General features: G+C 34.8%; 4 protein-coding genes and 1 pseudogene across 6 annotated transcripts; 1 reads left to right on the forward strand and 4 right to left on the reverse strand.

Annotated features, from left to right (window-relative positions):
- Positions 1 to 15,700: 15,700 nt before the first annotated feature.
- On the reverse strand, positions 15,701 to 16,968 carry LOC145566853 (umecyanin pseudogene; annotated as a pseudogene).
- A 6,999-nt stretch (positions 16,969 to 23,967) lies between these two features.
- Positions 23,968 to 32,946, reverse strand: LOC145569198 (CMP-sialic acid transporter 1-like). Its single transcript, XM_081628554.1, has 8 exons — positions 32,560 to 32,946; positions 29,992 to 30,075; positions 29,659 to 29,873; positions 29,424 to 29,502; positions 28,852 to 29,021; positions 27,594 to 27,780; positions 27,329 to 27,406; positions 23,968 to 24,535 (listed from the first exon to the last, which is right to left on the reverse strand). The coding sequence occupies exons 1-8, from the start codon at positions 32,608 to 32,610 to the stop codon at positions 24,395 to 24,397; spliced, it is 1,005 nt and encodes a 334-aa protein (XP_081484680.1). The 5' UTR covers positions 32,611 to 32,946; the 3' UTR covers positions 23,968 to 24,394.
- Positions 32,947 to 36,183: 3,237 nt separating this feature from the next.
- LOC145567760 (serine/threonine/tyrosine-protein kinase HT1-like) lies at positions 36,184 to 39,264 on the forward strand. Its single transcript, XM_081627133.1, has 3 exons — positions 36,184 to 37,225; positions 38,010 to 38,465; positions 38,851 to 39,264. The coding sequence occupies exons 1-3, from the start codon at positions 36,782 to 36,784 to the stop codon at positions 39,112 to 39,114; spliced, it is 1,164 nt and encodes a 387-aa protein (XP_081483259.1). The 5' UTR covers positions 36,184 to 36,781; the 3' UTR covers positions 39,115 to 39,264.
- LOC145567759 (protein SPA1-RELATED 2-like) lies at positions 38,564 to 49,107 on the reverse strand. Of its 3 annotated transcripts, none has more exons than XM_081627131.1 (11): positions 48,879 to 49,107; positions 46,583 to 48,067; positions 45,664 to 45,821; positions 43,804 to 44,629; positions 43,071 to 43,217; positions 42,113 to 42,430; positions 41,945 to 42,004; positions 40,796 to 41,378; positions 40,604 to 40,673; positions 40,325 to 40,463; positions 38,564 to 39,100 (listed from the first exon to the last, which is right to left on the reverse strand). In XM_081627131.1, exons 2-8 carry the CDS (start codon positions 48,035 to 48,037, stop codon positions 41,187 to 41,189), a joined length of 3,156 nt encoding a protein of 1,051 aa, XP_081483257.1. In that variant the 5' UTR covers positions 48,038 to 48,067; positions 48,879 to 49,107; the 3' UTR covers positions 38,564 to 39,100; positions 40,325 to 40,463; positions 40,604 to 40,673; positions 40,796 to 41,186. The 3 variants fall into 3 exon arrangements, with proteins under 3 accessions (XP_081483257.1, XP_081483256.1, XP_081483258.1); XM_081627130.1 differs by lacking the exon at positions 48,879 to 49,107 and adding an exon at positions 48,644 to 48,830; XM_081627132.1 differs by lacking the exons at positions 38,564 to 39,100; positions 48,879 to 49,107 and adding exons at positions 39,419 to 40,088; positions 48,644 to 48,830.
- A 5,897-nt stretch (positions 49,108 to 55,004) lies between these two features.
- On the reverse strand, positions 55,005 to 59,916 carry LOC145569199 (uncharacterized). Its single transcript, XM_081628555.1, has 4 exons — positions 59,106 to 59,916; positions 57,156 to 57,296; positions 56,578 to 57,070; positions 55,005 to 55,447 (listed from the first exon to the last, which is right to left on the reverse strand). The coding sequence occupies exons 1-4, from the start codon at positions 59,821 to 59,823 to the stop codon at positions 55,240 to 55,242; spliced, it is 1,560 nt and encodes a 519-aa protein (XP_081484681.1). The 5' UTR covers positions 59,824 to 59,916; the 3' UTR covers positions 55,005 to 55,239.
- Between the last annotated feature and the right edge of the window lie 2,219 nt (positions 59,917 to 62,135).

The raw sequence follows: 62,135 nt of genomic DNA on the forward strand, positions 1-62,135 counted from the left end.
TCTCTATTTATGCCTGGCATATCTTCGTATGACCAAGCGAACACATCTATAAATTCCTTTAGTAGATTTATTAAATTGGTTCTTTCTTCTTTATGAAGAGTTAGACCAATTTTAATTTCTCTTTTAATGGTTGGATCTTTTGAGATATCAACCGTTTCAGTATCTTCAATTACCGGTGTTTTATTCTCAAGTGTTTCCATTGCTTTAATTATTTCTTTGTCATTTTCATTGTTAGCTAAGCAATGCTCATCATCTTGAGTAAGGGAATAGCACGAGGAGTAAGCGGAAGAAGACATATTATTAAATTCGGAAATCATTACAACAAATAAAGATATGTCCGTTGGGACTTGACTACTAACTATCCTAGGGGTAGATTTTGAAGTAGAAGGGAGAGAAGGAGATACTACTACAGAAGGTTTAGAAGACTCGACTAAGGAAGACTTGAATTCAGACTCAAACTCTGACTCAGACTCAGATGACTCAAACTCGTCAAACATTGGTCCTTGTCCTGTTGTTATGGAGATCCTTCTTCCACTTGGTGTAGTTGTTGGGTTTCGGTGAGTCCGACCCACCGCGGAAGGAAACCCGAGCCAAGATCACACTCACAATAATTATAACCATAAAGCATAATTAACTTAAACAACAAAACTAAGAAAGAGATTAATACCTTTGGCGCGTGCTTCGCTCACTAATTGAGCTCTTACTTCGAAAGCTCTTAGCCCCGCTCACACGAGGACCTCCAACGAAGTCCACCCGCAACCCGAGCACCGAAAATGGTCTATTGCTTAGGATTTAGCTAAGCCCTACCTTAAAACCCGAGTAATTAATTGTGTTCAAAGGTTTTCACAACGGTGATGCCTTTTTTCAACACTTACTCAAGCAATTTTCCCAATACCCCAAGTTGGGTATTTATAGGGAAATGCAAAAGTGAGAAGCTCACCCATCAATGTGGGAGATTTGATTTTTCCATTTTATTTTAAATCAAAAATAAAATTAATAATCAAGCTACTAATAAATCAACAAGTGGCATGCTCACAAGAGAGGTTAGGTGAGGACCATTTGGAGAAGGGGGGGGACCAAACTTGCTCCCCACTCCTCTCCCATAGCCGGCCAACACACCACCCTCAATCCCACACTTGAGTTTGGTCCCCCCTCCTCTCCAAAACACAGCACACCAAGGCACCTAAGGTGGGCTGTCAAGCGCTGCTCCTTCGGCCCAGCAGGCCACGCACCAAGTGTGCGGGCTGCTATGGCCGAAGCCTGTTGCTAGCACGCCACGCACCTTGTGCGGGCTGCTAGCTGCAGCTGCTAGCTGGCCATGCCAGCCAAGGTGCGCTAGCATGCATTGCTAGCCACCTTGCTAGGCCATATGCCCCTAGCGCTCGGCATTCCGATGCTAGGGGTATTTTAGTAATTTTGTTGATTTATTAGTAATTTTCTCGTCTTGTCTTTTATTATTTTCGACTCGACTTCCGACACTTGGTTTCGACGCTCCAAGCTCAAATTTCCAACGTCTAAATATTAATTACTCGGTCGACTCATTAATTCCTTCTGAATTAATTCGTCGCTTCGGTTCGTTAGTTGGTTGGGTGTGACCCGAAGGGTTCAGTCAAGATTAAGCTATAATATTAATTATATATTAATATTACTGATCGGAAGCGGCCTCCACCCAGGCATTCCGATCACTTGACATTACTAAATAATTAGCTTTCTAATAATTATGAACCCTCTATCGGAATAATACACTTGTTCGAAGGATACCATTCCTTTCAGTAGTCACCTTCACGGTTTTTCTCCATCCTTAGACTAGTCCTTGGTCGTGTAAAGTGGACACTTGTGACAGGTGTGGCCCAATCCGCCCCCCAGATCGATGGTATGGACAATAGAATCTATTTGTCCTTTTTAGCGATTCAAAAGGTTTTGGCTCAAGAGGTTTAATCTTCCCATTCTCGAAGAGCTTTTGAAACATGTTTGCATAAGAGGTTCCAATTGGAGTATAAGGTTTATTACTCCTTTTGGGTTTTTCAACTACTTGGAGAGAAAATGGTTTTCTCTCACTAGTCTTAGCAATTGTCGTCTTTTTCATATCGCTCTTATTTTCAACTCTTTTTAGACGGTCGAGGAGTTCGCGACATATATCAATTGCCTCTCTCAGCGTGTTTATGAGGTGCCATACCTCTTCTTTACTAGCCGGCGATTCGCCTATAGTGTGTTTCTTGGCATCGAAAAAGATTTCCTCTTCTTCTTAGATAGCAAGAGTCTCTTCAATCGGTTTAATGAGGGTTGTTGGATCAACATGATCTTCCTCATCAGAAATAGCCAAGGAGTCTGAAAGTGGAGCATTATTGATACTTGAATTCTTGCTTACAGTAGGCAATGTAAGTTTATAGTTATCAATGAGGTCTTGAATAGCTTCCTTTAACTTCGAACAATTCTCAGTAGGATGGCCCCTGCCTTGATGGTATTTGTAGTGTGCATTGGGGTTCCAAGTAGCCGTCCTCTTTTCAATGGTGGATCCCCGAATGGTCCAATGGGAGTTATAAGACCTTTTGCATGTAGGCGATCAAATGCGGTGTCATAACTCATGCCAATAGGTGTGAAGTTTCTCCTAAATGGCTTCTTTTGTCCTTGGTTTTTCATAGCCAGGACGTCATTCAGATTAAAGGTGCTAGCATTATTCGAGTGGGTAGTTTTGGAAGAAGAAGGATTGTCGCTCTTCTTTCTTTTCCAGCCACTGATGGAGTTGTTAGCAGCTTTTTGCTTTGCAAGGTCGTCTTCAATGTTGATCCCTACGTCATAGATGGCCTTGAAAGTGTTCAAGTTGCTTTAGTATTTGAGAGGCTTAAAGTACTTTTCCTGGAGATTCTTAATGAACATCCTTACAGATTCTTTCTCAGTAGGCACCTCAACCATTTAAGCAGAAGATTCTTTCCACTTATTAAAGAAAGAAGTAAAGCCTTCATTCTCTTTTTGATTCAACATCTCAAGCTCTCTATGGTCAGTTTCGATTTGGATGTTACACTTGTACCTATCTATAAAAGCGTTTACTATGCCATCCCAAGAAGAGGTTTTCTCTTCTTCAAGGGAGAAGAACCATTGTTGGCAAACGGTCTCTAAAGATAATGAGAACAGAGTGTGGAAAACTTTCTTGTCAATCCCCTTGATGTTCATTATGGTTTCAAAGGCCCTTAAGTGAAAATAGGGGTTGTAAGTTGGTTTAAACTTAGAGATGTCATTGGCATTGAATTTCTGCGAAAGAAACTCTTTGTCCACTAAAACCCCTTGTGAGCTAATCCCTTGGAACTTATAATCATTGGAAAGCTTGCTCGAGCTTTCCTCCATTCGATCCATTTGTTGTTATTTTGCAAGGTCATTGACTTGAAAAGCTAGGGTCTTCATCATCTCGGTCAAGTTAACGAGGTTTTGCCTAAGCTCATCAACTTCTTGTTGGGTTGCCATCAGTATGAACCTTTTTCTATCTCTGATGGGCTTATCGAAAAGTAAAACTTGAACGAAGGTGTTGTCTTTGATTAATCGTCCCTCTCTTCTTGACCAAGTATTTGTAAATTAAACCATATTTGTTTTAATGACCTGACTCAAATTAACTTTGACTTTATTGGTTTTAAAGGCAAAAGGCAAAAATAGGGTGCAAAAAATAGGGTGCATATTTTTGGGGATCAAGTATAGGGTTCAAACAACATGGTTATGTTTGGAGGATTAATATCCGACTTACCCCCCAAAAAAAATGACGGAAAACACGCGCACAAGACTTTCTAGACATGGTCAAGGTATAACATGTATATAAAGTGTGTGCTTTAGAAGTGAGTGAAAGTGACATGATATGACTCTTGTATAAGACCATGGGACTATGTGCCTAGACTCAATTAAAGACTTAATACGGTTCATATTACTAATAAATTGATAAAAAAGGCTCGGCGTGAGGACTCAGGCAGAAAACTGCAGCATCGCAAGGACGATGGGGTTGTCGCGATGCGCCAGCTCTGTCGCGTTGCGCTAGACACTAGCGTGTCGCGCCACAGACCAAACTTCGGCGTCATTGCTGAAACGTCAGTCTTGGTCTGTTTCTAGTATTCTAGCTTAGAGGGAAATTCCTATAGACGTACTAAGTCAGGTTCGATCAATTTATTTTGACTTTAAAAACTCATATTAATTGGTTAATTAGTTAAGCAAAGTCCTTTAGTCATTAATTAATTTATTTAAACTCAAACACAAGTCCAACAAACGGTTAAAGTAAAAATATGCACATACAAGAGATGCACAAGTAGTCAAGTAAGCACAATATGATGCAATGAGTTTGCAACCTAACCATGGCTCTAGTTCTCCAAAGTTCAAGGATAAGGGTTAGTCAAAGAGGGTCCATGGTTATGAGTCCGAATGCACCACGAGGAAGCCTTACCTTTGGAAGGGTTGGTGTGTGTGGATGGGACCCCGCAAGTTAAACTTGCTTCCACGGTCTGGTGAATTCACAAACTCGGATGTACCTTTCGTTGCCGTGAGCGTTCGATTGGGTAGGCCATATGTAGAACACATATGGGTTCAGAAAAGTGAGAAAAACTCAATCAGGAAGTAGAATCGAGCAAACAGTACTAGAATTGGTCGAAACAAGAAGGTAGATTTCTGGCTTGGTATTGGAAGAACGTAGCACGAGACAACAGAGTCTGTCGCGAGACGATGACTCTGTCGCCACTCGACATTGCTGTCACACTGCGACATGCTCTTTTTTCTCAGCGCCAATTCCTACATGCCTCAACAACTTTCTGTTCATTGAATTTTCCAATTTTTCGCAGCATTATTTCGATCCTAGTTGTGAAAGATATTTCCCAAATTTCCTACGTGTAAAAATCTTATGTTTTTGACGCATTATGGATGGTCTATCCAATGCGGACCTTTTTATGCTTATGCCAATAATGTCAATCAAAATTACGCACATGAATATTTAGAACGTTTCGAGTCTCATCAACTCATTCTAAATCATTGCCAAAATAAATTTTAGGAATTAAAATAGAAATTATCCCCAGTGGAGTTGCCAAAAACTGTAGGGAATATTTCAAGCATCTGTAGACACCCATTTGTGTCTCCCCAAAACCAAACTCAGTGATGAATGCCTTGCACGTTGTGTTATTATCGAATTAGGTGAAAGTGATTTGAAAGCCAAGTGTTGCGGTTTAGTTTTAATTAAATTCTTCTCTCTCTGTTTTTGAAAATGACTTTATTTATTTGAAAACGTCCGTTTCAGTTTATTTTGGTCCATGATAAGGGTCCAATAATGGTGTAGATGGATGGGACTCAAAGAGACCTTTCCAGCGATATATTATAAGCCCGATTCCGATGAATATTGAGGAAGTTATGGCCAAAATACTAAACTGGGCCCAATATTAATTATTATTCCTAAAATTATTAGGATTAATTATAGTTTTCTAGAAGTTTCTAGAAAGTTCCTTTTAATTCTAATATTGTTAGATTTAATAATTAATTATTTTTAAAAGATTTTTATTTGGAATAAAATATGGTTTTATTATCTTAAAAATATATTTTATCTTCTGTACGGATTCCGTAGATCAAGTTGATTAAATATCGGATTCCGCGTGAAGAAAAACGCGCTAATACAGGTTGTCGCCAAACGACAAGTCTGTCGCCACGCGACAGACTCTGTCGCCGCGCGACAGACCCTGTCGCCGCGCGACAGACCCTGTCGCCGCGCGACCGCGTCGCGACAGAGTTAATTCCTGGCGACAGCGTGGAGTTTTATTCCTTATCAAATTCTATGATTTTCCGGACTATTTTCCTATAAATAGGGTCCGAACTTCTGTTTTCATTCATCAACAATCAATTCATCATCTTTCATCAACTATCATCAATTCTCATCAACTCTCATTCTCAATTCTCTCTATTCCCTCTCAAGAATTACTTAATTCTTTTCTTTCTCTCCCTAACCAAACTAGCTTTTTTACAAAACACAATATTCCGCATTCACAAGACTTAGAATCTCTTAGCCAAGTTCGAAGTTGCCTTCGCCCTAGACGTGCAAGGTTTAATATTTCTGAGGGTTTGGTCCAAAACTAGTCAAAACTTTATTTAATTTGATTTCATTTTAATTCTTTAATTCTTTAATTGTTCTTTATTATTTTCATTGAAGTTTACTAACTTGTGTATTTTGTTATTAGAAAGAGGTACGAGGCTTCAAAGTATGTAATCTTATTACTCTCTTTCAATGTAGAAAGCATGCTTATTATTGTTTTATGATTCCTAGTATCATGTTAGGATTCTTTTAATTCCTAGTATCATGTTAGGATGTTATTATTGCTTTCTAGTATCATGTTTAGGATGCCTTTAATCTTTTCTAATATCATGTTATCATGTTAGTACCATGTTAGGTTTGAAGCTTTGATCTTTATTGCTTAGTGACATGCTAGGATTTGTTATTAATCTTGTTAGTATCATGCCTAGGATCTTGCTATTATTATTAAGCTTTATTATGCCTTATCATGCTATCATTATTATATTGTTTATGCTTATGTTGCTTGATATATTTTATTGTTATTGCTTGATCACACCTTTTATGATTGTTAAAGGGAATTTGTATTTGAAATCACGCTTAATAAGATAATTAATAATTTGGTTTAGGCTAATGTGATTTTAATTTAAGTGATCACCAATAATAGTTTGTTTGTGCATTAATATCTCAACCAACATAGATTAACAGGGTAGGTTTAATATAATGTTTGTATGTTATTCGAAAAGTGCACATGAATACGAGCAGAACAAAGTAGAGGCCTATTTTATAGGGCGGGTCCTTTCTTTTGTAGATTGGATTCGTACCCTCATCCCCGGACCCTATTTGGTTCAAGACCTTATGGAGTAGTTGACGGTCCTTTGGATTGTCTTTTGGGTTTACAAGTTCCTAAAACTTGTTGGCGACTCTTTTTGCTCTTTGTATTTCCCTTTGGAACGCCACCATACTTTAGTGTATGATCACAGTGGGGTTCAAGTTTGGGGTTATCATAATGCTTGAAATATTCCCTACAGCATCCCACACTTGAGCCCCACTGTGATCATACACTTAAATATGGTGGCGTCCAAAGGGAAGGAAGCTAGAGCAAAAGAGTCGCCAACAAGTCTTAGGAACTTGTAAACCGTTCACAGGGTGAAGCTTACATCCCTTCACGATCCAAGAGATCGCTAACTCCATAGTGGTCTGGAACCATGACTGGATATTCAGGATGAAGGTACAAATCCAACCTAAATGAGATTGAACCTGCCCTAAAATAGGCCTCTATTTTATTCTTCTCATATTCATGTGCGTTTTTTGACTAACATACAATCAATATATTAATCCTAAACCTGATTATCTATGTTGGTTGAATATTAATGCACAACAAACCTTTTATTGGTGATCATTTAAATTATAATCATATTAGTCTAAACAAGATTATTAATTATATTATTAAGCGTGATTACAAATACAAATTCCCCTTTAATCCTGCAAGAGAGGGTGTGATCAAGCAATGAGAATAATATATCAAGCAACATAATAATATTGACAACAAATCATCATCATCATCATCATAATAATATATTCATAAAAGCATAATATTATTAGCAAGATCCTAGGCATGATTCTGACAAGATTAATAACAAATCCTAGCATGTCACTAAGCAATAAAGACCAAAGCTTTAGCCCTAACATGATACTAACATGATAGAAGAAAATAGAAAACAACCTAAAATGATACTATTAAGTAATAAATAACATCCTAACATGATACTAAGAATTAAAATATAAACATGCTTTTTAAAGATATAGAGCAATTAAAACAACTTACTTTGTTGCCTCGTATCTCTTTCTATCAAAACAATACACACGTTAGTAATTTCAAGGAAAATATTAAATCAAACAATTAATTTAAATAATTGAAATAGAGATTTAGGACCAAACCCTCAGAAATTATCAACCTTTCACGTTTAGGGCGAAGGCAACTTCGAGCTTGGCTAGGTGTGTCTAGAACTCGTGAATGCAGTATTTTATTTGAAAAGGGAAAGTTTAGAAAGAGGGAGAAAGAAATGCTATTAACTTGAGAGAGAAGAGAAAGATGATTGTTGATGATTGTGAATGATTGTTGATGATTAAAAACAGGGTAATACGACCGTATTTATAGAGAAAATAGCCCGGAAACGATCAGGAAAAGACCGAATTCCATTAGGAGTAAAACTGCCTCTATCGCAGAACGACAGAGCCCAGCGCGATGCGACAGACCTGTCGCTGTGCTATAGGCTTGTCGTTCAGCGCCAGCTTTGTTGTTCCGCGCTGATTTACGTGTTTTCTAAAAACTTGTACGGAATCCTTAATCTAATTAAATTCGACTAACAATGTCCGTACTTATCTTTAAAAATCAGATTTAATCTTTTGAAAAACACTTGTTTTAATCCGAATAGAAATCTTTATTTTTCATAAAAGATATAATTATTATTCCTCATCTCATTAGAACTCAAAACAATCTTCTAGATTATTCTAGAAGATTAAAATCAATCCTAATAATTTTAGGAATATTAATTAATGAGCCCTCCACTAGATCATTGGGCCATAAAACCATTTCAGGCCCAATTTAGTATTTTGGCCATAACTTCCTCATTATTTATCAGAATTGGGTTTATAATATATCGTTGGAAAGCTCTAATCCAACTACACTATTAATGGACCCTTATCATGGACCAAACCAAATTGGACTGGACATTTTCATAAATAAAGTACATTTTCGAAAATAGAAAGAAGAGTTATTTTTATTAAAACAACTGCATCACAAGACTTTTCACACTTTCACCTCGTTCGATAATCAAATGACGTGAAAGGTACTAATCACTGGGTTTGGTTTTGGAGAGACACAATTAGGTGTCTACAAAAAGTATTGGAAATTTATTGTCAAAAGAAAAAAAAAATGACAAATCATCAAAAAATAAAAAATAATATTGTGAAAAAATACAACCTTAGAAATAGACTTGGTTATCCCAAAATAAAATACAGGCTTTTCATAAAAGGATGGAGCACGGAGGGAGTGCTATACAATAGAATGTACTCGGTAGATACTCCATATTACTTTATGTTAAACACATGCATGAAATAATTATAATTTATACGTATCATTTGTAGTTATGTATCTTGATTATAGATTATGATTGATAAAGTTAAAGATAAAATTATGAGAAGTATGATAGTTTTAAAGTTTCTAACGCCTCAAATTACTTTGTAATGACACTTTTCAATTATGAAAAATAATATAACCAAAATTTGGAAAGACGTTTCAAAATATTACAATTCATCCAAACAACAATAAGGTAATTCAAATAACCCTGCCCAAAGTAATAGTTAAACGAGAACATATATTCATGTTCCCAATAACTCTAATTTTACATGGTAGGAGCACTGTTATCTTCTCTTTAAAACATTTAATTCAAGAAAGTCTATTAGTTAATAACCGTTCTTGACCTATAAAACAATAATAATTTCTTGCTGGTAGTTTTATATGAGAGTTCCAACATAGACCTGCTGTTATTATAATACTAGATAAGTCTCGTGCGATGCACGACATAAAAAATTTCTTTGAAATAAATATTTATTTTACGTATGTCCCTCGTATGAGATAGAATATAATATAAATCATAATATAATATAATAATTGTTTTAAAAAAAACTATTGTAATAATTTAAGGTAAAAAATAAAAATAAAAATATGATGTCAGCAATTAATTTAGGCAGAAAAAATTTTAACCGTAACTTGACATGTGTACAATTTGAAAAAGTGATGATATAAGCGGTTGTTATTTTAATTTATTTATAGATAGATTGACCAACAATTATTGTTGACACTTTTATTGTACCAACGTATAAGAATTTAAAATATCAACAAGAATTTGTTCTTGTCCACAATTATTGATTTAGAAGCCCTCGTTTAATTCACCTCTTGTATCAATGATTTCTCAATCGAAGGGATGCTTTAGGTCCATTTTAAGCTTTGTCCTTGCTTAGGAATAGAGCACGTGGCAAACGGGGATTGAAGAGTACTTGGTGAGTTGAAAAGGAAAGGTATAGTATAAAAATGCAAGCCTAATGGACAAAATGGTTCTTACTAGATTGGGTAAGTAAATACTTCGTTTAAGATGTAAATTGTACCAATTCAATTTCGGCATTTTTTGGTTCAATTCATATTCAATTTTATTTTGTGAGTAGTCTAAAAATTCAGACACTTAAAAATAATAGAGAAAGTACTATTCAATACATAAAACCTCTTAGGTTCTTATTATATTTCTTTGGCATGCTTTTGATTTGCAACTCTAATAAGGCCGGATAAACGTAACCTTAGACAATAAGAGTTAGGACAGGGCTCACAAATGTGTAATCAACAATATATAATTATGCGGATTTAATAAATTGGAAGTAACAAAGAAGAATGATATAGATTACACAAATAATTTTACTTGAAAAACCACCTTTTTGCCAAAGAGAAGTACAAATCACGAACTTTGCACTAGGACTTTGATCGATGTATGAGATGATGATACAGGGTTCTCGATCAAGATCACTCAATCTAATAATTAAGCCTAAACACAAATATTCCCTAACCTCTCTTATATGAGAATTACACTAAGCATTATATTCTTAACGACTTAGTTTAATAGGCTACATGTATTAGGGTACAATAGTCACCTAATCCCCACATAGCTACACGACCGTGTATATGTATAGTGTAGTCACATTGGTTCCTCTGCTAATTCCATCCTAAAATATTGGTGGGCATAAATCAATCTCAAAATAATAACCCTAATTTCCAGTTACAAACCCTAATTTATTAATTTATGGAAAGTTCAAAAGCCCAACAAAATTAACAAGCAAATTCATTGATAAAAACAAGGAAAAACAACTTGCTAGCCTCGAGATTAGGTTAATTGCAGTAATTCGAGCTAAACAATGGGGTTTCCTTCTTCAATGGAAAGTAATTGAGGCTTGGTTGGAAGAAGATAGGAGAGGAAAAATTGAATTGGAGAGAGGGGATTCAATTAGAGGGAAAAAAGGGGGAAGATTTAAGAAAGGGGATTTACTAGAATATGTGTGACTCACGTGAGGGTCAATACCTAAAAACCAAGTCAAACACCAGAAACCAGGTTATGGGTTCGGGGAGGGCAGTGGTGGGTTTGGGATGGCTAGGGTAGTTTTAGTTTTTTTTATTATTTTTTTCTTTTTTTGGCCAATAATAAAGCGACACGTGGCTTTATGGCCCACTAAACGAATTCCTAAATGGAATCAGTTAAGTAGTGGTATACCCATTTTTTGGAAAGTTGTCTGGTGTTAAAATAAATTTTTTTTATGGGGTGTTAAAAACCAATTTCGGGTTTTTATCTGGTGTTAAAATTTAAAATTTCCTTTTAGTAATATCCACTTTTTATGATTTTACAATGTTTATAATTAGAGATATTAATCGTTAAAAACATGCGTTGCCAAATGTGATAATAGAAAGGTGTCAACTAAAAAAATAGAGGAAATATGTGTTATTTTTAAATAAGTACATGTTCACCCTATGACTTGTTCACAAATTCCACGATTGTTCCTTTTTCCAAACACACCCTCAATTACTACTTGGTCTACCAGCATCTATCAAACATGCAACTAACTTACATGAACATATAACTATTTGAAATTAACCGATGATTTCATATTGGTTTCCACTAAATGATGGCTGTCTATTCAGAAAAGGCTAACAATGAACCAAACAGGATCGAAGGAAACGATGGAAATGGAGTCCGCTTAAATGAGATCACCAATTTATTCTTCATCTCACATGCAGTCTATCAGTAAACTAATTATCCATTTAACCCAAATCTTTAAAAACTAAATGAAGTGGAGTCCGCTTACATAAATCCACCCAGTATGTAACCCCTTCTCTCACAAAGAATCAGTGAGCTAGTTCTCCATTTTAACCCGATTCGTTTCGTATGCCTCTATAATTGAGCACACTCCTTAGAGAGTCTGTCCTGTTAGGGTTGGTGAGTACACAACGGAAGAGAAGATGTGTTTGTTTGAGAAGTTTAAATTGAATTGATAATTGGCAAGATAATTAGAACACAAGATTTTATGTAATGACGAGCACTTTTATTCCACTATTTGAAAATAGGAGAGTATAAGTATCCTTTTAAAAGATTTATATTACAATATGACTCTCTCTATATTACTCTCTAAGGAGTATTACAATGTAGGAATAGTGGATTCGTTAAAAAGAAAAATAGTACAAGGAGGTGTAGTATGTAGGAAGACTTATGTATGGTATGACTTCTTATGTTTTGTTGTATTCAATGATTGAATGCCCATGACTTATATTTATAGGTGTAGATGAAGGTTGGAAGAAATGGCCGGAATATTCTAGAAATTCCTCCATCATTCTTGTATCCATAACATTCTAGAAAATTCACGAACCATGTATTATATTCTAGCTAATAGCTTTCAATGTCAATAATTCTCTAAAACATTCAAATAGGATATTATTCTAGAGAAATTAAGAGCAAGTAATGACCTTGCTTGATTATTCCGAAAATTTCTAGAATATGTACAATACTCCACCAAAATAACGGGCTTATAAAATTTAGGCTATACCCAACATATCCTGTACACCCAAATATATATAATAAATTTTACACTCTTAGATATACAAAACAATCAAGAGACATAACTAACGTAACATAATAAGAGTGCAAGTGCATGGTATAAATGGGAGCAAGCAAGGTCCCACAAATAAAGGGGTCATTTTCTGTTTACCTACCGACAATGATAATACGGGGTAATATGGAGGGAGTTTTATGAGATTTTTCAATCTATTATCTATATATCCTTTTTATTATTATTATTTCTGCTTCAATTAAATAGTGTCCCCATTTTTATTCTTATGATTTGATATCATATAATCTCATGCATCTTGCCTGGCATATTTACATACTCACATACATTTTGTGATTGTTCTTCATATCATATCTTCCTTCCTGCCCTCTAAAAGTACTACCCCAATTCAATTGACTACCTTAGCTTCCTACCAAATAATATCTCTTTCATTATTCTTGTAGGCCAACGTATTTTGGTGACATGCAATCAATCATAATGTTACATTTATTTAATTGGGCATTTGGGCATGTTGTTTGTTACTTGTCACTTGTTACGTATTAATTAAGTAAAGTAACAAGTTTAAACACTATTTCAGGTTATATATTTCAGACATCATATAGAAAACAATTCAAATAAATCGGACAAAAATTAACAAAATAAATCAAAGCTAAATGATAACATAGCATTAAGAGTCAAAGAGATTAAGACAATGTGACAATTTGTTATTGACAAAGAGTGAATATATATATATATTCACTAATCACTGCGGCAAAGAAGCCATTCATGATCATGTTTCCCTCTATATGGGGTGAACTATGAACTCATCAATAAAGGTGCAATTTACCAATTTCGGGAGTAAATTTATGATTACTAAAAACAATTGCTCAAATGAGGCTAAATAATTAAGGCAAGGGAAAAGCACGTTGTATTTCTCAGATTATTTGCAGGTGGAAATGTGACAGAAACCATTAAACATTCACTCAATTTGGAATTTGATTTTGAGTTATGTTGGAAATTGATAATATCAGAAAACCAACATTTTTTGTTGGATTTTAAATTTTGCAGTTGTAATAATAATAATTATAATAAGTATGGAATAGTCCTAATAATTGATATGAAATGCAAGCATAAGAAGTTTAGAACCATGCCCGGACCATGCCTCTTTGGTCCACTACGTATTGTACACCTTTCTATCAAATTTTAACCATTTTCTACAAAGATATCTTATCTATATGTAATAAAAATTATTTGTTTTGGTAATTGATAGTCCTATATGTCATGAGTTTGGCTTGTCCACAATGTCTCAAGTGATACTCAAAGTGGGTTCAGACAAAGGTTCATTACGACTTGACATGCTTTACACTAGCTAGTATTTCCTTCCTCCTTAATATGTCTGACTGTTTTTAACAATCACCCCGTAATATGTCTGACTGTTTTTCACAATTTATATACTAAGGTCTAAATTGAGGACTTTTGTGGCTCTCCAAAGTCCATACCTTACATAAGGCCTGTTCTCATTGACTGAAATAAGCTGAACTGAACTTAACTTAACTTATTAGAGTTGAACTGAACTGAATGTTTTATAAGAGAAGGAAATTAAGAACTGAACTGAACTTATTAGAGCTGAACCTGAAGTGAACTGAACTGAACTGAAAATAATCGTATGAGAACAGGCCCATAAGGTATAGAAAATAAGTCCAATTGATAACATTGTTGTCTATTAATTTTCACTTAACTAGTGAAGTTATGTGAAAATAAGGTGAACAAAACATGATGCCTTTAATAAGTTACTGATACATTCATAAACTTGTCCCTAAATTGTTCCTCACAAAAAAAATCTTGTCCCTAAATTCAGTATTTTAGTCTTAAAATCATCTTATCATTAGAAGTTCAAGAATAAACTACTTTTACATAGAGAGATATTCCAATTTTCCCAATAGTTAAGCTCAAAAGAGAGGGAGATTTTTTTATTGTCTAAAAGAATACAAGATCACCAATTGCAGGCAAGTGACTCAAAAAAGTACAAAATCGAGAAGAGATACAAAATTAAGCTTTGTAATACAATTTGGGAGTGAATGGACCAGCCCAGCCCACGTTCACACAATAAGGCTAAGCTCTCAGGCTCAATTGTTGTTCTAGGCCTCGATCAAAATTCGATTTTAGGTTTACATAGCACCACGTACTATACCAATATTTACCTAAATTACATTCATGAATGTCACAATGCACCTACTACAAGTATAACATTGCAACTACAGTATATGATTGGCCCTATATGTGATGTACATTATGTGCACAACCAAGGCGGAATCATATGTAATAAAGATTGTTATTCACTCTCAATGTGAAGGATCTTAGTACGTGGATACAAATATATATCACTCTCTATGTTTGTATTTAACTGTCACTTTATAAGTTTAGAATACATTATCAATACGATAAATTTAATAACACGTAATTGTGATATGTGGAAGTTATCATAACAATAGTAATGCCACACTTGTATATGAGCTATTAACATAGTAAAAATGCATTTAATAAATCAATTGTAATACATAGTTATAAAATCGGAGTAATTGTTTGCAATTCCGTTGGTTAATCCTTCATGGTGATTGGATACACCTTACTATGTGCTTAGAGGCTGGTGTGATTGAATAAACATTATTACCACAAAAAATTAGTTGGCAAGCAAATTGGATAAAATTAAACTAAATTAATTTATTAGACCTAATGGACCATAGCATTTTATGTGTAACAAATAATAAGGGACTGAGAGAATACAATATAACAAATTCTCATACAACATCAATGCTACTCATCTTCCCACTTATCTATTGCAAAAAATTAATTTGTGTCAAAACCAAAATTACAATTCTCTGACAACTTGCAATAAAATTACACCAAATTAATCTACTACATACACATAAACTGAACTCATTCATGTACGTACCAACATAAACAAATGTGACTGAATTTACAAAAGAAAATTAATAATTAAAAAAAACCATGTATTTCATGTGTTATAAATTTTGTGAACAATCATATGAGAAGCACAACCAGCAAGAAAGAAGAGAGCAAGCCCAAGAATGAAATATAAGTGGTGCTAAGGGCAGAATTGGTAGCATGAGGAGAAGAGGGAGCAAGAGCATGGGAAAAAACTTCGAGGAAGTGGCGGCCACGACCGGAGTAACCCTTGCCAGGAACAACGTGAACGTGTAGCTTCTGGCCGAGTTCGCAGTGAGTCCCAACGCTGCTGTAGAAGTAGTAGTCGCCGGTGGCGTTTAGCTGGACTACGGTTGGACCTTTGTAAAACATGTTTATTACATTGTCATGCCCACAATTGTCATAGTCTGCCTTTGATACTTGTAGCACGTTGTGTGCTCCCATTCTATATGGAAACACTGCAATTTTCATTTCAATTAGGCTAATGATAACTGTAGACCTTAGGATTGCATATAGCTAAAAAGATGAAAAGAAAAGATTGAGCGAGAATAAATAAGCATTAATTTAAAACCAATCTATACGTGTTTTTGCTACAAATTTCTTAACTTGCATAGAGCATTATTTTAGAACATGTAATACATAATTATATGCAATTTCTTATGTATAAAAATCCCATAGAGACCAAAAAGTATCTCGCACATATTATAAAAAGTATCTACAATTATTTTTGGCTAAAACCAAAGTTAAACATCAAATTAACATAGAATCAATCGATGTGTTAATTAAGAAATGTATCAATGAACAAATTTAGGTCAATTTCCTTCCACAATTTTACATCTTTTGTAAAATTTAACACACACACATTCATTTTTCATTATATACTACTCATTAGGTTAAAGGGATCGATCGAGAGACTTATAACCATATAATGCCATAATGGCAAGAAAATTCAATATCATGGCATGATTTAGGGGGATTATAATTTATCATGATTATTGATAATATAATATAATATGATTAGTTCATTTTAAATTTCGTTATTTCAAAAGTAATTTGTTCAAAGTTGTAACCTTAATTGATAATTTAATAGAGGTATAGAATTATGGACAAAAATTTTCGATTTGGCATTATATTGACCTAACTCAAACTCAATAAACTCAAACAATTTGAAACTTTAAAAACTCACCTAATTTGTCACCAACCCCAAAGGTTCTAGGCTTAGCCCAATCCGCAAAGAAGGTGACATTAGGGGGTAGTTCCCAACCATCAGTTCCTCCAACAACATGAATCAATGCGCTAGTAGATTGCAGCAAAACGCAGCACATTACAACCAACAACGGCAATGCGATGCGTATCACACCCATATTTTCTACCACCAAAATTAAATCTTAACCTTTTCAAAAGCCTTTAAAAGGTTGAATTTTTATACCAAATTTAAAAATAAAATGGGTTTTATTTTGGAAGGTGATTTTTTGTTTTAAATGGGGTGGTTGTTATTCTATATAATCCACAAAAATCTAGGATTAAAGGCACATTTGATGTTATCTTTAATTAAGCTTTTTACTAATATTAGTATAAACGCCTAATATAACTAATTATTAGAGTGTTAAAATCTAACAATAATTAAAGTGGGGTGGTTAATTTGATGTTTTAATACACATGAACTGCATGCATGCACTCTAATTATAGAATGGTAATGAAGCACCCCACGTGAAATAGAAATTTCATTAACCATAATTTGGTAAGTTTTGTTAGTGGCTGGGATCATATTATGTAAATTTGTCAATTTGGAATATAAACAAAAGTTTCCCAACGAAGACAATTAAACTTATTTAGTTACAATATACAAATAAATTACACTGCACTATGCACTCACACAATTAATAAATTATGTCTATTAAATGTAAAAATTAGTACATAAAGGTGTTTCATATGTCACATTTAGTTTGAAACATCTAAAAATTGAAGTGGTTGATAACTAGAGGAGTAGTGCTGTCAAATTTCAAACCGAAATCGTTTAACTGCCCGAAACCGACCGACCCAAATGAGAACCGAACCGATTAAAAACCGATTTTTTTGAAACCGAAAACCGACCCGAACCGTATTTTAGTAAACCCGAAACCGAATCGACCCGAATAATGTTAAACCGTATAAGAACCGAACCCGTTAACAAACCGAACCAAATATAAACCGAACTGAAAGAAAACCGAACCGAAAAAGAACCGAACCGTATCTAACCCGAAACCGGTTCCAACCCGAAACCGTTTAAACTGGCAAAAAAACCGCTTACACCGAACCGTTAGCAAACTGCTACCCGTTTGCACCGAACCATTTAAAAACCGAACTGTTTGTAAACCGAACTAGTTATAAACCGAACAGTTTATGATTCAAACCGCTTCTAAATCGAACCGTTTACAAACTTTTTTATATAATTAAATGGATTTTTTTTTTGACGGGAATATAATTAAATGGATTAAATATTAGAAATCTTAGAATATTTTTTTTAAAATAGCAAGGCAAATCATTCATTAAGGATAATCAGTGTTCACAAACAAGAGCAAAACAAGCAGGCTCAGGCCCTGCCTCAAACTATTAGCAACACTACTGCCTCTAGTCATGTATATAAATGATTAGATAAGAAGCATATAATAACCTAATTGTAAACACAGTAATACATTAATACACTAACTCTTATAATCTATTTCGTAATAAACTAGTAAGATCAGTATGACTAAACTTGAAACAGAACATAATATGTATTTATAAAATCAATGAGAATTTGTTTATAATATGATGCCTAAATAGTAAATATGAAATGATTCGCGACTTTATATAAAACTTGTGAATGCAAAAGGTTAGCAAGTACTATCAAATTTCAAACCAAAACCATTTAACTGCCCGAATCCAAACAACTCGATAAACATTTTATTTTTTGAAACCGAAAACCGACCCGAACCGTAATTTAGTAAACTTGAAATGGAACCGATATGAATAACGTTAAAGTGGTTAAACCATCGAAAAACCGAACCAGTTATAAACTGAACCGAAAAAGAACCGATTCAGTTAAAAACTGAACCGAAAAAGAACCGAACCAGTTATAAACTGAACCAAAAAAGAACCGAACTGTTTTTTAACCCGAAACTGTTTGAACCGGGATAAAAACCGTTTGCATCGCACCGTTAACAAACCGCAACCCGTCTGCACCGAACCGTTTACTACCCGGACTGTTTACAACCCGAACCGAATTAAAACCGCTTAACAATAAACCGAAACCGAATCGAACCGATAACTATTTAAACCAAACCAAAACCGACCCGTGAGACAATTAAACCGATTCCAAACCGACCCGATTGAATACCGAACCGATTTCAAACCGAACCGAAACCGAATTGTCAAACCGTTTTGACAGTGCTATAGAGGAGGGATCAATAAAGGATCAACAAACAAATAAACCTAGATGCAATGTTGTAATCTGCAGTAAAAATTTCAATATAGTAATAATAATGTTTAAATTCATTTCACAAATTTCAATTAGAATACAAAGAATGATTTTCTTCTCGGAAATTAATTATGTGGATAACATGGATGATATATTAAAATTCATCAATTATACGAGTAATGATTACTCCGTAAGGAATTGTATGAATGCGGATATCCCTCTTTATATTCACAAATTCAAGTACCATATCCTTTAATTCGCATACAAACTTAATACATATACACTTTACCAGCTATATAGATATCTATAACTCGCAACTAATTTTGTATTGTACTCCCTCCGTCCCTTAATACAAAGTCTCTTTTGATTTTTGCCCGGGAATTAAAAAAGTTGTAAATTTTTTAAATTTAATGATTAAAAGTACATATATGCATGTGAGGTTAGAGAGAGATAGAGAGAAAGAAAAATTAGTTGGGAATAATTGAAAAGATAGAGAGAGAAAATATTGGAAATTGATATATATTAAAAGTACAAAAAAGTAAAGGAAAAAAGATGACAACTCATAAAAAAGGTAATAATGTAAAAATTACAACTTTTAAATAGAAAGAGGCATTGTATTTTGGTTTACCCAAAAAAAAAATAAGTCGGACGAAGGGAGTATTAACTTAATCAAAACTTAGGGCTTGTTCTCATACGTTTATTTTCAGTTCAGTTCAGTTTAGTTCGGTTCAGCTCCAATAGTTTAGTTCAATTCAGTTTAGCTCAGTTCAGTTCAGCTCTAATCAGTTCAGTTCAGTTTATGTCTAATGATATTGCTAATGATATAAAGCCAAATTTCATTCTTTTAAGCTCTTATTACAACAACGACAATAATAATAATAATAATAATAATAATAATAATAATAATAATAATAATAATAAATTAATAATAATAATTAATAATAACATTGTATTAATTAGAATAATAAAGAGAGTGGTATACAGTTGGGGGGTTGGCTCTATTTAATTTCGTTCCAGCTTTTTTATATTATTTTATTTTTATTTTAATTGTGATAATTTTTTACAAAGTGTTTTGTGTTCTTTTGTCATAATAATATTTTATTTTTAAATTAAATAGTATATATTTTTAAAATATTTTGGGACTTCATATTTTTAATATATTTTCCATAAATATTTTAATTATATAGTATATTTTTTTTAAATATTTTGATATGTATATTTGTATATACACACATATATAATAATAAATAATCGAAAATTACTAATCCGTAGTTAAAAATCACTAATTAGCTGGATTCAGTCAATGAGAACATGCCCTTAAACCACTACCTCAAACCGTTAAACAAGACTTATGTCTATTGCACAAGCACAACACCAACTAAACTAATGGCGCAAAAACCATTTCTACAAGGCTCTATTACATTCCACGACCCACTAGAAAACACGTAAACAAAATCAAAAAAATTCCAAAGTTCTGCTCTTTGCCCACAGATTGACATATCTTGGGGGAGGAAAAACACCTTCAAATTGTTTATGATTCCTCTCCTTATACCCTAAATCACTTATTAATTTTCCCCAAATTTGTTGTTCTTCAATTTGGTAATTTGTTTTTCTTCTCATTGAAGAATCTGCAGAATAATGGAAGCATCAAAAGCAGTTTGTGGGAAAGAAGCATTGGATCTTCTAAATTGTGTTGTTGATTCAAATTACGATGAAGAGAAATGTCGTAAATTTTTGCAATCACTTCGCCATTGTGTCCTCTCCAAGGTTTTCTCTCTCTCCTCTCTTAATTTACTTTCATTTCAATGGAAGTGCTGCATTCTGATTGTTCGTTGATTTTCGTTTTTTTTTTTTTTTTTTCAAGTAATTTTTTCTTAAATTGTGATTATTTTGCATCTTAAAATTTTGAAGATGAGGTGAAATTAGCAAAGTTAGAATCTTAATTGTAGAATCCAATTATTGTTTTCAGCCTTAATTTCATGAAATTTATAGGGTTTTGAATAATATGTTAAGAACGAAAAAAACAATTAGTTGTGATTGTTGGTGGACTGATGGTGGTAGAGAAAGATGGGTTGAACTATGTAAGACGTAGTGTCGATAATGTATACCATATTGTTGGAATTGGTTATAGTGCTATGCTGAATTAAATCCATTTTATAGCAAGAGATCAGTGTCCCAGTGATCTGGAGTATCGGCTGTTGTTAGATGTTAGAACTCGCTTTGGTGATGGTTTATGATTGATACGTGCGGTCTCTTACATGTTGCAAGTGCTAAGAAACACATTGGAGACTCTGATTAGTTTATTTGTCTCGAGTATTGACTGTTTTAGGTGTTAGATATTGTTTTGGTGATGGTTCATGTTTGAAATTTGTGGTCTTTAGATTATGCTAAAGCTTAACAAATAAGTATATAATTGTAGGCTCTAATTGGCCTAAACTGTGCCATTACCTTGGGACCCCATAATAGATTGTAGTTAGTCTCGAGTGATTAAGAGATAAGGATCTAATGATGCTTGTGCGGCGCCTTGACCTTCTAGCCTACTGGGTTGTTGCTCTAAGTTCCGAATTCTTTGACAATGAACGTAAGCCCTGTAGGGCATTTATGGGAGTAAGTTATTTATTAAGCTAGAGCAACATTAATGTCTTGGATAGTTTTTGGGTGCAAGTAAATTGTAATTAGTGTTACTTGGAATGTACCACATGCCACTGTACCAGTATGTGGAATTGGTATGGGAACATTATGTGCTACGTAGTTTTACACTTTTACCACATTAATCCAAATTTACGTCGTGTACGCATTCCAAATTTGCACGTTCCTGATTGTGGTGTGCGGGGGAATTAGTGAATTATACAATACCAGTGGTAATCCACTGAATCACTGGTCTTGTGCAGTTTGAAAAAATGAAATTTCTTGCTATGCTTTGAAATGAGGCAAATCATGTTGCACAGCTGCTCAGTTCTTGTCATGCGATATAAGTATAACCATCATGCCTTGTTATTATATGTGGAAAAATGTATTGATAATCTAATGCTCTGTCACTCTGTGTACGCTTACTTTGTTGGAACACTTGCTGTTATAAGGGTTGCGTTATCGCAGCATATTTATGTTTATTGCTTTAAGTTCTATTTGTCTATCTCTATGTTTCTGGCCTATGGTATTGTCATGGTGCTGGTTGTTTGAGCAAAATTATGCAAGAGACTGATATAAGAATGGTGGAATATGATTGATCTAGGTGTTTAGATTAAATCAAATTTGGCTGATTGCTGCATCTCCCCTCATAATGTTAAGACCTATAAGCCAATTTATTTCTTGAGGGCAAACTGATGTTGCTTGTACTGATGTTGTTGTTCAATGTTTCATTATAGAAAGTGAAGAAATTCTCGCTACCTGACGAGAAGTCGCCAGAACTCCAGAAGTAGATCATGGCAGCAAAAGGCAAGCCTGAATTGGTTAGTAGGAATTAATGTTGTAACGAGTTTATAAAGGCAGCATGTGTAAACACCATTGTTGAGAATTTTGTAGATAGAATTGGTGTTGAAGGCTTGAGTTCTTGAGGCTGGTTTCAATTTACGATTAACTAAGTTTTCTGGTCTTTCAAGCCATTAAACAGATATTTTTTTTTACAATTGTTACAAGCGAAATATAAACATGTCAATTGAATGGCATATTCAATTCTTTGCTCTTTCTTCAGTTCCACTGTTACAGGCTTCTTATGAACCTTCTTAATATTGCTAGATAAGGCATGTTTCTAGTCTATCCTTTTGTTCCCCCCCCCCCCCCCCCCCTCTTAATTTCTAGTCTATAGCACAGTTTATACGAACTCTATAAGTATTGCAGATTTGCAGATGTGAGTAAATGAAGGACAACTAGCCAAAGGCATAATGATTAAACCAGGATTGAAGATTTCTAATCTTAACCTGAGCCACTCTTTGCATTGCCATTGTACGAAAAATTTGCTAAGGCTTTAAATGATAGCACTCATGATGCGCTAATTTAAGCCTCTTCCATCACCCGGAAAAAGGACAATTAGCTAAAATGCACAAATAAGCTAAATACTCCATTTTAGAGCTTTTTGGATCAAATGAGACAGAAGGAATATAACATACACTGTATGTAGAAAGTGACAAAACCAAATTGAACATTCATTATATTAGCAGATGACGAGGGAGGCAAACTCCTATCCATGTTGACTTACCAGAATTACTAGTCAGTTAAACATACTCAAATTTGCGAAAGACTAATAACTTCACAGCAAAGCCAAAATTGATTATTCCCAGAGGAAAGCTCCCATTGCATACTTCCTCTTTTGTTCCAAAGTTCCAATTACTGGCAAACCATAAGAAGCAAGCAGGCAATCTAGCTTCCAATCTTCCATTTTCTCGTAGTCGCCTTTTTTATACCTGGGATAGTGCAGAGGCATCTGGAAATGATTACTGCTACAAGACTTCCTCTCCTTTCGTTCATCAACGAATTTTGAACCTCCATTGACTGATGGCCAAGTAGCCAAGTGTTTTCCAGCATTGCCGAAAAATCTCTCAAACATTGTAAGCATCGTGTTTATTTATATGAGATCTTAAGGAAAGATTTTATATTTTTATGTCATGAGCAACTTCAATGTTCTACCTTTATAGGGGTGTTGGAGAAGGTAAGGGGTAAGTTTTTCGAGAACCAAGAATAAAGAAACACAAGAAAAACAGTTCTATTGAATAATTTGGAATTATTTATAAAAGAATTAATATTAAATCAGTGAGATTTTGATAATAGAACCAAATTCCTGAACCATTGTTGCCTTGAGCCACAAGCCCACACTTGCTTCTAATTGGGATTTGTGTTATATGGCTTTGTGCAGTAAACTATTCTCTGATATGCCGCATGAATATATTCTAATTTTACCAGACTCAGAAGAATTCGCAGTAAGAGAATATTTGAACAAAATAATAAAAGTATAATACTTATAGATGATTTAGGCTTTTAAAGGTTACATAATTTTCAATGATAACTAAGCAAGATTACAAAAATAATTCAAAAAATTTACTTACAGTTCACAAGGATAATTGCTTTCCAAAATTAACTCAAAGGCATGTTCAGTTTTGTATATGACTAACCACATATTCCCTTGGTCTTGCAACCAGTGATGAAAATCCTACTCCTACCCAATTCTGTCTAGACTATTAACCAGTCCTTTCTCCTGCAGAACCCTTAAGTAGGCAGCACCACCAACTCCCAGAATAATCAGGAAATCAGCACCTCGGAGAGCATAAACAGGAATAATCAGGAAATTGTTCACTATCTTCTCAAACTATGATTCAAAATGCAGATGCAGAAAAACATATTCTTTTGGCCGAATGAGGTCAGGAATTCACCCTTTCTATAGCAACTTCTTTCAGGTTCGCATGCTCTGATTTTGCCATGACAGGTAACTCCACAAGCACATTTGGAGGAGCGAAATACATGTGCAATGACATCATGCATATAATGATACCCAAGAAAAGCTGCAAAATTGCAAGAGGGGGAAAAGAATGTCATCAACCCTTTGAACATGAAAAGAACAACTAGTTTTTTTTAAGAGGTGTCCTCCATCCTAAAAATAATGACACTCTTTTTCAATAAGATTTGAGCAAGTAGCAGACCCAGAGATATAGCAATAGACATGCATTGTAAAGAAAGTAATATATTTCGAACTATTTACTGTTTTAGATGTTCAAAGAAAATGATTATGATTTGATTATGATTATACATCTTACAATAACTCGCTTAGAATCAATAATATGGAAGAATATAAATGAAATGTAATGAGATTTAATTATAGTAGGTAAACTGGCAATTAATCTTAAACAGAGGGAACAGAAACAATAACACACTAACCAGTTTTTTCTGTTAAACAGATCATAAATTGTACAAACAAACTTTAGGCCCTGTTTGGTTCTGTGTAATTAAGCAATGAAATTTCCAATGCAAATTCTACTCAGTGCTGGCCTCCTCCATACAGGAACTCTGATCATGTGATCCATATTAACAAGCTAATTACTATAAACTCCCTCTATTTCTTTTTGTTCTTTCCATTTGGATCTGGCCACTATATAAAATTAAATCAAAGTGAATCTTCTAACTTTTACGGAGTTTTTCCAATATATATACAAAAAAAAAAAAAAAAAAAAAAAAAGCATATTTATGCGGGGTATTGTTGGTACTTTGGTTCATATCAATGAGTATGTTAAAAAAAATCAAAATTTTATGAATTTTAGTAATAAGTAATTAAAGATACTGTTAAATATTAATTATAAAAATGTGCATTTGGCAAAAGGAAATGGGAAGAGCATTTAGAGACCAGAGGGAGTATTTTCCATATCTAGGCAGCCATCAGGTGAACCAAATAATCATTACAATATGAATTAGATAATAGTACTGTAGCAAAAATATTTGTCTTTTGGAAGTAGGCTTAAAAATTAATTATATCGTTCAAATCCCCATGGGATGTTCATGTTAGGAAGTTGTATGAGCTTTGTTCTCCTAAGTTTATTTAAACAAATTTCAAAACATATAAGTTTAGTGAGCATATGTTTAGTTCAGCAAAATTAAGCAAAGAGCAACAGAGCCCAAGTCTACTTATAAGATATACTTCCTCCATTCTTATCTACTTTCCAATGCATGATTTAGACTATACATATATATTAAGAAAAAAATATATGTCCTCAAAGATATATATTAAGAAAAATCTAACAAGACCCCACATGCTTTTATCTTTTCTTATCATGATTAAAGAGAGTCAATAGTGTAAAAGTCCAAATGCTGCAAAGTCATAAAAATGGAAGAAGTATAAAAATACTAAATCTATTTTTGTAAAAAAAATATTCTAAAATATAGATGATGCGCACATTTAAGGAAATCAAGTGTTAGGGAGAGATGGAATAAATAATTAAAAATAAGATAATGTTGCAATTAATATGAAACTTTCAAAATAAAGAAATATTGTAATTAAATTATAGAGTGACATATACGATCCCTCTGTTCCATATAAATTGCAATGTTTTCTTTTTATGAAAGTTTCATACCCATTGCAACATTTCCTTATTTGTATGTATTTTCTTTATATCTCTCTTCATCACATGAGTTATTCCTTTTCCTTTGCTCCATCTTTCTCCCCATTACATGAGTTCTTCATTTTATTAATCTTTTTACTCTTATAATTAAATGGGAAACTCAAGTTTAGCAGATTCTCTACAGTTGCAATATACATTGTATGTCGGTATTTTTTAATTTTTTTTTAATTGCAACTTTGCAAGCAAGTGAATAGGGCCCCAACCCACAAAAAAAAAAAAAAAAAAAAAAAAAAAAAAAAAAAAAGGAGAGTGAAATGGAAAAGGGGTAAGTAAACCCATGTGATTATTTAATAAATAGAGTAAAAAGAGAGAGAAAAATAAGGGCGCACTCTATTCACTTTGATTGTCACTTATTTTTGCTTTTCATCTTAACTTAGGGTGCACTATATTCACCTGATTTTCACTTATATGAACTTAACCGAACTTATTAGAACTTATTTTAGTTGTAACTTGCGTAACCCTTATTAGAACTTATTTTTAACTTATTTTTTTCTAAATTGAACTTATCTTAACTTAACTGAACTTATTAGACATGAAATAAGTGAAGATAAGGTAAACAGAACAGACCCTTATATAGCTTAATAGAACTTATTTTGATCACAAATTGAACTTGGTTAGCCTTCATTAACCTTATTAAAGCTTATCTTATTTGAGCTTATAATTGGACTTGAGGTAAACTTAGCAAAGCTAAGAAGAACAATTTGCTAAGCAAAAGAAGGGTATATTTGTAATATCACATGTAAAAACTTTTCATTTTAAATTTGGCGGTCTGATTATAATACATGGAGGGAGTATATGAGATAGAAAAAGAATTAATTTGATATGCACTTACAAAACCATTATCAAATCTAGATCGCCCAATAATGAATTTTGAATATTTTCTTTGATTAAAAATATGCATGAAAAAATTAAGTGCCTTGTTTTTCTTGAAAGAGCATGCAAATAATCAATTTGGGATAACCCAAAAAATTGAGATACGTCACTTCAGGTGTATAAATTCAAATCATGAATCAAGGAGTAATGCTGCAAGAAGAATGTCACATGTCAACCCCTCCCAGAGCCTCCCCTTCTCGGGGTTTTTTTTACTGTGGGGGGGGAGGGGGTGTTGTCAGTCACTCCGTGTAACATAAAAGAAATATGATCAGAAAGAATAAGATAATAATTAGTGTATATGCAAAGACAAACCTGTAAAGTTGGCTTAAATTCGAACAGGTAAACAGACAAGAGCATTGTCAGCAGCATTGCCATTGAGGTTGCATATACCTGAAAAATATAATGAATTGCCATGAAACAGAAGATTACTTGTGCTATAATAAGAACTTGCAATTAAGAAATCTATTATTCCAAACACAAATATTTGTTAGTAGAAACTAAAATTGGAGTATTGGACATCCTACCTCACATGGATCTTTGGTTTCAACTACTAGGTGTATTAAGAAAATATATTTACCTTCACAATGTTATCTGCATACTTCATTATCCATGAAACTAGTAGCCCTGAAGACCCTAAGTTTAGAACCACGAGCCAGGTTGCCATACTATATCCATCAAAAAGGCGTTGCCACCATGGCCCCTTTTCAAAACCACTTGTGAAATCATCCAAAACTAGGCGTGCCAAGTTAAAGATAGTGCCAAATCTGGAGAAGTAAAAAAAATGACTGCATTATTGCCTGATATCTAACAAAGTTTGCAAGAGAACTGATATAAGCACCACTGTTTCCAAACAAAGTAGAAGTTTGAGTAACAGTGCAACAACTGAAGATAAAATAAATTAATTCCAACCTGCAGGCCTTTTTTTTTATTCCCAAATACTGGTGCTCATCCATTCAATCACTAATCAATAAAGAGGTTGGATTAGAAGATAGTAAAGAACTAACCTTGCAAGGCTACTTTTCATTTCCTTTTTTTTTTGGAGGTGAGGGGGTTAAGGTGCACAAGTAGCTAACAAGCAGAGATGATGCAAAGGGATTGTAATCGGAAAACAAAAATTAAATTCAAGTACCTTTGAAAACCTTTACATATTTACAAATACTGAAATGATTCTGTTCAAAAGTACACAGAGCAAAGGTAAGTCAACTGCTAATATGTGGTATTCTTCCCTCTTTAGCAATCCTCGAGATAGAGAAGAGCAATTCACCTTGCCTATGGCATATTCCTAAGTAAAATAGAGGTACTGCTCATAACTTCCATTAGAAAATGCCTATATGTACAGTCCAGGAAGAAACATAGGACACCTATGTTACTCGGACTCTTTCGTTTACCTCATGTGTCCGTGTCGACACGACACATGTCGGACACCGACACCGACACCGACACTTGGACACTTCATTTTTAACTAAAAACACAACTTTTTTCAAGAAAATGGGCGAGTCCGATGCTTGGACACCCCTGTCTAATTTGACACTTCATCCGAGTCCAAGTAACATAGTAGGACACTATGGCTGAGTATAGATTGGAGAAAGATCAACAGTACAAAGGATATTGTATTTCCAAATTAAAAGGCATCTTATTTACATGTCGCTATCACAACACTATTCAAGCATAAAGTAGGAGAAATAGCATACAACCTAGGGGGAGGGTGATTACCAAGTAAATGCTACTGGTGGTCTAAGTCAAATCACCTAACAACTCGGTATGCATGATACCATGCAATCATGATAATACCATAAATGCAAGTTTAAGCATGTAACTCAAACAGAGATACCTACGTATAAAGTTGTACATTCTGCCAATACAGGCTGTCATTGTTTTTCTTCATGAGGAATTCAGTATAAACACCAGCTAATGCTGACAGGCAAGCTGACAAGATCCCAAACATATACCCTTGGATTGGTGCTGAGAGAAGTGAGTCACATGATGACGCTCCACAGCCTTTGACCTATGATAAGAGGGGAAAAAGACAGATTAAACATTACATTGGCAAGGTACAAATGAATTGCCTCAGATCATTAACAGATAATCTCATCAGCAAATTCCATGTTCTACCCTTCTTCTCTTTGCTCTTTCATTTTAATTTTTTTTTTTTCTATTGGGGGTGATTGGGGGGGGGGGGGGGGGGGGGGGGAGGTTCATAATGAAAGATGTGTTGGATTCTTGATTGAATTACTGTAGACAGAAAGCATGTCTCATGCCCCTGGTAGTTTGGTAGAAAACCATCATTAATCTTTAACTATCTTTGATACTGGCTTTGATGTAATAGTAGGTATTAACATGCATCTTCATAAAAATAATTTCAGCACTGCACTTAGAAAAAAGGAGCATACAGGTTTGGGAGTATCACCTGGCTTGTGGTTGTGCCAATAGCCAACAGAATTATTGCCATCCATTGCAAATTTGTCAACTTTTTCTTCAAAAATAACCTGCATGACAAAAAATCTTCAGAACTAAGTTCCAACTTATATTTAAACATGAGTCTCCTACAAATTAAATAAAAAATTCAAAAAAAATTTTACATATTAAATCAGCTTAAACATAAGAGGATGTGAATTAAGAAGTTTTGAAAAGAGTGGAAGCACCTAAACAGTATCCCAGTGGTAACAATCTTGAGATTGCCCATGATCTGGTAAGTGGATGTATCCACATATGTGAGGGTGGCAAACTGAACATTGTTATGAATCAGATATATAACTGATGGTATTGGAAACAGTCGCACAGTTTTCCAATCAGTTGTCATCCTTACAGAAGGTGAAGTACGGACCTCCCTCCAAAGAAGTATGCTGGATACCACCAGCTAGCATTACCAACACAAAATATGTAAATAAGTCAATAGGAAGCGATGTTGAACTATGAAGTCACATAAGAAGCTTGGAATTCAAGTCTCCGAGCTACAAGGGAATAGAAGGAAGCACCTTGAACACCTCAGCAAGAAACGGAACGGTTGCATAATCATACTTGTAACCACCATTACTTTGTGATAAAGTAGTTAAAATGCCCTGTCACACATAAAGTAGAGGCTAAGCATAAGATACAGGTAATTGCTCTTTTGCTAATATACAAATTCAAATGTCCATGTTATATGTTACAGAAGGCATTCCATCTTATATTGTAGTTTGAAACTTAAATTCAAAGATGCTGATGAATTTAAACCCAGCATCCCAGAGAAGCCTTTTGTGACCATGTGGTGACCCATTCTGAATAGCAAGTTCCCACTTATTTGGATGGTATGGGGCATCATAGGTTGTTACAGGTGTTCCTGGGACCAACACTTAGAGCTGAATCTCAAATGAACGTTTGGGAGAACAAAAGTGTTCAGCAGTGACCGCTAAATAAGTTCAGGTTACACTCCAGCAAGGGTCAACTTTAAAGGTATTCATTTTTCCTTTTTTTTAATTAATTGCTAGTGGGATGGCGTCTTAGTGTACTTCGTAAATAAAGGTCTCCTCCTCAATATTTATTGGACCCAAGTAAATTTGTTGTTATTGTGACTGCTCTGAATATACATAGCGTTGGACTGAATTAAGAGTTACATTGCAAAAATAAAGCAAGGAGTACGAGTTTGATTGATTATAAACAGGCAATTACTGATAATTATACTTTCAAGAGGTGGATCTCTTCCTAATTTAGCTTGTTAAGCTAGTCCAAAATACTCAATCAACATTCAACATGCCTTCCCCCCTCCCTAAGCTTCTCTATTTATAGAATTTCTTTCCTAACAAACTCCCTAACTTATTTCTTACCCATAACTAACTTATAAGGAGACTGCTTATAATTCCCATCATCCTTACATCAGTTCATTTGCCATTCATATAAATGGCACTTGCCTCCGCGAAAGAAAACTGAATAAACAAACGAATTCTCACAACATGAAGGCATTTTTTCGAGTTCTATATCCTCAATTTACTCTACAATTATCCTCATACCTAAAACAAAGTAAACTTGCATCGCCTATAGGTGTAACGAAGTAACAACTACAGAGCTGTAGCAACCAATTTGCATATCAATGCTTAGGTGCTGATTTCATCATCTTTATTCTCAAGACTTCAGAATCTAGTGATTCTAGTCATAGGGAATTTAAACTGATATGGAAGGGTAAAAATATCATTCTGTATGTAGAGGAAAAGATGTGAAAGCTGTATTATATCCATAAGCGCATGGTCATAAAAACAAGAAGGTAGAGCCATAAAACCTATAATAAACTCCTGGTAGATGTAGGTCTCTTTAGGGTGCTCCTTTGACCCAAGAATGATTTCCCAAACAAATTTGCCTTTTCTTTTCTTACAAGTTAAAATTCATGGCATCTCTATCCCTCCACACAGCATAGAAAAACATGGATGTAGAACAGAGTTAAAATTGGATTACTGCTTCATCGATTGCAAGTGTATTCGGCAATCTGAACGGTATAAATATGTTCACAAGTCACAACTCACATCAATAAATTCATCCTTCCTTAAATTGTTGTAAATAACTCTTTCCAGGCCCTCCATTAAACTACAATATATGGTAATATTAAAACAAAATAAATTCTGGAAAGTTCCTTCAGTCACCCAACATCTTATTCATCCGTTTAGAGGTTAAACTACTCCATACTTAAACATTTTACTCCCTCTATGTGGTAACAATGGTCACATTGTCCCCCCCTCTATGATTAAATAAATGCCATAGTTTTGATAAGAGATTCTTTGTAGAAGTTGGTGCATTCTCACATTCTCCCGGTCACTCTTAACTCCTAAGTAGGGACATCTTAGAAAATATCCAGTCATAGCTGTCATACGAAGGAGGGAAGGGGGGGGGGGGGGGGGGGGGGGGGGGAGGGGGGGGTTAGCTGCACAGAAGTTCTTCACACATGGATGAACAAACTTGATTCCAATAATTTCTTTAAATTTATGCTTCATAATGCTCCACCTCCTCAATTTGCACTAGAATTGAAGTTAAGTAAGGGAATCCAATTAAACAAGAAATGAAGGTATCAAGATTCAAGAATATTAGCAAAAACAAAACACAACCATAGGGAGGTAGGCGCGGAGTTGAGGGGGGTAATCCGTTAATCATTCAACCCTTCAAGGTGAGTTTACAATAAACGGGTTCCTGCTCCCTCAATCCGCACACTCAATGCATAAGATTGGTCCAGTGAATACTACTTCCTAAATTCTAAGTCTCCTAAGCACTATATTCTGCTACAGAAACACCCACGTCTTCCATCTTTGGGGTGAAATCCCATTGATAATCAGAAGTAAAATGCATTCCTAATGTGCCCAATTTAAACAAATAGCTCCATCATATTGATCACACTAACATTCCCAAGTAACTTAAATACCCAGAAATATGAAAATTAACAACAAATTGCAGAACATATATAAAAAAAAAAAAAAAAAAAAAAAAAAAAAAAAAAAAAAAAACCCATTAAAAACAGAAAACAAAAGCATCAAAATAAAATAAAAAACATTGAAAAATAGAAAAAAGATACGATTTAAGCAGACCTGAGAACTGGTGAGGGTGGTGAGAAGAGCAGCTACGAAGTACCACTGCATTGAGATCTTCCCTTTTTATTCACCCTTTCTAACAATTTCTACAAGAAATAGAAAATTAAGGGTTCTAAAATTAGGGGAAAAAAGATGAAATTTCGCGGATCTTCATTGGGAAGAAATCATAGTGTAGAAGAGAAATTGAAACTCGGAAAATCAGTAGAAAATTAACAGTTGAATTGTAAGACGCAATTCCGAAGACGATCGAAGAAAAAGGGTAAAGTTCGGATGCAAAAATGGTACGATTGAGGGGTGGAATGATGAGTGATGTTAGCCTGGAGAGTGTGAAACTGGAAAATGGCAAGTGAGAAGTGAAGCAACTGTGATGTGAAGGAAGGGAGAGATTGTGAATCATCAACACCACCATTTAGGAATTTATTACTCACTTATAATTAATTTTTTTTGAAAATTAAAATAAACTAATTCAAAAATTATGAGGGGAATTCGTAATGTAAATACGAAAATCATGTTAAGTTCACCTTAATTTACTTATTATGGAGTACTTGTATTAAATAACCAAAGGTTTGTATGTTGTTGGCCATTTCGTGCGGCAGGATTTACTCGAGTTACTCAATCAAAGGTTATTTGAATTATCAGAGGTTATTTGAGTTATTTGGTCATGGTTTACTTAAGAGGTTCGGTTAGGGTTAGTTAAGGGGTTTGGACAGGGATTACTCAAAGGATTACTCGGTTAGGGGTTACTCGATTTACTAGTCAAGGGTTACTCATTTTACACGGTCATGGGTTACTTGAGGGATTTAGTTAGGGTTACTCGAGAGGTTACTCATCGGTCAGGAGTTACTTGAAGGGTTACTCAGATAGGATTAATTTGAATAAGCTATGACCGAGTAACTCAGTAACCCCGGCCACACAGAAAAATCTCCCAATTAAAAAGATACATTTAAAAGTTAAGGCTTTTTTGTATCATTTTATTTTAACCTATTTAGATAAAAGAATTTCAAAAAAAATAGGTTTACAAAAAAGTATAGAAAATTACATAAAATTTGTTCAATCAAAGTAAATAAGTTCAAATTACATAAAATAAGTTCATATACTTGTAAACAAAATAGGTTTTGATAAGTTCATACAAAATGAATTTAGATAAATCAAACGAAGACTATGAAACCCGTAGTTATGTTTTGAAATCAAAATTTACTTTATATTTACGATTAATCTTGAGCAGATGTAGATCCTGTTAATTCAGCTCAAAAACTCTACCAAAGGAGAGACCAACAAATATGAGCAAATCATTTCATTGGCAAAGCATAAATTTGTAAAAATTTTTTTTTTTTTTTTTTTTTTTTGGTTTTTTTTTTTTTTTTTTAAAAAAGAACATTATATCAATCAATCAATCAATCAAAGCCTTAATCCCAAAAGTGGGGTCGGCTAACATGAACCAAATTTGATTATTCCGTGTAGTCATCAACATAAATCTTTCTCCTCCATCCCTTACGATCCAAAACTTCATCCTCACGTAAATCCATGCACTTCATATCCTTCCTCACTCCTTCCAACCAAGTCATCTTTGGTCTCCCTCTTCCTCGTTTAATCCCTCCATGGTCCCACTCTTCCACTCTTCGCACCGGTGCACCCTCGGGTCTCCGTCTTACATGTCCAAACCAACGCAGACGATTTTCCCTTAATTTATCTACAATGCCCGCCACACCTACTTTCTTGCGAATAACCTCATTTCTGATTCTATCTCTTAAAGTGTTTCCACACATCCACCTTAACATGCGCATTTCCGTAACCTCCATCTTTTTAATATGCTCTTTCTTAGAAGCCCAACATTCTGTACCATAGAGCAACACTGGTCTTATGGCAGTCCTGTAGAATTTTCCCTTCAACTTTAAGGGAATGCTGCGGTCGCATAACACTCCCGTGGCCGCTCTCCATTTAAGCCACCCTGACTTAATCCTGTGGGTCACGTCTTGATCAATGTCACCATTCTTCTGGATGATCGACCCTAGGTACTTAAAACATTCACTCATGGTCAAATCCTTTCCATCCAAACTCACCACTTCATTGCTTGTCCCCCTCTGAGTGCCAAAACGACATACCAAATATTCAGTCTTACTCCGACTTAGCTTAAACCCTCTAGATTTTAATAGCTATAAAAAAGAACATTATAGCTATTAAAAAATGAAAGAAAAACTTGAATCAAGAATCAACAAAGGTTGTTATATACACATGGGTGCACTGTGCACCCAAAATTATTTTTTTATTTTTAATTTTTTTTTTAATAGTAATCTTTTGCATACGATTAACTTCCAAGCCCCTTCATGGCTGATTGGCTGCATACATAAATTAAAGTTTAAAAAAGATATACCCGTGAACACACTTGCAAACATAGCTTGGGTGTTAGGTTTTTTAGATACAAGATTCAACTCATGTGTATTTTCACAATTGTATAAAGTAATTAAAAACTTCCTCCTGTTTTTTTTGTTTTTCCTATTCTTTTTACTAGCAACACTAACCGTAGGTAATGTGCAAAAATTAAAGGAATGAAATAATATAGGGTTAGTTGTCGATAAGCTTCATGTAGTCATGTAGAGAGAGTAGTATGTCACTAGTAGACTTGTAGTAAAGATGGTTAATTAAGGGCAATTCAATTTGATAATTTGATCTTTAATGTGAACATCTTTACTTCTAGTAGGACTAAATAGTACTCCCTCTGCAACTTACTAAGTGAGAAATCATACTAGTAAGAAATTGGAGGAAGTATTATTACAACATTTATTTCCAATATATGATTTTCTTACAAAATGTTAACACAAGCTCCATATGTTTGAAAATCATCCTACAATAAGAATCTGTAAGGAAGGGATTAAAAAAGGTAAGAAGAGAAAAAAAAAAAAAACCATACATTTTTTCGAAGTGACACGTTTTTCTTAAACCCCTTCAAGATTTAGGGAGAATCAAACCCAACCCTCCCATCAAAAATTGAAGGGATTGACCCTATCCAACCCCTTTCTTCGTCGTGCATGAAAAGGGGAAGAAAATCATAGGGAATTTGGATTAATTTTTTATTTTTATTTTTACCAAATAATCTCAACCCTTTATCTTCTACTAATTCATGCATCATAATCTCAAGACATGAAACTATAACATCCATTTCTTTAAAAGCATTTTCGTACATTTATCCTAATCCCTTTTAACTTTAATTAATGTATACATGTAACTTTAAACTAGTCAACATAAACTACCACTTTTAACTTTTATAATCCACTAATAGCTAAACTTTAGCTTATTATCTTGCACCAAAATACATAAAATTTAGATGTTTAATCTTTCTAATCTAATACCGACTTTGAGTAATAATAGCTGATAGATCCACTAATACACAATATAATTAAGAGTACGTAGCAAAACGCTCACTTTTTGCTTCTTTGGTCACTTCACATTTAATTGGACACAAAAAGAAAAAAGACACTCACTTTTATTTTTGATCACTCTTTTCCCCATTTCATCAAACCAAGCATTCACGAGACACTTCTGAATTCCCTCCTTTGAATTCATCCTCTTTTTTTTTTTTCTCTCTCTCTCTCTCTCTCTCTCTCTCTCTCTCTCTCTCTCCTCTAATCTACTTCACTTGGATTACAAAACCGTGAACATCTCTTACAATCCATTTTTCTTTCCTTTTCTTTGTTTCTTGAATTTTCTATTATTTTGCTCGAAAATTCAGTTCAGTTCAATCCAGTCCATTCCAGTCCGGTTCTGTTCATTTCAACTAGATATTGTATTCCATCTTTTGCGACCATGAAGTTGAATAACCCACTATTGAATCAATACCTTCCTTTGTTTCTCCTTAATCTAAGCATGTTTCTATAGTACTCTTTCTAAACTTCCCCTGTTTTTTTCCTCTGTTTTTCATTTTTGGTTAGTTTAACAAAAAAAAAAAAAAAAAAAAAATGATGGTTCAATATTGTGGAATAACCCATTGGGTTTTTCTGTCTCGTATAAACTGTTAACCAATTTTGGCATGCTACAAATCATAGCCATAATTTCGAAAAGCCATGCATCTCAATCAGTTCATGAAGTTCTTAAAATCAATCCAAACTTACAGAAGAAAAATCCCAGTTATAATTTTTGCACCCTCTTCTAATTATTAACATAAAAAATTTCTTACAATATTATTATTGTTTTTGTCCTACAAAAAAGTTCATAAAAATAAGAGATGGAGAGCTCATCATGTTTTCCAACATCATTAAGCTGTTTAAATCTTCGTCGAAGGAGGAGGAAGTCACTAGCGATTCGCTCAATGGCGAAAGCACCAAGAAGAAACTGGGATATGGATGCCGAGAGCACGGAGAGGAAGCGATTCGATAGCTTGGAATCGTGGTCGATGATACTGGATTCAGAGAACATAGAAGCATTAGAATCAGCAAACCAAGAAGGTAAAGAAGAATGGACAGCAGATTTATCGCAGTTATTTATAGGAAATAAATTTGCATCAGGAGCTCATAGTAGGATTTATAGAGGGATTTATAAGCAGAGAGCAGTTGCTGTAAAAATGGTCAGAATTCCAACACATAAAGATGAAGCAAGAGCTAAGCTTGAACATCAGTTTACTTCTGAAGTTTCATTGCTTTCTGGCCTTTATCACCCCAATATAGTCCAGGTAAATTTTTAGGCTTATATATCATGTTAATTACAGTATTTCTCATGTTTAAGAGAGGGTAAAAAATAAAATATTACTTTGGTAATAGGAAAAGAGTGCACCCAAAATTTCGTATGCTTAAAGTATAGGTAGCACGGACACTTTTAAAAGAAAGTTTTGTTTCGTATCTAATATGTATATATGAATATGATTAATATTAGGACTCAATTTTGAACCCATATTGCTATTTGTGCGGTAGTCATGTTATGATATTAAGTCAAGAAAGAATTTCAAACTTTGTACAAGATTGTGAGCTAATTTTATTTGTGCTTGTAGTAACACATATCTATACTTATCTAAGGGTTACTGCTTTGCTGCTTATATAATTATATTCAAGACATACGAGTGGACTAACCTATCTTAGTTGGTTAATGTCTTGGTGGTGGTACCCAACACATGAGATTAAATCTTGTTTACATCATTTGTCTTTTATGACTCTCTTTACACTAAAAAAAAAAAGAAAAAAAAAAAAAGATTTAGATAACAATAATGTGACACTCTATTAACTAAATATTGTTGACCGTTAATTTCTTTTCGTATTTTGTAAGGAAAAAAGGGGGGGGGGGTGGTGGGGAATTGCTTTACCTTTTTTGGCAAGGTTTAGATGATTTTTAACATGCACAAAAAAAGTGGTACTTGTACAAGTGTGTAACAGTATAGAACACTCCGGCCAATAATTTCTGTAATATCAATTTTTTATTTTTTTTTTTATTTTTTTTATTTTTTTGTGTGTGGATTATTGCAGTTTATTGCTGCATGTAAGAAACCACCAGTATACTGCATAATTACAGAATACATGTCTCAAGGGACTCTGAGGATGTACCTAAACAAGAAAGAGCCTTACTCCCTGTCAACAGAAACGATACTTCGATTAGCCCTCGACATTTCAAGAGGAATGGAGTACCTTCATTCACAAGGGGTGATCCACAGGGACCTCAAATCCAACAACCTGCTCCTCAACGACGAGATGAGGGTGAAGGTGGCAGATTTTGGTACGTCGTGTTTGGAAACACAGTGCCAAGAAACGAAAGGGAACATGGGAACGTATCGTTGGATGGCCCCGGAGATGATCAAGGAAAAGCCTTACACAAGGAAGGTAGACGTGTATAGCTTTGGGATTGTTCTTTGGGAGCTTACTACTGCTTTGCTTCCCTTCCAGGGTATGACCCCTGTGCAAGCTGCCTTTGCTGTTGCTGAAAAGGTTAGTTTATAGTTTTTCTTATGTAGTATTATATATCGAAATTATAGAGTATAATCGTGGCAATTTCATCTTAGATCGTAAAAATAGAGATAAATTGATAGTAAATTACCCTTTTATCATTCGACTGTCGAAAGTACATCGCACAACTCCGTGTACAATACTACCCTTGTCTAAATTTAGTCTCTACACTACAAAACTAGTTTATTATCACTAGAATGTCAAAAGTACACAGCACATTTACAATTTGCATTTAGACATTTAGTCTCTACATTACAAAACAAATTTAACACGACAGTTTATTATAACTTCTAACAATTCTAAGAGAATTTTAGATTAACATAAAACCGGTTTGATCTGATGTTTAATTGTGTTATTGTATGGCCAGAACGCTCGGCCTCCCTTACCAGCAAGTTGTCAGCCTGCCTTAGCACATCTAATAAAGAGATGCTGGGCAGCAAACCCAAACAAGAGGCCAGATTTTAGTTACATTGTGGCGGCTCTTGAGGAATATGATGAGTGTGTGAAGGAAGGACTCCCCCTCGTGTCACGCCGTCGATTGGTCAGACGTAATGCAAATGCAATAGCTCATCGTTTCAAAACCTGCATTACCTTGAATTCTCCCCCCTCCTCTATACCTGTAAACGCATGACCTTCAAAAACAAATATCTAGAAGAAAAAAGAAATATGGGAAAAAGGGTCATTCATTCACCATTCATGATCTTGATTAATGTTCATTATTTTTTAGTTTGAATTACTAAAGTTTATGACCACTTGCCTAATTTAGTTGAGATTATTTACTTATGCCAATATATTAAAGTCAATTATGTGTACATATCTATTGCGACCTTCATTTATTGCTTAGGGTATACTCCTATCTCTAAGTCTTAGTCTTACCAAAGATGATTGTATTTGTTACTAATTTTCATATGCTTCATTTTATTATTGATCAATTATATTTCTATCAAGATTGTCACTATTTCACCTCATTTTAGTGAAGACTCCGTAATAATTTAGTACCTGTGAAATTTACAAGTACCATCACTAATATCGAATAAATTTTGCTAAAAAAGAAAATACAAAACAATTCAATTGTGACATGTGGCATCTAAATCATTTTAGGAATTTAACTTTGGGGACTATTTTAAGCAAATACCCCAAAAGTTCAATTTTTCTAAGTTGATCAAAAGTTGAGACCAATGAAAGAAGAATAGTCATAATTGGGACTATTGGAATTAATTTTTCGTATTAGTACGACTTCAGTGGGTGATAAAGGGGTTTTGGCCTTATGGATAACAAAATTACAAACTATCAATGGTAGTTTGACATCACAATATACACGATGTCCTTATGTTTAATCTCTCCTAAAAATTAGTGAAATACGGATTTCTATTTTAAAGTCATGCTGTGTATATCTTGAACATGAACAGAGGAGTTACTACACATCAAATATATAAGCACGTCTGCTGATCACTAGAATGCATGGGGAACCCTGAACAGCCAATCCCTTTAATAGTTCGGAACAGATAACCGGTTCAAGTGATCCTCTCAGCAGGAAATTTGGATCGATTACAGCTAGACCTATAGTTGGTGATGTATGAAGCAAATTCATGGTTGCTGTACATTCTACATCACATCAATACATGTATTAAGCTAATTTTACTTTTGAGCCAAGTGTCCATAAATGAGACCGTGACTACCAAGACAAACAAATTCACATTTACAAATTAAGAAAACAACTCAATACAGAAAGCTACAAGGTAAAGCATTCATATTTCATATACTTCAGGTTTGAACAGAAATTCAAAAATGAGGAAATCAGATTCCCATGTTTCTAGGAGATAAATCATACTAAAAGTTACCTCTGGTCAAGCCTTCTAAATCCTCCAAAATTCAGCCACTGTTAAGATCGAAGGTCTGCGCTCTTTAAACGTTCATGAGATTTAATTAAGTCCCTGATTCACATTTGATGAACCCTGACCGGTAATGCACTCTTCGTATCTGAAAAGCACAACAATTTTTTTTTTTCTAAGCATTGTTTCCATTAAAAAGAACATTTGTTTTCTTGATATGAAAACACATCATATGGGATAACTTGCAAAGCTTCTCAAAAGAAGAAAATACTAGTATATAACGTTTACCCATCGGGAATAAGCAGTCTCGAGTCGAAATCAAATGTACTCCTGAGCAATTGGGACCATGATCAACAAACTGCCAAAAAAAATGAAAGGTTATTGTACTGATTCACACTACAGACAACTGAATCTAAGCTGCAGCAATGAAGACTCCTTCCATTCCAGGAAAGTTTTGTTACTCATATAACAAAGCCATACCATGAACTCAAACTCAAGCATATAGTCTCTTCCATCTCTCTTCAACCCATGCATTTTATGAGAATACTTGATTTCTTTCACTGAGAAACCCTTCAGCCCATAATCTTTTGCTACCGGCCGGTCCAGCCCCACCGATTGAGAAAGAATGTGATTTGGCTAGAGAATTACCAAGAACCACAGCATTAGTTCAACAACAATCCATCCTCACATCTGCAGTACAATGTCATTTGGGAGAAATGCAACATTGTCAAAGGCACACTCTTCATGAAAAAAGAGTGCATGATCATATCAAGTCCCCTTCACAGAACAGTTGCCAGAGGACTCCAATACAGAATAAGATGGGAGTGTGGAGACACACTAAATTCTCAATTGGTTTTGTAAATATGAATCCTTAAACCATCTCTAACACTTTTATACATCCACTGGAGTTGGCAGCAACAAGCACATTAGATTTTCCTTTCCAACATACACTGGAAACAAACTGCCCATTGCCATCATCAGTCTCTTTTCCAGATATTGGATCAACTGAGCCAAACTTGTGTGAAGTAATTGGCATAGGAAGAGATTTATAATAAGTATAAACCTAAACAAGAGGAAATGAGATGTCAGACAAGTACCAAAAGGTATGGCATTTACAAAAGACTAGTCAGAAAATTTTGAGGTTTCCTTGCAATTAAGTGCACAAGCTAAGAAACATGTACGTGCAATGTAAGAAACCTATAAAACTCTATTCTCCTCTTTATTCTAAAATAAAAATAAAAAAAAATAAAAACAATAAATATTAGTGACCTAGTGGGTGCAAATTTAAAAATTGGTAATAAAAATAATAAATATTAGTATATTTAAAAATAAAAAAAAATTAAAAATTAAAAAAAAAAAAAAACAGTTGATGAGGTAGTTGTTTTTAGTTTAGGATGCTAGTTTTTTTTTTGTCTTAAAAAAAGTTGAGGGGTAATTTGGGAAAGTGAACTTAATCACCCAAAACCCCTCTTTAATCTATATATATATATTAGATAAGTGTTGGAAAATTTCACTCAGGTTTCTTTTAGTCTTTAATCAGCCCCTATATGGAGGGGAAGAGTTAAAAATAAATAAATAAATTATTATAAAAATTAAAAAAATAAAATAAAATAAAATAAAAAAGAACACCTCATTTGTTTCTGAACCACAAGCTATGTACCCTTCACCAACAGATAAGCCCACAAAATTCTGCAAAATTCAGAGGTGGGACAGTAGTCAGAATTATCTGTTGAACCATATAAATGACTCAAGTTCATATGATCAAGCAACATATCAATTGAAATATAGGTTACCAACCTTCTCATTCTTATGCCCACCAAGGGTTAAGCTGCAAGCATTGTTGGACAAGCCAGCAGCATTAGATTTGCTAAGATCCCAAAGCTTCAATGTGTTATCCGTTGATGCAGAAACAAGGGTTGCAGAGTCAACAAACTTCACATAACTAACAGCTTTCTCATGACCAGCCAACACACACCATGGAGCATTAGCATTACGGAGATCATAGCAATATATCTTGTAATCAGCAGACCCAAAGGCCAGCAGATGGGATGAGTGAGCAGAAAACTGAACACAGCACACGTTTGCAATGTTCCGGATTGTATGCAAAGAATTTTTCTGCCCAAATTTAAGAAATGATGAGATATTGTGCATTTTTCCCATTACAGGGGCCATGATATATCACTTAACCACTATTCCCTTTGCCAAATTAAAGTCCCATTTAGCACACATGTTTAGAAAGTGAATAAAAAATAAGATATTGAGGTTTGGACATTTGTCTAATTAAAGGTGAATATGAATACAAACAACAATAGTTGGGTTTGGTTGACAAAAAGTGAGTAAAAAAAAATAGATAGTGGGGTTTGTTAACTAAAAATGAAAAGAAACAGATAAATATGAAATGAAACTATTATTTTCTGGTTCATCTGATTTTTTCTGAAATTATCTTCTCTGGACTTATTTAATTTTGTCTGAATTTATCTGACTAATTTTTTTTTTTTTTTTTTTTTATCTGGTCTCAATTTAATTTTGAACTTATTTAATCTTAAATTATTTTGTTCTGAAATAAAATAAATTAAGCTACTCCGTAAATAAGATGAAGCAAACCGACTATTAAGAAGGGACAAGGTTTTTGGGTAAAATGAGACTTTGATTTGGGAACAAGGAGAGTAAGGATTAATTACTGAGCAATGGATTATGGCCAGATATAAGGAGATAAACATGTAGCAAACAATTGTATGACTAATTTGTAAATTACCTCATTGATGCTCCATAATTTTACAGAGCAATCATCACTTCCAGTAGCCAACTTCATGGGATCCAACATAGAAAAATCAACAGACCATGCCCTTTTCTCATGTTCGGTATACTGAGAAAACTCTTGACCAGTGCTGGCATCCCACAACTGGTTTTCATGATATAATAAGCAATAATAGGTCAACATCACTAGTTGAAATTGAAAACACACAAAGCAAGAGAATGAGAGATATTTGCAGGTCAGCAATAATAAAAGAGAAGACATATGACCCAAGAAATATTAGTATCTTCCCAGATTAAAATCAAAATTGCTATGCCCATTACGGTATGAGCACATGACAAATAGTTCACAATTTCTACCCCAATGAAACAACAGTAAAATATGTACTTCGAAAAAAAAAAATTCCCCGGAAAGTTTGTATAAACTATTAAGCAACGACCATTTCCAGTATAATTCCTTCTTTTAACAGGTCAAATAAGATCAAGCGTACAAAGCCTCATCTCTAATATTGACTAGTATTGAATATAATGATGACCGATTTTAGTGGCCAATTAAGGAAACATGGACTCATAATAAATCCTGATTCCAACTAATAAAGGAATAGGCATTAAAAATTTTGAACGAACATAAACATATAACTTATCAAAATTAATTGACATGAAAGAAATGTGGGAAAAAAAATATATCCCATCAAAAAACAAATACCTTTAAAAAAAATGTAAGATGTACAAACCTTGACAATACCGTCGTAATCTGTTGAAGCCAAATAATTTTTGATATAATTGTTCCAGCAGACACAACTGAGCTTTGATTTGTTTGACATCTCAATAACAGGATAATGAATGTCAACAGAATTGTCATAAACTGCCTGATAATCAAAAATCTTTATTTTCTTGGATACTCCAGCTGCGGCAAAGTAGTCCTCATCTCGGTCAAAACTCAGAGAGCAGACAACATTAGTAGAGTTCGTAACTATATCCCTATTTCTTAAAGTCCCACAAAGTTTGAGCTTGCTGTAACGAGCATACTTGCATAGACCATCAAAGAAAGCTCCTTGGTCATCTAAAGGTTCCTGTATTTCTTCATCATGTTGATCTGAATACCATTTCTCTCTACTTTTGAGAATTTCCCTGTCTGCACGAACCACAGTATCATTCACAGATTCATGGATTTGGGATCGTGCAGAAAAGTAAGCACTTTCCAGCTGAGAAACATTCTTCATGAACCTTGAGTCTCCTCCATCAAAGACAGGGGTAGAATGCCTGTCTCCATGGTATAGGAAACCTCTTTCTCTTGCATAGAGCAATCCCTCTTCTCCTGAGCAAGTTGCAGTCATGGACTTCTTCAACTGGTGCCTCTTCTCTAGTTCTTTGATATCTGAATCTATGCACCCAAGATCTTCAACCAATTTCGAGGCATGTTTTTGCTTCTGATCTTTCACAGACAAAAGAAAGTGCAATAACAGCTCAGATTCACCTTCATCTTGCTGAATAGATGACAATTTCTCATCCCCACACAATGCTTGTACTTCACTCACGACTTCTGATTGTAAAACATCTCTATTCAACCCAGTGATACCGAATTAGCATACCAAGATAGAGAAATATCTAATAGCTCAAATGCTATCGAATTCAATATAAGAATCACACATATCTATCTGATTTGCATACAGTATGGTGTCACATGTCAATATGAATACTACAGATTAAGAATAGTGCTATCAAGTTGTCTTGTGAGCTGCACCAGTTTGGCTTGAATGGGCTTGTTATATAATTGTATTTTTCATAAAAATTAAAAAACTATGAAGTTAGCCAAATTCATGGATCATGACCAAATAATAACTATGTATCCTAAATTTCTCTTAATTTTTTTGACTTTAGATACCATATTCGAAAAGGTCAATGTAATTAAGATGTAAAACACAAAATAATCTTGAGTCAAGTGTGCAGAAGCCCTTTTTAAGAGCTTGAGCCAAGCTCGAAATTTTGAGCTCAACAAGCTTTGATAAGGGTATATTCCAGGAACTACCATGTGGCAAACATCCCCTTAGTGCCCTTACCTTGGTCCTCTTCAGATTTCCCTTACCAACAAAGAAAATCAATTTTGATCATTGGTGGTTCCAATGAAACTGGCACTCAACTAATCTCTATCAACATATTGTAGACTCTCGAAGGCCCACTGCCTACTCTCTCTGCAGTTACAACCCCCCCCCCCCCCCCCTCACCCTTCTTCTCCACCTCTCCATTTGGATATCAATCTCTTAAATTCAAGAGGCATTATCATTTTCGAGGCCGGCATTGATAAAAGAAACTAATTTTTCCTGATTGACTAATGATATTTTCAAATACATTGTACTGTAATATACCGATCAAAACTGATTTTGAATATCAAAACTAATTTTTACTAATGACAACAAATGTTAACTGCTTAAAACTGGCTTATACAGATTAGAACTGATATTTACTGAAAGTAGAGTAATTTTTCTTCAAGCTGAAGTGAACAGGGCCTTAAAGAGTAGCAAAGATCCACAAAAAAAAAAAAAAAAAAAAAAAAAAAAAAAAAAAAAACTAGCGTTGGATGGAATATACAGTACCTGGCTGTTGGCCGAAGTGAAGGTTCAGGATGAAGTAGCCACAAACAAAACCCAGCTTCCTTTGGGTTTGCCGATAAAAAGTTGGGAGGAAGAATTCTATGACGCAGATCAGACATCGCTGTAGCTTGCACTTTCCCAGAGTCAAAACTGCTAAGTAACTGGAACAAGAAGGCAGAAACCAATCTCATTAGCCTATGTGCTTAATCCTGTTAAGAGTTAACACAGCAAAACCATTAAAGAAGAATGTAGACAACAAAATTAGAAACAAAAAGTTGTTATGAGCCAAAAATACTGCTGATTATGAAGTATAGGAGGAATACATGGCCTGACAAGGTAGCCATATACACGCCAATTCAAAACCTACATCACTGCAGCACAAAACAGAGAATTTTGAGTGCAATCATGACAATCTGATATTTTAAAAGCCTTGTCATGCACCAACAAGAGAGATACAAAAGGAAACAGAGGCATGTCAACTTCCATTATATGCAATGTGAAACGTCGAATTATCTACACAATTTGTTGTCTAAGTAAGGCATGAAGTGGATTATTGTATTCTAAAAAGGGTAAAAGCTTAATTTGACTAGTTGAGTGAGCATGTCCAAGAGAATGCACCCCTGACACAGTTTAATTAGCATATAGACCTAAAGTAGAATGTTGCAAGGTTGCGCTTTGTTGGAAAACAACTTGTGAAGTAGCGATAGTCCATAGAAAATTATACAAATTTTTAAATAAGACCACCTTGCAGGTGGGTATGTCCAAAAGGAGAGAGAAACACAAATAGGGTCACATGCTTGTAGTGACTCACAAAAAGTGGTCTTATACAAACGTTTCTCAAGATGAACGATGATAAGACAGTCATATACAAAAGCTTCTCAAGACGAAAGATGCCAAAAGATAAAGAAACTAGTTCACAAACCTCAAAAAAGAAGACCCCAAGATTGTAGATATTTGATGAGGTTGTGCAACCCCTGCCACAGAGCTCCTCAGGACTTCTATACCAAATCTCTTCTTGTTGTTCATTTACAGAAAGTGCCAGCTGTGCTGAAGGTAGCAAATGTAGCCTGCTTGAAGTCTTAGATACTCCTGGACCATCAAGATTGGCATCAATATTATTTGTTATTGGTTTAGGGCCACATCCTAATTGAAACTGTGGCTTCATCTTGAAAAAGTTTGCATTATCGATAGATTTCTGGTGCTTCACAACCGAGTAAGATTGGGCTGACATACCCAGCTCTAATGGTCTTTTCAGAGTCTGTGACTTCAGAATATCCTTACCAATTATATTCCCCTGCATTTCCTTCTGTGCACGTATGCACCCAAAATACTCAATCTTTCTGGACGGCAACAGCCTGAAAGAAGATGGACGCAAATCTGCCAAGACCTTGCCATCCGAGTGAAGACAATGCACCAGCTCTAAAATCTGCTTAAAAGCATATAAACTATCAACTTTATGCGGTTTATTTTGCCTTGATCTCATCCACTCCCTTAAATTCAAGCCATCATTCACAGATTCACGACCAGCAGAAGTAGCAACTCCACAATTAGATGGAAAAGGAGATTTTGGTCCCATATTTACCGGTGGATTAGAAGTTAGTCCCACATTTACTGGCAGATTGGAGGCTGCTATGGGTGCAGCAGCAGCCGCCTTTGCAATTTTTTGGCCCCTCAGTTCTACAGCAGCAGAAACTGGTCCTCTACATACGACCCCTTTACCCTTTAGTGTATTCCTAACAAAATATTCTGGACATTCAGAAGATCTGGATAGAATCTTCATTCTCATAGCCCCAGATGAAAAGGCGTGCTGCAAAACTGCATCACTTTCATTTTGAGTTGTCTCATAAGGGCTTACATTGGCATTATGATTAATTTCTTGCCCAGCCAACACGTTGGCAGGTCTTGAGTCTTTCCAAGCACCTGATGTTGAGAGGGATTTCTCCTTGTGGATTAAATGTTCATGTGGAGTTTCAGCTTCTGATCTGATCCTCGGCTGATACCCATGCTGCCACTCATTTAGAATTGTATCCATCATCTCACCCTCATTCATTGTACCAAAGCCAGAGCTGTGATCTCCCAAGAATAGCTCCTGAACTCTGACCTCCCCACTTTCATGGTAACTTGTACATGGATCTCGAGGAATTTCCACTACATTTACATCACTATTGACATCGTTTCCACCTAACATATCCACAAATTGTTGGACTGAGCTCCTTCGGATATCCCCTTCCCTAAAAGTAACCCTCCCCCGTGGTTCCAACACATTGCAGCTCTCCACCAAATTTTCACTTTCTTTACCTTGGGCTCGAATATCCTCTGCTCGACTCACAGGAGCCACATCCTCGGTATCCCCTTCATCCATAGTGGCTGAATACATGCTACTCAATCCTCAATGCACCAAAAGCATCTACGATTTAAAAATAATAACAATAATGAGAGCATTGAGTTGAAACGACCACCATATTTACACAAAAAAAAAAAAAAAAAAAAAAAAACTTGTAGCAAACCAAATTCAATCAACAGAAACTAAGACTTACTTCAAAAACCCATTTAAACATATGCATCAGATCAAGACAAACATTATAAATGCTAAAACTAAGAATTCGAGCCACCATAACAACCATAATCACGAATTTGCCGAAAATATCCATCAACAAGTATAGTTAAACATAACATAACTAATTTAGCTGCATTCCTGCTCATTATCTACATTCTTGAATCAATTTCACACACAAAACACATAATATCCATTATCCACCGACAATCAATTCATAGAAATCAAACTCAATCTATTTGAACAACTGGGAAATGAGCAAAACTAAGTGCATGCACTTATTACACACCCAAAAACAAAATAAACCATTAATTCGAAAAAGAAAAAAAAAAAAAAAAAAAAAAAAAAAAAAAAAAAAAAAGTTAAATTGAACAAAATTAGATAAAATCAAGAGACACCCAGAATTCAAAATCAACATTAAAGACTCACCAGAATCAAGAATCAACACCAGAAACGTATTCTGTGAAATGGGAATTACGATTTAAGGTGAAAAAAAAAACCCTAAAAATTAATTAAAGAAAATTTTCTCCACACATTAATCTTTCCTAATATGGAAAGCTACAGATACATCTTGCGTTCAAATTTTCGCCCAGAAAACAAAGGCAATTTCCAGTACAATAATAAATAATAAATAATTTTTTTAAAAAAAAATATATGTGGTTACCTCAAGTTCTGAATTTCTGGGTCCTGACAAAATCATCATAATAATAATAATAAATAATTTATAAAAATTAATTTTTCAGGTATGGGTAGGAAGAAAGAGATTTGTGGCTGTAAAACATGCCAGAAATAGAATAATGAAGAAATGTTTTAGTTTGAGTGATCTTCGATTCCTCAACTCCTTTCTTTCTTCACAATGTGGAATTGTGGATGTTGATTATTATGAGATCTTTAATTATATGCTCTTTCCCTCACTTTTATTATGCCTTTCTTTTCTTAATTTATTTATGGGTATGCCACGTGTTTGACACGTGAATGTGGATAAGAGAAATGGTTTTTTTTTTTTTTTTTTTTTTTTAACTCTTGATATGTGAATTGGTAAATTATCAATTAATTTGCAATAGTAGATAATATGAATATTAAATTATGAAAGGATCTTACTATTAAGGGTCTGTTCTGATTTATTGAATTGAATTAAACTGAATTAAACTTATTGGAGCTGAATTAAACTGAACTAAATTGTTTATGAGAGAAGGAAATTAGAAACTGAACTGATTAAAGCTAAACTGAAATTAAGTTGAAGATAACAGGCCATAAGGGTGTCTAGATATATTTTATTCAAGGACATGAGATATAGATTGTTTCCGTGAATATGTAATGGAATTTTGGTAATTTTACTTACGAAGTTTCCTATAAAGACAAGATGTTGAACATTTAAGAATTAAGATCATAAGATTCATAGGTAGTACTCTGTATTTTTGAAACCAAATGTCATACTAAATAAAAAGTCAAAAAGGAGTAAAGATAAAACTATATGCAATTATTTATAAGTTTGTCATAGATATAAACAATTATGTACAAGTATCAATTATACTTAAAAGAATTTCATATATTGTTGGATTTGTTTCAATACATTTGCGTATGTATTTCTAAAATATCAATTTTCAACGACAATGACTATAAAAAGTCAAATACAACAATCTTAAAACATGAATAGAGTAAAAAATATAAAGACTCGGTGAAGGATGTATATGACTGATATCGAAGTTAAAATTTCAAACATCTTAAATATTATGAAAATCTTCCTAAAAGATAGGTATGGAGAAGGAAAAAAAGAACATTTTTTGTATTTTTTTTTTTTTTTTATGCTCATAATTTGATTTTGACACCATCAAACATAATTTTCGTGATTTTAACGAGGCATCTTAAGGAAACGTACTCAAGCTAAAGTACTTTTAGTAAGGAAGCGGTGCAATTATTGTGATACTTTCATTTTAGATATATGACACAACTAGATGAAATCATCTATCTAAAATTGGAAAAAACATAACAATAATTCTTGTATAAGAAAGCGGTTAGTGCATTAATTCAATGAAAGGTTGTCCAAAAGTACATACGGGGAAACCTCATTGGGAACTAGGTACTCCCACAATTGTTCACGACCAAACGGCACTAACCTTGCTAGGTGATGGGCAACGAAATTACCCTCACGCTTTACATGAGACCACACAATGGAAGAAAAATTCGAGCTAACAACAATAATATCCTCTAAAATTCCATCAACAAAGGCAAAGGAGAAAGAGTTCTTCTTGATCTTGGAGACTAGCTGCAGAGAATCAGACTCAAGAATGATGTCTGTATAGCCTAGATCTCTAGCCTTCTTCAAGCCAAACAGAGCAGCCTTGCTCTCTGCAATCAAAGGCTCCCAATGTGCTCTAAACCTGCTCACTGCTGCGAATAACACATGTCCCCTGCTGTCACGAGCTATAGCGCCAAGACCCAACCAACCATCATCGGAGATAGAGGCATCAACATTAATCTTCACGGCACTAGAGGGAGGGGGCTGCAAGACAATTCTACAAGTAGTCTCAGAGGGAGGAGAGGTACCCCCGTATATTTTTTCAGTGTATTCATCAAAGTCGAGCACAAGTCTGATATGCCTAAGGATCACAGCCTCATCAGCATCCCATTCCTTCTCAAAAACCCATTTGTTGCGGCGATACCAAATAAACCAAGAAAGAAACAAGCTCTTTTGGTAGACGTCCTCCTGCAAGTTTTTAGCCCGTAATAGCAAAATTTCACCAAAGGAATCAGCAGTAGCAAATTTAAGGGCCTCCTCACAACCACTTTTCAGCCACAACTGGTAAGATTCGGGGCATAAGATAACAACATGAATTGCTGTTTCATTGGCTGAATTGCAGCAGGGGCAGATCTGATCATCAATCAGATGCCTATGAGCTAATATGCTGCAAGTTGGCAGGGAATTTGAGCAGCATCTCCATAAGAATTGGCGCACTTTAGGAGTTGTCTTCGCCTTCCAAACCTCAACCCAGAATTTATCAAAATCGTCCAAGGCTAGAGACATGCCCAACAAGTATGCTGATTTTACCTCATATAAGCCATTTTTTGAGAAAGCCCAAGTGAGGGCATCACTAGGCATTCTCTCACTGATTGGGATAGCTAAAATGGCCTGCCTATCCTGTTCATTAAATAAGTCATCCAGCTTCCCCAAATCCCAGCAGCAAGTAGCACCATCAATAAGTTCAACAACAGTATCGCAAGCATCAGGTCTTCTGGCAGAAGAAACAAAGCGGCTGCCTTCATTTATGAGCCAAGGATCATCCCATATATTTATGCTTCGACCATCACCAACCCTCCACAAGATCCCCTCCTTTACAAGGGCCTTAGAGCTCCACAAACTCTGCCAAGAATAGCTCGAGACTGGACCAAGAGCAGCTTCAAAGACGGAAGTATGCGGGTAATATTTGGCCTTCAAGACTCGGCTCACAAGAGAACCCTCATTAGTAGCAAGTCTCCAAATTTGTTTTCCAAGAAGTGCTTGATTAAAAATGCCCAAATCCCTAAACCCCATTCCTCCAAGATATTTCGGTTGACACAAGGCATCCCAACTCTTCCAATGTATCTTCCTACCCTTCTCATCCGACCCCCACCAAAACCGAGCCATCATACTATGAATTTCTTGAATCAAACCAAGAGGAAATCTATATACTCCCATGAGGTAAGTAGGAATTGCTTGCACAACTGATTTTAAGAGAACTTCCTTTCCCGCCCTAGACAAAAGTTTCTCTTTCCAACCTTGAACCTTCTTCCATATGCGGTCCTTCACAAAAGCAAAAACCGCTTTCTTCGACCTCCCTATCTCAGTTGGCAAACCAAGATACTTCACATGGCTATCAACCATTTCCATCCCAAGAACCGAACTAAAAGTGACCCTGAAAGGTAACGGAACCCCCTTACTAAAAGATACTTCCGACTTCTACAAATTAAATTTTTGCCCGGAAGTTGCTTCGTATTTGTTAAGAATATCAACAATGACTGAACATTCCTGTCGGGTACCTCTAGTGAAAAGGAGGCTATCATCTGCGAAAAACAAATGAGTAATCTCGGGGCCGATCCTGTTAGCCCTTGCACCATGGATCATTTTTCTCTCCGAGGCCAACTGTAACATTCTAGAAAGAACATCAGAAACTAGAATGAAAAGATAAGGAGAAATAGGATCCCCTTGACGAAGACCTCTAGAAGGGATGAGATCAGTCGAAGGGACCCCATTAATGATGAAAGAGTAGCTGACTGTAGATACAAAAGTTATTATGGTATCCACCCAAGCTCCTGCAAAGCCCAACTTGGTCAATAATCTCCTTAAAAATTCCCACTCAACCCGGTCATAAGCCTTGCTCATATCCAGTTTCATAGCAATCGAACCCCTACGACCTTTAGATCTCTTCTTCATAGTATGAAAAAGTTCCAGAGCAATGAGAGCATTATCAGTAATAAGACGCTTAGGGACAAAAGCACTCTGATTTTCAGTAACCAAACTCCGGAGAAGGGGCTTAAGTCTATTAGCCACAGATTTTGACGCTAATTTGTACATAGAGAAATTGGCCGAAATTGAGAGATGCAAGTAGGGTCCTTAACTTTCGGGATGAGAGCCACATTAGTACGATTCACATGAGACATCGACACTCTACCAGAAATAATATTATTGACAAATAAAGTCACATCATCACCAACAATATGCCAATATTTCTGATAAAAAATAGCATGTAAACCATCCGGCCCCGGGGCCTTGCAAGGACTCATTTGAGAGAGGGCAACAAAAATTTCATCTTTAGGGTAGGGACGGCAAAGAGAGTTATTCATACCTCGGGACACAAGATTCGGCACACAAGAGAGCACCTCATTAATCAAACCATCATCAATCTCACCCCCTGTAAACAAAGAACCATAAAAGCCAAGAATGATTTTTTCAAATTCAAGTTTCTCGGAACACCATTCACCCTTAGTATTCATGAGTCCTTTTATGTAATTTTTGCTCTTCCTTTGGGATGCTTTGTGGTGGAAGTACTTCGTATTACGGTCCCCATCTTTAATCTCTGAGACTCTCGATCTTAGAAACCAATAAGCTTCATTTTTTTCATGTAAGTCATTAAGAATTGCCTCTAACGGATTACACTCAGCAAATTCTGGCTGGACATTCGAGCGTAATTGAGCCTCCTTGAGTGCCTCTTCAGAACTCCGTAGTAACTTTAATCCATGTAAGTGGGTATCTTTTAAATGGTTATGAATGTGATTGTATTTTATTGTGTATTTACAATTAAATACATGTTATAAAGACTGTTATGATTAATCTAACATATTTTAAGTATTTTTATGGGTAAAACTTAGGTAAAGAAATGGTAACCTTTATAATATACAGATATTAAGAAAATTTTAAATGTTTTAAAGGTAATTATAATCCGTACTCCCTCCGTCTCTTAACTACATGCCTATTTTTAATAATAAGCATGTATTTAAGAGACGGAGAGAGTATTATACAAAGTAATAAGTTTATAAAAGTCCTCTTATTCAAGAATTTCGTCTAAGGTATTCTCCCTACTCCTTACCCACTAACCCACATCCACGAATTTGAAACTAAAATAGTACATCACCATCATAAACTTTTTCTAATTAACCTAAGCTAGTGAAAATGACACAAGTACATAATTATTTATTAAATTAAAGGACAAATTAAAGATGAACAAAAGGAACCAATAAATTAAATAAACAAATAAAAGATGAGAAATGAGAGATAGCAATTGCATGAGAAGTGTTCGTGGCAAATACGAACATAAATAGCGTATACAATGATCCCACCAACACTTGTTGGCCTTGGCTCTGCTTCGGCTCAAGTGTTTACTTGGTTGGTTGGTTTAGGGATATAAATAAGTCTAAAGTTCATGGTCATCTACGGTCCACGTCAGAGGTTACCAAACATATATTTGCGCACGTGATCATCACATGGCCATGCATGGCTTCCCTCTTAAATTTTTTGCTCATCATTTTTTTTTTTTTTTTTTTTTTTTTACAGGAATTGCTCATCACAAATCACAAATCCTATATTGTTCTTCTATGAGGATGTTGTTAGAATGAGTGGCAGTTTTAATTTTCTCATGTAATCATATTAAGCAAGCGGGTAATACATTTGCTCATATTATGGCTAGATGGGATACTAATATGTATGAAGAACGAATCTGTATGAACTTTTTTCCCCACTCTTCAAGTTTTGGCGGATCTTGATTTAATATAATTTTGACCACTCGCTTTCCTTAAAAAACACAATCTTTTGATAAAAACTCCATGTAATTAAAAGATTGTCCTATTGCATTTTTATGTTGATCTTGTTGAATTTACTTTGAGACATATGGTTTAGTTCAATTTTTATGAAAGTTTGTACTCCGTAATTTCTACATACGAAACTTAAAATGCTTAACGTTAAAGATGCGTTTTGAAAATAGTAAAAAGTCACATTGATCAATCTGTAAGGAATAAAGTAATTTGAATCGTTTCTAAGGGGTCTTCAATTATGCAAATACTGTCTTTCTTACTGTTTTGGAAAAATCATTCATCTTTCTCTTCTCGCTTGCGCTATCAAAGAGAGAGTATAATATCTTGAAGAGCACTGCCATTTTCAATTACACCATAGTCGGGCCACAATTTGCTTCTAATGTAGTGTTTCTAATACGGAGTTGGTCACAACAATCATATACACCAACCAAAGTAATCTGACTTTCACTTTTCCTAGAATTTATAAGCAAATATGTCCCTGTTATTGCGTAGTCGGAAATAAACAAGGAGTTCACGCCCACAATATAAGCTGCTCCAGCAAATGACATTCAACTGGAACTATGTCATAGGGTTGATGATTAGTTAATTACAATATACACCCGAACGGTTTCCTGATTCCTACAGAATAACTAACAATCACTTCGCTACACACAAGTCAGAAGTACACTTAACAATCAGCTCGTTACACTCAATTACATAATCGACTAGTTGAGCACTCCAGGAACACTTCGGTAGAGGACTTACACAATTTTCTTCTGGCTGGAGATAATGGCAGGTGCAAAGCAAGGGTCTTTGCCATTCTTGTATATATCAAACAGCTGTTTGGAGTGAGCCAATGCTATTTTTTTGCAATCTTCTGCTCCTTTCGGATCAAACTTCTCCAGATCAGCATGTGTTTTTATCAACCCACCTTGTGCATCAGTAAGAAACCTGGCCAAAATTATTGCCCTAGGCAAATAATTGCAAAAATGTGAATATTTTCCTCATTTACAATAGTTGCAAAACAAAGAATTTATTGTAAATACAAAGGCAACAGAAAGCAGTTTCATTGATAGGAATGTAATAGCATAACTGATTTGGCAGCCCAATTATAGAAAAACAAAGGCATTTTACTTGCCAATAAAAAGAAAAAGGTAACTAATCAATTCAAGGCAGCTAATATACGCATTTTCTCCGACTGAAAAGCAGAAAGCAAAACCGTCCAATGTAGTACGATAAGTGATAATATTGTACAACTCAAGTTCTGTGACTCCTAGAGAGTATATTCTCCTCTTGTAAATTCAGATATATTCCATACCAAGAATTTGTCAGAAAGACCATTAACTCATGCAAGGATAGGGGAAATGATTTTGGCACACCCTTAATTGATTTTGGCACACCCCTATGTGAGAGCACAGTTTTCTATGCTCTTCTCACATAGGAGTGTGCCAAAATCAATAAAGGGTGTGCCAAAATCAATTTCCAAGGATAAGTCATTAGGATATAGTGTGCAATTCATAAAAGAAGAAAAGCATGGTACACCCCATGACAAACAGCAGTTTGAAATCAATTGTTGCACCTAAAGAATGGGGGTAACTCTATTAATTAAAAGAATTGCAGTCAATCATAATTCACAAATCATAGCAACTGTTTTCACCAGAGATCTAGATTTTGATTTTCTGTAACATACAATGATAATAACCAAACTAGTGTGTTTTATAATATTACATCTACCTTTATTTTTATTACTAGTATCTTTTTTTTTTTTTTTAAATCAAAAAACAAAAGCAGGGCTTCTTCTGTGTGATGCTGACAAAAATTTGAGTGCTTGATTCCTGTTTCTTCACTAATGGCTTTTGCTAGTGTAGTGTTTGTATAGAAGAATAGAGGTAGCTAGTGTTAGGTGTGGGTTATAACTTCTCTTTTACACTTTATACTACTCGTATTAGCTATAAAGTCAATATCATATTATTTCTACTTTTATCATAGATTCATAGACACACGAAGATAAAGGTTATCTGGTTATGTAACAATGTCTTCATTAAAAACCCATTCCAAAAGCTAAAATCTAAAGAGCCACAGAGCAGCATGAAATATACCTGAGAGCATAAAGTTTTAGCATTTTCTGTCTGTATAAAGCACAAAGTCCCTCCATGCAAAGTACAGTATTCTTCTGCAGATCATCAAGTAAATCTGCTTCATAATCCCAATTTTTATTTGAACTTCCTGATTCACCATGCACATCAGTGACCAAACTCTGGTACATTTCACCTATTGACACCCCAACCTGCTGCCTACACGGTTTCAGGGCTGCCATGGTTTTCTTTGAAGGACTAATTGACTCGGTATGTGTGCTAATGCCTAAGGGAGCTTCAGATGTTGAGAGCTTCCTTTTAAGTCCCTTTGGTGAAGGTAGTTCACCATCACCATCAGAACTACATAAGTCAACAACATGCGTAGATGCACATGGCGTAGAAGAAGCCGATTTCTCATCAGAAACTGACCAGATTCCCACAGGTCCTCCACGATTTGTGTTAGACTCAAAACTATTATGCTGTCCCTGGACACGAGTTGCACTGATTTCTTTGGGGCCTAAAACGAAGGGAAGACATCTTTTAAATGCCAGAAAATAAACATAAATAAACAAGACAGAAGAAAATTTGAAAATTGGGAGTACTTGGCTTAGATGAGGCAGTCTTCTCTTCAATGAGTGTTGTTTCATGACTAGATAGCGCTCCAAAGAGCCCTTCACATTTTGCTTCAAGACCGAAACTCTCCTGCTCTTGCACAACTTCAGTTCTGTCAACCAGTTGTGAACCTTTCAAAAAGAAATGAGAAAAATAAAAATCAAAGAAAGAAAGAATCTTCTCAATGAAAAAAAAAAAAAAAAAAAAAAGGACAAGCAAACTTGATAGGTGCACAAAAATCACATCATTGCTAGCTGGCTAGGCATTAGACAAGCCTGCAAAATATTTATTAATAGCTACGAGGTCATATTTTTGTGCTTAAAATTCTATGAAAGAAAGAAATATACTCACTCTAGAATATACAAAAAAAGGCATGCCAAAAGTTTAAGTACTACAGGAAATCAGAATTAAGTGGTCAGCCATATTAAACAGTGGTCCTTAACTCAATTCTATCCAACAGAGCATGCACCATCAAGCAGAGAATAGGAGCTCATGTAACAGAAAATTGAAGTTAGTTATGCAGACTTTGACATGTCAGCATCTAGTTAGGTCGTAATAATGTTTGGTAAGTCAATTCATTCTTGTATTGCTATTGAATAAGAGAGCTATAGTACTATAAATAGCTCGTCTCTGCTTCTCATTTCATTCATTCAGACAATTGTTGTAAGATTCTTTTTCATCATTAATTAATGCTTTAGTGTATAGGCACTTGAGTTGACAAGGTTCAACAATGAAGAAAAAGTTCATATTGTGTTTCTAATTTAATAAATCTGCTCTAAATCAGTACTTGCAAGTTGTAACACAGAATGAGGAGACTGAGAGACCAGAAAACAGGTTGAAGTCACAATAAATAGAACCCACAGGGCAACAAGCACAGCACAATACAAAATACTTCCAGCTCCAACATAACCGACAATGTTTTGTAAACCGACACTGTTTTGTTAATTATCATTGCTTGTATACATTCCAATAACCTTTTTAAGACCAAGAGTTCACAAGATAGTTACACTCCATCTATAAACATTTGCATGAAGAGAGTGTTGATACAAATCCTTAACGTCCCCAAAAGTAGTCATCCTTACGAGGAAACACTATGCTATATGAAATACAAAATCAATTATTATACAAAGAGAATAGAGATCAACCCTTAATTTAATTATTACGTACATTTTGAACATTTTTCAATGATGTTAGCCACAACAAGAACTAGAACTTTTCTGTACTGTAGATTAATAGGTGTTCCTAAACAAGTAAAGACATGAATCATACATGACTTGAAGTCTTGAACCCGCAACTTAAAATTTATTTGCTAAAATCTATACCACTAAACAATGTCATATCGTCATAAAATACATTATCCTTTCGAGATACAATATACATAAAACAAATTAAATAAAAATATAAAAAAAAAACACACACACACACATTTGATCATGACATTCTTGCATAGATCTTATTCATGCACTAATTCGAGGCATTGCCCAGGCCCAAAATCTATTGATATCACGACTTCCAATTTAATGACCGTGAAACCCTATCTACCAAAATACTAGCAACACAATTTAAAAAGTGATACCACATTCATTAGACTTAATCCCGGCTTCACAAATCTCTTCAAATGAACAACTCAGGTAATCTTACTACATGGAATAACCAATAACCAAAGGCCTTTTGATTAAGCACGAGAGGAAACTACATGCCCCAATCCCCCCACCCCCCGCCCTCTTTTTGTGAGTTTTTTCCCCTTGATCGTTATCCTTTGTACCAAACGCCCGAAAATATAACCCAACAACAATAGTACTCCGTAGTAAACTACGGAGTAGTAATTAAATTATCAAATACGAGTATAACTATAACACCACATAATTATAACAAGAAAACATATAAATATAACATCAAATCAAATAGTACATTTAAATGAACTCAAAGTCTCATACTACCTGAACCTGAATCTGAACCAGAACCAGCGTCGTTCAATATGACAACAGCTCGCTCCAAATCCGACACCCGCTTCTCGAACGCTCGAAACCGCTCGGTTGCAGCCGCCATTACACTCCCAAAATCTCTCTCCAACTTAGTATTCTTCACAGAAAGCTTCAACTTTTCTTCTCTCTCTTTCTCAGCTTCTTTTACCTTCTTCTCCATTCCCTTCATTTCCTCCTCCAAAAACCTGATTCTCCCCTTCAAACCCTCACTTTCCAACCTACAAACCCTAAAGTCCTTCTCAATTTTCATCTTCCTCTCTTCCAAACCTGCATTTTCATCACTCAAGTCCTTGTTTTGCTTCTTCAACATCTTCACCTCGCGCGACAATTCACTGATTTTCCCAACATCTTCATTCTTCAGCCTCTGAACATCCTGTTCAGCCGAAGCGAGTTTCACTCTGAGTCGAGCACACTCAGTGAGTGACTCACTGAGTTGGTGTTGCGACTCGCTGTTTGCGAGCAACAACTCGCCATGATCCTTCTTGTACTGCTCCAATTGCTTCGTTAGTATGTTGTTTTCCATCAACGCGTTCTTGAATTTCTGCACAAGTTCGTCTTTCTCACTCTTCAACCTCGATTCAACGTAGCTCAAAGCTTGTTTTGTTCTGTCATAGTCGTATGGTGAGAGAGGTAATCTTAGCGTAGAAATTGCCTCGAAAATTGGGGGATCCATGGAAGTTTAGCTAGGGATTTGAGTAAACCCTAGGAGAGAGAAAATGGAGGAAGAATTGGGGGAATTGCAAGAGTAATTACGATGAAACTGCAGTGTGAGAGTATACTCATACTGTACGTCTGTACTGTAATATGAGTATATGACTATATGATGGAGAAGAAGAGGAAAAGGCATGAAATGCATGAGTGTACGAAACGCAGGTGTACGCTCATGAAACGCAGATCACGCTTTTCCATATTCCCTATGATAAATAATTGACGATTTTACCCATTTTAATTTCGACTTCAATATTTGATCCTTAAAGATCATAATTAATTAATTATCCCCAAAACTTTAACCATTTTTTTTTTGTGCATCCTGGTGTAGTATTTTATTTTCAGAATTTTAATGGCTTAATCTTTCCCTTAAAACCTTAACCGAGCAATTTTTATGCCACTCAACTAAAGAATACAAAACAAATAGGATTCCATTAATAAACGATAGCCAAATGACACTTACATGTAATTCAGAAATCTAAAATTCCAACATAAATACAAATCACCTTAGAACTAGTTACATCGTTGATTCGATCAACGATCACCTTAATAAAAAACTTCATCCGAAGCAATACGATCCGTGAGTTAACACTAATTCGGCTTGAGATCCACATTGGAATATTTAATTGGGTGAAAAAACTTATATGGCCTTCTAGATACTTACGGAGATTATGAAACCCTAAATGTTAAATCTTTGACAGACGAACAAACAAAGAAATTAAGCCTATTAGAATCAACACCATCATAAAGATAGAATCCATTTATTGAAAGCAATTTTAAATTTTTTTTTTTGGGGCTTACCATCGGCAAAAACACCGATAGAAGCCCCTACAAAAATTTACAATCGAAACCAGAAGAAAAGAGATGAAAGAGAAAGAGTGAAAAAATACCTTTTAAAAAAAAAAAGATAAAAAATCTAGCAATAGAGGCTAGAAAAACCCTCCCACGGGAGAATCCATAGAGGGAACCAAAAACCCTCCCAAGGAGAAAACGTAGAGGGAATTTATTTCGAGATAGTTTAACATACTCCAATCTTCCATACAAGTGAATACAAAACAAATTTAATGAATTGTTACCGAGTAAAAAATTTAAAGTATATTGATATCATGTAAAATCCAAACAAAAAAAACTTGGAGTACCAAATGGAAAAACCCAAAGTAAAATGGTACCAAATGTTTTTTTTTTTTTTTTTTTTTTTTTTTTTTTTTTTTTTTTTGTTTAGTCTTGGATTAAAGATCTAAATTTTTGGAGTCTAATTAAGTCCACATTTGAATATATATTGAAATCTTTGTTTGGTGAATTAAAAATATATCGTATATATATTAACATGTACATTTCATCATACAATGTCTTTTTTTTTTTTTTTTTTTTTTTTTTTTTTTTTTTTTTTGACAAAAAGTACTATAAACGAAAAACATGATTACAACCTAAGCTAAGTAAAGAAAGCAAGATTACACGATAGAACATTGGAGGTTGGACCATACAACTTTTTATGATTGGGAAACCAAGTATACTCAGTGGGACTTGATGCTAATCTTTTAGAGCCGCTTAACCTGCAAAATAAAGAGTTAGGAAAAAAACCCGGGAGACCTACTTTGCAGAGAGACATATTTCCTTCTAAACCTGGGACGGGGAGACGAGACAAAACCCAACAAAATTTCTAGGGACGTTAGTTGTTGGGCGAACAAAAGGCTGCAGAGGGAAAGAAACCGGCGTAATTGGTGGGAGTGTTGACGTAGCTTCACATGATGACTCGTGACTTGCCAAACCTATGGCTGGATCTTCTTGCATCAAATCTGGAGTTGTTTTACACCTATCGTGCTCTTTCACAGGGGGTGACTAAACTCCATTGGTGTAGAAACTTCTTGGGTTTCACCATGATCCATCTTCATGGTAATGAAATTCTTTTGGAGAGAACAATAGTATTGTATTGTTCGCCCTTTGGAAATCACTCCATACATTGTTGGAGTGAGATGCAATAGGAATCAATTCGATTCCGGCTTAAGAATCGAAAACTTGACCCTGTGAGATTTGGGTTTTTTGTTTCTGAAATTTCCTTCGGGACACAATTGTTATCAATAACGTCGGGCCTAAGATCTTGGTCGGTAGGGTTGACTTTACCCTCCAAATCCAAAGAATTGCCATCAACGTTCTTTTCCATTTTGGTGTTGTCTTTCACACCTATACACCTTCGAACATGACCATCACCACGACAATCTCCTTCCTTTCTTTTCCCCTTTTTTCCTATCTTCCTACAATTATCTCCCTTCCCAAAAT

This window comes from Chenopodium album, chromosome 11, assembly GCF_948465745.1.
Source record: "Chenopodium album chromosome 11, dcCheAlbu1.1, whole genome shotgun sequence".
NCBI lineage: Eukaryota > Viridiplantae > Streptophyta > Magnoliopsida > Caryophyllales > Amaranthaceae > Chenopodium > Chenopodium album.

Excerpts from the sequence above, each read along its gene's own strand:
- LOC145567759 (XM_081627131.1), bottom strand. The coding sequence starts at position 48,037 with ATGTATTCAGCCACTATGGATGAAGGGGATACCGAGGATGTGGCTCCT. Across the intron at positions 42,431-43,070 it reads AATTATGGAGCATCAATGAG|AAAAATTCTTTGCATACAAT; the intron begins GTAATTTACAAA and ends AAATTTGGGCAG. Across the intron at positions 42,005-42,112 it reads GTGGGCATAAGAATGAGAAG|AATTTTGTGGGCTTATCTGT; the intron begins GTTGGTAACCTA and ends TGAATTTTGCAG.
- LOC145569198 (XM_081628554.1), bottom strand. The coding sequence starts at position 32,610 with ATGCAGTGGTACTTCGTAGCTGCTCTTCTCACCACCCTCACCAGTTCT. Across the intron at positions 30,076-32,559 it reads CCACCCTCACCAGTTCTCAG|GGCATTTTAACTACTTTATC; the intron begins GTCTGCTTAAAT and ends TATGTGTGACAG. Across the intron at positions 24,536-27,328 it reads AATTTAAGCCAACTTTACAG|CTTTTCTTGGGTATCATTAT; the intron begins GTTTGTCTTTGC and ends GCAATTTTGCAG.
- LOC145567760 (XM_081627133.1), top strand. The coding sequence starts at position 36,782 with ATGGAGAGCTCATCATGTTTTCCAACATCATTAAGCTGTTTAAATCTT. Across the intron at positions 37,226-38,009 it reads ATCACCCCAATATAGTCCAG|TTTATTGCTGCATGTAAGAA; the intron begins GTAAATTTTTAG and ends GGATTATTGCAG. Across the intron at positions 38,466-38,850 it reads CCTTTGCTGTTGCTGAAAAG|AACGCTCGGCCTCCCTTACC; the intron begins GTTAGTTTATAG and ends TTGTATGGCCAG.
- LOC145569199 (XM_081628555.1), bottom strand. The coding sequence starts at position 59,823 with ATGGATCCCCCAATTTTCGAGGCAATTTCTACGCTAAGATTACCTCTC. Across the intron at positions 57,071-57,155 it reads GACTGCCTCATCTAAGCCAA|GCCCCAAAGAAATCAGTGCA; the intron begins GTACTCCCAATT and ends CCTTCGTTTTAG. Across the intron at positions 55,448-56,577 it reads CTAAAACTTTATGCTCTCAG|GGCAATAATTTTGGCCAGGT; the intron begins GTATATTTCATG and ends TTATTTGCCTAG.